Genomic DNA, 60948 nt, shown 5'->3' with positions numbered 1-60948 from the left:
TTGGAGCTCGCACCCTGGCCAAACACTCAAGGGAGCGTATTTTTCCTTCCTGTTAGAGGATCTTCTTGCTTTGACAGTTGCGTTCTGAGCATTAGATGGTGAGATTTTGAAAAGGCTGGGTTTCTCAAATTATTATTTTACCTGCCTTAATTCTAAATTATAAAGTATTTCTATCATTTGAAATTTATACCACAGTATAACTTCTGTGTTTTTTTTTCTATTCATGAAAATCTATACATTTTGAACAAATCAAAAGCTTTGGAAGGGAAACTAAGCAATTTAGTTTACATTTTGACTAATGTTGCGACCATAAAGGAGTATATTCTCAACCTTATTTCTTGCTAAACAGCGTAGAAATACTTATATTTTGGAACGATTTGTATTAGTTACGTTCAAGATTTTATAATTAAAGATTCTCGTAATATAGACAATAATCTAAATTGTTTGGGGAGACGGAGATTTCGAAAGATGCAGTTGCTAGAAGCCTACATGTAATAATAATGATAGTTATTAATCTCACTAAAATAATGGTATAAGTAAACCCAGATATTTTTTATTGCGTGCACCAGGATTTAAAGCCAGTAGAGGATGCACGACGACACCACCATATCCATAGTGCTAGCTATTGTTTGCTATTGTTTTTGGGTAGTAATTTCTTTTTCTTTTTAAAGAATTTCATCCAACCAATATATATCATGGCAGTGACATGGATAGGACCTGTTCAGCTGCCCGGGCTGCGGCTGCGAATAGTGCTGCACACACTGTGCGCAGCCGCAGCCGCAGCCGCAGCCACAGTCGCAGCAGTTTGCCTGTCGAACAGGCCCATAGTTGATAGCGCTATCACACGTGTCCAGCATGGAAATAAAATAACATTATATTATAACCACGAATACCGTCAGCTGGGGGATGACCTTACCAAGTTGAGTAGAGGGATAGGTACACTGTAACCATGCTTTTGATAATGGTTGACAATGAATTGGATCTTTTATTTGGAAGAAAGGGTGAAAAACATATAACATTCAGCCACTTGGGCAAGAAATGTACTACTCACATATATATAAATAATAAAGATGGAGTGTTCCTGAAAGGAATATATATGTAAATATTCTACATGTTGTGTGTACTGATAATAAATTAACTGTCACAAGGGAAACTTTTATTCACGTAAGGTTTCACGCAAGATCTGTCTAGTCACCAATTTCCAATTGAGGCTGGAAGAATCAGAATATAGTAAATTATACTATTGGTACTACAACTTACCAGGTTGTTGAATTGTATCACAAATATGCGATGATTAAATGTAAATACAACAACAACTTGATTAGTTATTGTGTTCTACCACAAGAGCATAATAAAAAATTTTTTTAGTACCTGTTAGATTTTTAGTACTGATTTTAAAAGTCCAAGTCCAAGTCCCAAAAGCATATTAATCTCGGATGGTGTTATATTTAGTACCGGTTGGTAACACCAACCAAGACTAATATGCCCTATATATTTTTTTCAGTTCGAATTCCATATCCCCTACACATTTTCTTCAACCGGTATGTATCTGTAGTACCGGTTATTTTAACCGGTACTAAAGATCGAGATCTTTAGTCTCGATTTGTTGGTCACGGTTGCTAGAACCAGTACTAAAGAGAATTACAAACTGGTGTAAAAGATCCGTTCTCCACAAGTGAAGAACATAATAATTTAATAATTTAGTATTTTGATGCAACCACTTGGGTAGGTCTACATGCGTTGATTTGTTTAAAGGTGCTAGGTGAGTATTTTCATGATGTTAACATGCCATCATACAACAATGTTGCGTACATTATCTTACAATCCAAGCATTTAATCTATAATTAATATTAGTTATGTTGCTTATTCATGGTCGTGTGTGTACATGTGGATCCTTCCTTCGTGTAATTTAGTTGTGAGATGCATGTGAAGTGGTCTCACTTTTCTTCGATAGTCCTACACTATCAGAAAAAGCATTTCGGCCGAAAGCAATTTTTACAGACGGAGGGGAGGACCGCCTGCAACCAATGACTATGAAAATCATCCATTTTCACAGGCGGGGCAATGGCCCGCCTGTGAAAATCCAATAACAAAACAAAAAAAAATCGCCTCGCCGCCACCGCTCCGGGAGCCGCTGCCGCCCTCCCCCGGCCTTCCTCTGGCCGGATCTGGGAGGGGAGGGGAGAGGAGCCGCCTACGTCGCCCGCCGCCACCGCCGCCCTCCCCCAGCCTCCCTCTGGCCGGATCTGGGAGGGGAGGCCGGGGAGCCGCCGCCTCCGCACCAGGAGAGGGCCGCCGCCGGAGGTGAGCCACCCATGTCACCGCCGCTGCTGCCGCCCTCCCCCGGCCTCCCTCGGGCCGGATCTGGGAAGGGAGGCCGGGGAGCCGCCGCCGCCGCCGCGTCCGCATGCTCCGCCGCCGCCGGTGGAGGGAGGGGAGGGGAGGAGAAGCCGGTGGAGGCAGAGAGAGAGAGATAAGTGTGGATAAGTGTGGGGAAATGAGTGGTGGGGAGGGGTTGAGGAGTAGATAAGTATTAAAGTTTTTTTATTTTTGTTGGTAGTTACGATTTTTGCACGTGGACCACATAAGGTGCGCCTGCGAAAATAGGTTTTCGCAGGCGCCGTTTAGGTGGTCCGCCTGCGAAAATGATTTTTGCAGGTGCCGCTTAAGTGGTCCACCTGCGAAAATAGATTTTCGCAGGCGGACAGCGAATTTCACCCCGATTTATATTTTTGTAGGCGGTCATTTCACTCCAGGGGTTATGTCCGCTTGTGAAAAAAAGACCCCACGTTGGGAAAAATGCTTTTTCTAGTAGTGCTAAGTACAGGCTGTTTACTGAAGCGGACGAAGGGAAAAATGCTTTTTCTAGTAGTGCTATGTACATGCTGTTTACTGAAGCGGACGAAGGGAAATATTTTTGTAGGCGGTTATTTCACTCCAAGGGTTACGTCCGCTTGCGAAAAAAAGACCCCACGTTGGGAAAAATGATTTTTCTATTAGTGCTACATACATGCTGTTTACTGAAGCGGATGAAGGGAAATTGTACCGAGGCCTTGTTTAAATCCCAAAAAGTTTTGGTCAAAAATATCGTATCAAATGTTTGGACACATGCAAGGAGCACTAAATGTGGAAAAAAACCAATTGCAAGTTTGCATGTAAATTGCGAGACGAATCTTTTGAGCCTAATTACGCCATGATTTGACAATGTGATGCTACACTAAACATTTGCTAATGATGGATTAATTAGGCTTAATAAATTCGTCTCGCAGTTACAAGTGGAATCTGTAATTTATTTTGTTATTATTCTACATTTAATACTTCAAATATGCATCCATATACTTCAAAAACTTTACACCCAAAGAACTAAACACTCCCTGAATGTGCCCCGTGAAGATACATAACACTCTATGGAGCCACTGGGCGGTAAGCTAGTGCCTGCTAGAATAATTTAAATTTAATTTGTAATATCATTTATATGTACATTCACGTGTTTTATGTGTTGATATTAGTCATATCAAAAGATTATATCCAAGTTTTTTATTTAAACTTCTATACCCAGTTTCAAGAGCCAAACAAACGTCATCTTCTTTCACACAATACAAATTTGTCAGAAGTACAATGTAATATAACATATTTTGAAAAAGGGATGGCATGTGGAGGGACAACAAACTTTCAAGAGACAATCATAAGGGTGGGTGGGTGACCGTGATGTATACCCAGTGCAGTAGTGTAGGAAACTGTTAATATAGTTGGATGTGGGTAGATATAGTTGGATTAAATGCGAATGATGACGTAGTTGGGACACTTGAGCAAACAGGGTGGTGGGCACCAAATTAAGATGCACGAAACAATCTGACATGAAAATAAGTGTCTGTTTACACGTAATAGACCAGCAGTGAAACGGTCAACGGTGTCGGGTCAAACCGAGATACTAGCACAGATACACCATCTAAACCCTTTCATCATTGTCCATTTATTTAAAAACAAAAAAGAAAATAATACCCGTACCGGTTTAATAAAAAAGTCCAACACGGATAGGTCAATTACGGTTTTAATGTAAACTGACAATGATACTGTGGGCCAAACTATTTGCCTATGTTTATACTTGTTAGGTAAAATTTAAATTTTAGAACTTAATTTTAAATTTGGTTTTTTATCGTAGTTTATTTTATAAAATTTGCTTTTAAGTAGTTAAAAAAACCGATATAAAGTTATGTACTTACAAATGATTTTTTATTATTAAATAATAAGCGATTTGGATAAACTTGTGAATAAACGAAGCGTTTCATCTGTGAACTAGTCAGCCCTAAGCGGCCGTTGAGACCTTCTGAACCGGTCTCTAGATCTCCCTTTCCATCATGTTGTTGTTATCTCCCTCCTCTTCCCAGCACGGGTGGCACCAGAAAATTTTCGCTGGGTGTACGTGCCTATTTCACCGTCCAAGTATTATAACACCGTAAATTTAAATACACATATAAAATTTGCTAAAATTAGAGTATAAACTAAATGTAGCGACCACTTTTTACACATTGCAAACCTTAAGCTACAAATTTGAAATTTCCAAAAAAGAAATAAGGTTTAAGTATGAAAGATCTTGTGCAAAAACTAAGATTACTATATATATACTATTTATGTACCCTATGTTTTCCCATATATATAACCGTAAGAGCCTTATAATTTCATGCTCGTTACACTACTAAAAAACTATTTTTCCGTGCGGTTCGAAACAGGATTTCATGTGCGGTAGGGCTATCCTCACGCGCCAAAGGGTCTGGGAAAATCGCTATTTTTGTCGCCCGCATGCAAAGATAAAAAACCAAAAAAAATCCGAAACCCTAACCCTAGACGCCAGCGCCGTTGCCCTCGTCGCTGTCGTCCTCGTCGTCACCGGGTCTGCTCACTCCCGTTGCCGGATACGCCGCCCTCCCCACCGTTGCACCGTCGCCGGATCCAGGCGGAAGCCGGTTGTCGTCACCCCTCGCCGCCTCCCACGTGCGGGCACCCTCCCGTGCCGAGCCGCTCGCCACTGCTCCCGAGCCCGCCACCGCAGCGACCAGCCGCCGCCGCTTCTCCTGAGCCCATAGCTTACGCCTGCCGCCACTGCTCCCCGAGCGCGTCGCCCTTCCCCTCCCGCCGTCGCGCGCTGCCATGAGGAATAGAGAGGATAAGGGAGAATGAGATGAGAGGAAGTAAGGAGAAGATAAGAGAGAGAGAGTGTGGTCCGCCTACGAAACTATATTATTTTTCCATGTAGGCCTGTTAAGAGACCTATCTACGAAAATTGATTTTTGCGTGCGGGTCTCTTAAGGAGCCGTATACGAAAATGTAGGTCAATTTTTTTGCAGATGCGGTCAGTTATGATCCGTCTGTAACCTAATAAGGGTCTTGTTCAGGAAAGTCTTTTTTAAGTAGTGTTATGTCCGCAGATATCCTACTCAATATATAGTTAAACCGTTTTGTCGAAACAAGAATTCAGCAATAATAAAAGGGGTAGCGCACGAGACCTAAAAGTGGATGGATGCGGAGACAAAGGATTTAGACAGGTTCAGGCCCTCTTGACGAGAGGTAATACCCTACTCCTGTTTGGGAATTTGAATCCGTCGGGTGTAGTATAGATCTGACGATCATATGTGCCCATCTGCCCCCTAGAGGGCCTCCTGCCCACCTTATATAGGACGGGGAGCAGGATTACAAGATAGAAACCTTAACCAATACGGTATCGGTTTCCTAAATCTACTTCACAATATTATCAAACCAGGACTTTAGGCCGTTCCGTAATATACAAGGAAACATAATACCCAAGTCATGATCTGTTACATATTCTATAGATATAAGCTATCCCCTAGAACTAGTCGGATAACCATGCCGTGTGGGTATGGGGTACCCATAATCTCCACAGTAGCCCCCAAGACCTTCACAGTCGAAAAGATAACCTTCCCTCGAACCAGATTACTCCAAAGCCGAGTGCTTCAATCATCTTTGCCATGGTCTCCCGAGTACTTTTACCAAATCTAAAGACTGTGGAGGGCTGAAAAATAATTGAAGTAGACTTAGGTGCATCGACTAGATGCACCTAATAGGTGTAGCCCCCGACTATGTGATTAGTTGAACAAACTAAACATATAGTCAAGGAGTAAATAATCCAACCAACCGAGTGGTTTTGATAATTGTAGTCAACCAAGTGACTTGATATCAATATATAGCATATGTGGTGTGAATCCCCGAATAATATGATTCGAGTGATATACCGACTGCTTTGTAAAATATGATGCTTGCAACCTAAAGTTGACTACATCATTGAAAATTTACATAGCAAAACAGCTATAAAGAAGCTTGTATGTTGTGAATAAAGAAATTTCCAAAGTATTGGGCATACACCATGCGCACACTGATTTAACAAATGTGCTTGAGTCCCTAAATGACACATGGTTTCACCACACCTGAAAATATATGGCATATGTTGTATAAAATCCGAGTAAAGAAACTCATAAAGGATTTACCAACCGCCTGGAAAATGACCAAAATATATAATCAGCCTAAGCCATAATATTGGTCAATAAAAATGCACACTTACGTGGCAAAAAGCAACGATATTGTATCCAATCAATTGCTTAAAAACCCAAACAACACCTTGATTTATATATAAAAAAGTCAGCGAGGCAGCTATATAAAGCTTTACTGTTTGACACCTTTTAAGATGCATTGTACCAACTCCTAAAAAGTTGAGTAACTGCGGTGTAAAAGGATTTTAAGGTATTGGGCACTTGATCACGCGCACTTTATCCTAAGCAAAAAGTGCCTAAGTCCCTAAAAGAACGTGATAGGCCACACCTGAAAATATGGGCTACAAACATATTAGGCCTAGGCCAAAAATTATGCCTTCGACACCCTTTAAAGGATGACGCATGTAACATGCTCCCGAGTAATAAATCTTCCAGGTGATATAGACCAAGTGTAGCTCATATGAATAGCTTCTGATCTGAGTGATTATCCCTTATGAGATACTCCAAAATAGATATAATAATTGAATCCCGACTGGCGCAAGTATTCGGTTGATAACCCTTACGGGGAATAATAAATAGTCCAGTCTTTGAGCATAGAAAATAGACCCATGATCATGAATTCATGTTGCATGTATCCGGAACAAGTCCAAATTGAAGGTATGATACTTGTGTTTGAGCTAGTAAGCCCCTGAGCATATAGCTTGTCCTTCTGTCGTAGTCACAATTGTTCATTGATGGTAGCTGATGCAGTTGGCATAGAGACAAGACGTCCAATATAGAGATAATATTGCCCACCAGAGGTGGCAAAAATATTGGTGGTAGTGAAGATAGTGATACCAATCAAAAGTGATGAAGTTGCACAGCCGTGGAGGCGAAGAAACCAGTCGGCAGCAGTCAGGTCAGCCATCAATGAAGATGAAGGCGCCCAATGATAAAGTTGTGTAGCCATGGCAGCGAAATAATCAGTCGGTGACAGACGAGGCAGCTGATGAAGAAGATGAAGATGCCCATTATTGGCGACATAATAAGCCATCTATGAAGGCGAGGATGCCAGCCGGTGGTGACGAAAGCAAGCCGACGATGAAGATGTAGACACGCATCAAAGGCGATGACGAAATCCACCAATCATAAAGATGAAGAAAATAGTCGGCGACGACAAACGCAACCGACAGTAATGATGATAAGCAGCAACAGAGATGATCGACTATGATGACGAAGTTGCCCATCAAACAGCGGTAGAATAGGCTATGTTGAAGAGGCTTGACAGGATATTGATGAAGATGACGATGTTGGTGATCAAGTCAATAGCAGTGTAACAACCAATGATAATGACGAAGACGCTCATCAGCGTTTGCATAGTAGGTTAACCGTGAAGGCGAAATAACAAGCCGGCAATGACGGAAGCAACCGGAGGCGAAGACGTAGTCATCCATTAGCAACGGCAGAGATGTCAGGGCCGATGAAGTAGAGGTGCTGGTGATGAAGCTAGTGACAATAATCCATCAAACTGTTGAGAAGATATCGAAGCTCAAGTAATTTTCTTGATGTGTGCATAACGAAGATTGATGCAACACCCCTTGATTTGTAAAGATGGCAGTAGAACTTGGAGTTGTAGCTGTTGCAGATGCTTCACTTGAAGGAAAGTAAATGTTGTTGTCGAACTCATCAAAACTGAGCTGATTGGTTGATATCTCTAAACTCCCGGATATGTAGATAGAATCTCAAACTTGATACTTGAAAATTTTGGAGTAGATTGTGGCGGCATGGAGAAGCCAAAATTATCGTTGAAATAATTGAAGTTGCTGAAGTAGAACATCTACTCCGAAGCAAAGACGAAGATAATGACTCGTTGGCTGATTAATTGATTGCTTCAGCTTGTCGAATTTTGAGAGTCTTGTATTTGTGTAGCCCCCGACTCTTTGGTTAGTTGGAAAGCAACTGAACATAGAGTCGATGACAAGTAGCCATTGCTTGAGTGAAGATATGTGCTGAGGATGTCCGAGTAGAATTATTGAATATTGGAACACCACTTGTTGTAGTAGAATAGCACGGTGTCGAATCTGGAAGTGCATGCTGAGATGTCGAAGCTCTTGTAGACATCGTGTTGGTGAATTTGCGAAGTAACTGCAATTCGGTTTGCCGGTGCAGAAGACAATGAAGATGAAGTTGCTCCACCATGGTGACAAAGTTGCATTGTCATGATGAAGTGAACACGAGTCGGTGGCAACAGAAGCAAACCGGTAGCGAAGACAAACCGGCGATGACGATGGCGCCAGTCAATAATGACGTAGACACGCAGCCGTGGAGGCGAACAAACCAGTCGGCGTCAGACATGGCGACCAGCAATGAAGATGATGACGTCCATCAGTAGTGGTAGCGGCATAAACCAACCGTAGTGGCGATGACACCAGTCAACAGCAGACGAGACGACGGGCGGTGAAGACGATAAGGCCAATCAACAGTATCAGAATCATGCAGCCATGGAAGTGAAGAAACCAGTCGGCAGACAGCTTGTGTTGAAGATGATGACGCCTATTAGTGGCAGCGGCGACATGGCCTGCCGTGAAGACGATAGCACCAGTTGGCGTCATACGAGGCGGCCGGTCGATGAAGATGTAGACGTCCAACAACAACGGCATAATAGGCCAGCCGTGCAGGCGGAGACACCAGTCGGCAGCGGACGAGGCGGCCGGTTGGTGAAGACGTAGACGCCTAACAATGGCAGCATAATAGGCTAGCCATGCTGGCGGAGACACCAGTCGGCGGCAGCGGAGGCAAGCCGGTCGGTGAAAACGTAGACGCTCAATAACGGCGGCATAATATGCCAGCAGTGCAGGCGGAGACACCAGTCGGCGGCGGCGGAGACAAGCCGGTCGGTGAAGACGTCGACACCCAACAATGGCGGCATAATACACCAGTCGTACAGGCAAGGACACCACTCAGTGGCACCAAAGGCAAGCCGATGGTAAAGACGTAGACGCCCAGCAACGGCGGCATAATACGCTAGCCGTGCAGGCAAAGACACCAGTTGGCGACGATGAAGGCAAGCCGGTCGGTGAAGACGTAAACGCCCAGCAACGGGGGCATAATTCGCCAGTCGTGCAGGCAAAGACACTAGTCGGCGGCGACGAAGGCGAGCCGATGGTGTTGTTCTGACTGATCCATTCCTGAAGCGTAGGAGATAAGCTTAAAGCCATGAATCCCTATTATGCATATCTGGATCTGGACCCTGCAGAACAAACATATAGGATGAGTAGTATCTGATGTAAATACAGTACTTGAGAAAAATTCAAGTATTTTAAAATGTTTGTAAATATGTATTTCTCCTCTTATCAATTTTGATTTCCCTGAGCAGATGACTCCTAACGTTTAAACACTCTGCCCGACTAGTCATAGTCCCCAAGCATCGGGAGTCGGCCTAGCCACTTCGCAAACATGCATATGAGTGACATAAGTTCATCATTAATAGAACAAAGTTTCACGGGTCAGAGTTTACTACTCGGGTACTTTTGCAATTATTAAGAGCAGAAAATAAATTATCTTATCTCTATGCTTTTGATTTATTCCCAATAATACTTAGCACCTTGCGTTATTCGGACCATCCAACGAGCCCCCGGGTGCTAGGAATCGGCCCAAAAACAACTATCCATTGGCAAATCAAACAGAAAGCATAGGAAGATGGAACTCCATAACTCGATAGGCACTTATGTACTCGGATTATGTCGCGAGCAATCAAGATAAATATTATGAAAATTGTTGAAAAGTTATGATATAACATCTGTAGCCCCCAACTCAGTAGGCAATGACGAACCAGTTGACGTAGTGAGGCAGAGGAAAAGAAAAATATCATATAAAAAAGAAAATTTGTGATGACTTAGCTTTTTGATATTTCCCTCGGTGACGACAGAGGTGACCGATGTGGAAATAAAATCGTCTATCAATGGTGATGAAAACACCAGTCGGCGGCGGCGGAAGCAAGCCGGTGGTGTAGATGACGAGGCCCATCAACGGCGGTGGAGTCGGCCAATCGTATAGGTGAAAACACCAGTTGGCAGCGATGGAGGCAGGCTGGCGGTGAAGTCGTAGACGCCCAACAACGGCGGCATAATAGGCCAGCCGTGTAGGCAGAGACACCAGTCGGCGGCAGCGAAGGCAAGCTGGTCGATGAAGACGTGGACGCTCATGAACATTGGTGTGACCAACCAACCGTATAGGCGAGGACACCAGTCGGCGGCGATGGAGGCAGGCCGACGTTGAAGTTGTAGACGCCCAACAACGGCGGCATAATAGGCTAGCCGTGTAGGCAGAGGCACCAGTCGGCGGCGGCAAAGGCAAGCCGGTCGGTGAAGACATGGATGCCCATGAGCGGTGGTGCGACCAACCAACCGTATAGGCGAGGACACCAGTCGGTGGCGACGGAGGCAAGCCGACGGTGAAGTTGTAGACGCCCAACAACGACGGCATAATAGGCCAGCCGTGTAGGCGAAGACACCAGTCGGCGGCGGCAAAGGCAAGCCGGTCGGTGAAGACGTGGACGCCCATGAGCGGTGGTGTGACCAACCAACCGTATAGGCGAGGACACCAGTCGGCGGCGATGGAGGCAGGCCGACGGTGAAGTTGTAGACGCCCAACAACGGCGGCATAATAGGCCAGCCGTGTAGGCGAAGACACTAATCGGCGGCGGCGGAGGCAAGCCGGTCGGTGAAGACGTAGACGCCCAACAACGGTGGTGTGACCAACCAACCGTGTAGACGGAAACACCAGTCGGCAGCGGATGAGGCGGCCGGTCGGCGAAGACGTAGACGTCCAACAACGGTGGTGTGACCAACCAACCGTATAGGCGAAAGCACCAGTCGACGGCAGATGAGGCAACCGGTCGGTGAAGACATAGACGCCCAACAACGGTGGTGTGACCAACCAACCGTGTAGACAGAAACACCAGCCGGTGACAGACGAAGGCAGCCGGCGGTGAAGATGTGGACGCCCAGTAGCGGCGACAGAGGCAATTGGTGTGGGTACATGCAAAATAAATCAATTAACAGATTAATCTGTTTAGTACCACATAAAATAAATATGGGTATAGAAAATCTTGTGTGTGTATGTTAGCATATATCCGTGCATATATGCAGCTCGCATATATTGATTGGCCAATTAATCTCCTGTAGCACGAACGCTAGATGCATCCACACATCACCCGACCAATCCATGCTTGTGCAATCCATCTCGTCAGGAAGCTTGTCCTTTTATGAGTCGGACTCAACTGGTCATTATAGACATGCAAAAAGATATATCATAAATTAACTTGTGATTAGTGAAAAATAATAAAATAGATTAACTAATATAATAGCTAAGAGATCTTGATAATCAGGAAAAGAACTCCGCTGTAACCGGCCAGATGATCGGTTGAGTTTTCGACACAGCAGCTGACGATGCCGATATCTTGTTGTTATAGATTGATTTGATCAGCCGGGGAATATTGGCCGACTGGTTTAATCCAGCCATATTTTTGGTGGCGCATGTCGACGAAGTATAAACATAATGCATGTTCATCCAGTCATGCATGGTGCTCAAAAGGAGTTCTTGCTTTCCTACTTCGTGGGGATTGATCACGACGATGCGAACAACGCCGCGCGGACTCGACATAAAGCTAAACCGGCGGCAGCAGTTGATCTTGTGACAGTCATGCATCATGTATAAAAAAAATACCCAAAGTTTAATCTGTGATTAATCAATCTAATAACATTAAATCAGATTAGAACAAACAAACTGGGGATTTTGGATGACGTGCTGATACACATATTGCATGATTCCATCGCACTTCTTGACAAGCAACTTAGCACACCCCTACCTGACGCGCCAACTGTCAAAACATGAATTCGGCAATAATAAAGGGGGTAGCGCACGAGACCTAAAAGTGGATGGATGCGGAGACAAGGATTTAGACAGGTTCAGGCCCTCTCAATGAGAGGTAATACCCTACTCCTGTTTGGGGATTTGAATCCGTCGGGTGTAGTATAGATTTGACGATCATATGTGCTCATCTGCCCCCTAGAGGGCCTCCTGCCCACCTTATATAGGACGGGGGGCAGGATTACAAGATAGAAACCTTAACCAATACGGTATCGGTTATCTAAATCTGCTTTACAATATTATCAAACCAGGACTTTAGGCCGTTCCGTAATGTACAAGGAAACGTAATACGCAAGTTATGATCTGTTACATATTTCATAGGTATAAGCTATCTCCTATAACTAGTCGGATAACCATGCCGTGTGGGTATGGGGTACCCATAATCTTCACACGTTTCTACTCTACAGGCTATAATCCTCAACCCAGATTAAAATCACACGCACAGTTTGACAAGTTTACAATGAGATAAAAGCTTAATTAGTAAATAGGAAAGAGGTGCGTGTTATTAGCTTTTATTCATTAATAGGAAAGAGGTCTGCAGCAGCCATGGTAAGGGCGTCAGGTTGGACAATGATTGTACTGGGATTGGGCAGCAGTTCGGCAAGGGGCAGAGAAGGCACTCCAATCACCGGCCGGAAGCATCATGGGCTCACGCTCATTGGGGAAGGACCCCAGGGGAGCACGCGAAGGCAGAGAAGCGGGATAATACTCTTTGCCGGTCGCCCGACGTGGGGGAAGCCGATCGGGCGCTCCCCCCGCGCCCCCTCCCCCACGTGTCTACTTGGGCCCACCCACTACTTCTTCCTCCTTTTTTTCACGAAAGATATTTCACCTAGTGTACTTATAATGTTTCACTATTTATAAATCTAATGTTGCAGTGAATTTAAAATACTTTTTTGCAAAAAAAAAACCTACATATTTTGGAAACTCTCTATTAAGGGAATTTAGTTTATTTTTTTGTTCCACCAAAAATGTTTCACCTAATGTACTCAAAATGTTTCACTATGTATAGATCTAATGTTGCACTGAATGAAACATTCCATTGCAACAAAAAAATCCACATATTTTGGAAACCCCCTGTTAAGGGAATTTGGTTTATTTTTTTTGTTCCACCGAAAATGTTTCACCTAGTGTACTCATAATGTTTCACTATATATAGATCTAATGTTGCAGTGAACTAAAACATTCATTCGCTATTCGCTGAAACATTATTTTTATATAAGGTGAAACAACACCCAATTTAAACGAGTGAAACATTTTCGATCTACTTAGTGAAACAATTCCGATATATCTGGTGGAACATCGTGCAACATTTAAAAATAATTCAATAATAAACTAAAAATTTTTTTTGTCGGATATCCATGTGTGGTCTTGTTTTGAAGATTTATTTGCAACGAATTTAATGATGCAATCAGATCATGATTTCGATATGTAATTTAAGAGATAAATCAGTTTAAAATAATTTTGCACGTAAATCGGGCACTGACGTCAACGCCCGATTTTACTCTCTCCCGATCGGGCGCCCGACTAAGAGTCATCTCCCAGAGAAGCGTCGAGCGTGAGTGGATTGGATGACCGTGGCAGCACCTGGATTTTTTGTATTTGATCCTTTTGAAAACCTTATTTCGCAAATAGACCCCTGGGAAAAACTTATCTCAGAAATGGTCTTTTTTAGGCGCCAGAGAGGCTGGCGCCGTCCCCTTGCCGACGTGGCGGGGACGATGCTGAGGTGGCAGGGGGAGCGCGCCAGAGTGGCTAGCGCCCCCCCTGAAATTTTTTATTTTTCCAAGGGGCGGCGCCAGCCATGTTGGCGCCTTCCTCCTGCCACGTCGGTTCGCGTGTGCCACGGCTGGCGCTGTCCCATTGGACGACGGCGCCGGCCACTCTGGCGTAATAAAAATGACTATTTATAGAGTAAGTTTTTTAAGGGTCTATTTATGAAATAAGTTTTTCAAAAGGACCAAAATGTGAAAAATCCAGGTGGCAGCACCGTGAGAGGACTTGTATTGTTGGCCTAGTTTCGGCTTGTGGGCTTGTATAGTTTCGGTGATGGCCTTTTCATTCGGGCCAGAATCCAGGGTGTTCCAGGACCAAACCACCCCTTGGAGCTGCTACTGCTTTCCAGCACAGCTGCACCACACCTCTCCCTCTCTTCAAGCACTATATATACCTACTACACCTTTATTAGGTATTGCCACTTACATTAAATTTTTTATCCGAACTTATGATTTTGACAAAATAATGTAACTTTAAAATATATCTATGTTGTATAATTTAAGAAATTTTACCATTCTTAGGAGCTACAAATGTTTTTTTTTTACCCCAGGTATGGAGAAGTAACATATTTGACACTGAGAATTATGGAACATATTACGTTTGCAAATAGGGTAATTTTACCATCCTCAAAAAGGTATTAGGTGGTACCATATTTTCTAGTGAAAAATTTAGTACCTCCATATATTAAGTACCTCGCAGTAAAAAACTTTTAGTGTGAAATTTAGGTACCTCGAGATATTTTCTCAATGCCGTAAAATTTCTCTTACAAATAAGGAACATCGGATGACTCATTGAACTAAGCTTTCCACAGTCATGTAGTTTAATTTGCAGGTAAAATATGGAAAAATTTATCATAAGAAACTATAACTATGATATAGCAATAATATACATATATATGTGCCACAACGTACCCACAGAACAGATTCCAGGTGTCCAAGATTCGCGGAGCACACGCGAGGACAGGTACATCGTGTCCGCGAAATATTGCTGCGTCAATTAGCCCAAATATTTGAATATATATGTTTCAATATTTATGTACTCTGCTAGATATATCTCCAAGACGTGCACCCTGGAACAAAGCTAGACAAGAAAAATCATTATGAAATCTAACTACAAAATGGCCTGCAATTTTCTATTACCACGCGGCACACGTGTGACAAGGTGACAGTCACTGGCTTGCACAATAATCACGAGATGATTAAGATATAGGGATAGGCCTCACTGGATAATATATGTCCCTTTTTTTTCGGGGAGGATGATATATGCCCTTAAACACTTCAATCTGTTTACAATTTAAAATTTGGGACTATGTAAAAAGCTGATACAATTTTTTTTAAAAAAAATAACTTTCAATATACATATGGTGTAATTATATTTTAACAATAACTATATTGTAACTTCTGTATAATTTATATGTAAGTATTAAAAAATGAACATAGTGTAGGAGTCGTTATCATCTAATTATATTACAATTATACTTTTACAATATAATTATATAAGAATTTCACAATAGTTACATTATTTGATACTTAAAAAAAACATGCGATAAACTTACCCACATGTTCACGCTATTTAAACCCCAGTGCCAGGCATGGTAACAATCAAGCAGATCCGCTCAAGAAACCTGAGGTAGCTAGATAGCAGAAATGGCAGCACAAGCTCCTTCCATGTTAAGTGGCACCAACACACGACGAGCTGCTGCATGAACAGGCCGATCTATGGCACCACACGATCGGCATCCCCACCGCCATCCACCGTGCCGACATTCCTCGAACATATCAGATCTAGGATATCTCTTTGATGATATAATGGAGGATAGGCCATGTAGTTTGCATGTCCCAATTGGTAGAGCTGGAAAAACCCTAAGGCTACGAGAGGACTGGCAATCTCGGGCTGCACTTATCACAACGAGTCAATTCCAGATAATAATGCGAAAGTGCAGCCACAAATTGTGAACGAGGGTTTCGAGACTTACGATTTAGACTTCCATACGCCTGATGGTATAGCCGTACTTGGTATGCGGTGGACAATATAACATTATGGCAAAAAAGGATATAATCTTTGGAACTGCACCGATACTCTGCCAAAACCACCAAGACCTCCGCAAAAGAAACCGGTCCCTAATAAGGGTAAAAAGAGATAGCAACGAACATGACGAGGTGCAACGAACATGACGAGGTACCTCGTGATGTACAAGTTCAAGCTGAACAACCCGCAGTGAAAAAGTGAAGAGCTTAGGGGAAGCATCTATATCAGCAATATTATGGATTGATGGATAGGCACATGGACCAAAACTTGAAGTGCAACTTGTGTTATGTGTCCAACATGATCCAGAAGGCACACTGGGTACGGAATGGGAAGAAATAGAACCCGATGTGCATGAAGACCCATCCCCCACCAAAGAGGACATAGACACACCTAAGGAAGATGATAATGGTTGCGATAAGTCCGAATTACCTAGAGTGCTACGAGACCACAACCCCAATTCAGAGAATAAGCAAAAAGAGAAGTGGCTGGTATCCGAGGTGGGAAACAACGTGCCAAGGAATGCATGGTTGATTAGAAAAAGGCCGATGACCTAGTTGATGAGGACACAATTAGCTCTGATATAACCATGATTACCTTATGTATTAATCAACCAAAGGTGCATATGTCCTACATTAGATTTACTTGTTATATATTTGAACAAACGTTGCTACACAATAAGTGTTGTCTGTTTTCGTTTGCAGAGATACTTGCTTCGACGAAGGAAAAGAGGCCGAGCATAACGAATGCATGGAATATCAAACAAGTTGATTGGGGACCAAACCAAGACCTTCTCCAAGTCAACTTCGAGTGCAATTCGGAGCCCAGGACCAGTCAGCATTAAAATGGGCGCCCAAGTCGTATACGTGCTCGGATTAGGGCATTCTTTATATGGATGGCAAACTAAGAAGATAACATTCCCAATGGTTTTGGTTTCACGTCCAAATTCTTTCCATGTCAACAGGAATTTGACCGAACAAGTTGACGTCCAGAATTTGTCCCGTTGCTGCGTCACCGTATTTGGGCCTTTGGGCCGTGTATCGTGTTGGAACCCATTAGGGTTGCATCAAGAGGGGGTTGCACGACCCTAAACTCTATATATCAGTACCCGCCATCATCTTTAGGGTTTGGGTTTTTCTTAGATTATTCTGTCGAGAACAGTTTCACCGCTAGATCGGTTTGTAAGACCCCAACTTGTGAGCTTAATCATTCATCTGCAATTTTGGTTGTATTCTACCTTGTTCTTGTTTGTGTTCTTCGATTGGCAAATAGGGATTAGCCATCTCGGCGAGTTCATCCACGTTTCAACACGGGTGATAACTAGAGGAGATGTGGTGCTGCGATTGCGGGGCTCAAGAGCGTGTTCGTTCAAGAAGCCGGATTGATTTGTGTCGCGACTCCGCCTAAATCGTTGGTTAGCAGAACCTTTCGGAAGATCGGGAAATCTAGTCCACATCAAGTGGTATCAGAGCTCTAGGTTCACTGTCAGGTTCGCTCAATTTATTTACCCAAGATTAGTTTTTGTTCTCGCAATTATCCTAGAGTCTATAGAAAAGCCAAAAAAAAAATAGTCGTTAGTCACCTTAACCTAGACTGTGTTGCATGATCCTTTTCAGAGTCCGTTGTGTTGAGTTTGAGTCGTAGTTTAAGTTCTTGTTGCAGGTTTAGTGTGTGTTTTAGTCTAGTCGTGTGTTTTCTTTTGTAACCCTAGCCGCCACCTTTCATCCGTGTGTTAGGGTTCATCCTTTAAGAGCTGTTTCCACCATTATAAACACCCATCCAAATCACAACGCATCACCAGAACACTCTACATACTCCGCAGCCACCGTATCCCAATACCACCGCTAAACAGACTAGGTTATATCCCCTCTGGAAATCCTAGTCGGAAGCCCAAACTTCAAACAGCCATAACTTTTGCATACGGACTCGGAATCAGGAAAATTTTAACGTTTCGGATAAGAGAAAAAAAAATTTACATGTAAATCCCGAAATTTGGCTTGCAAAATTGTCTATTGAAGCTCACAAGTTTCTGCACATTGTTTATAGTGGTTTCAGAAAATTCCATAGGCCACATATCAACTACGATTGAGTTGTAACTTCGTGGTGTGCCTATTTTCGTGCTCCTAGAAAAGAAGAAAATATCAAAAAAATAAAAGAAAAAAAAGAAAAGTTGATTTCCACTAGTGCATTGAGCTAATGACGCGCTCCGTTGAGCTTATCAGCCAGACCGATTTTGCCGTTTTTGCTGAGACTTGCCAAAGCTTGCCTGCCAGTCCTTCCTTGTGTTTGATGGTATTTTGTACATATTTATAAAATATAACTACATATATATTGCATGTTTTAATGGCCATTTTCAGGAACCGGTTTAGCTAGCAATGCCAATGTGCTAAGACAGCTAATTAAATATTGATTCATGCATGAGCCATGCTCGTACTTGGCATATGTCCATCTATATGGCCTATATATACATGTGTGTGTTCAGCCATATGTACATGCTTGGCTATACATATATACACGTATGCATGCATGAGAGCAAACCAGCAAGAGGACAAGATCGTGGCTGATTATTTCACACGTCTATATATACTAGCAAAATGTCCGTGCGTTACAGTGGGTGAAGCAAAAAAAAAATAGTAATTAGTGTGTGGGAGCATAAAGCCACAAATCCACTTACATGGATACTAAAGTTTGAAACCACAAAAGAATGTTTACTTTTTTTCATGTATTATTATGAGTCAATTGCAATATATGGTTATTTTTTGGTACTTGATATTGATAAACACATATTTTTCATATTGTAAAGAGTAGCCATAGTACAAGAAATATTTTTCGCTAGCTCTCAGATCAACCTCACTGCAATCCAATTGTATAATTGCTCACTAAAAAAATCAGAAGGAAATGGTAAATGAATGGAAAGAAAAAAAAGGTGGTGTATCGTAGAATAACTTGCACTCTAAATAATAGAAGAAATCATAAAAAGTGATGTGCTTACGTGTCCTAGGACAAATGAGAAATTGATTAGGGAAAAACAGCCGGATATAAACACGATTCATTCTATCGGTGATTACATGTTTTTTTAAAAAGATTTTTTTTGTCGGTAAATAATTCATTTGTTGGTTATTACATGCTTTTAAGTAATAAAATTGATTTTTTATCCGATTCCTGGTAGGCAAGGCATGAGTCCAAACTTTATTCCTGCTCTGTGCTACAGTGTCGTGCAGTACTATGTTGGGTTGATGCTCCTCTGCTCTGTGGGCTCGCTGGTGGGTTGCGGCTTCTTTTTTCTGGGCTGGCCTGCTGTTGCTTTGGATGGGCTGCGATTGCCACTAATCAACGAATCCGGGCTGCTTTGGATGGGCTGCTCCACAAATAAGGCTTTCTCTTTTTTTTTTCTTTTCTCTTTTATTTGCAGGCGTAAGAGATCTCGCGGTCACGCTTTTAGATTGTGGATTAGCGATAAAATTTCATGTGGGACCACGTTTAATGACGGACGAAAAGATTAACCGGAAACATTACTTATTTTTTAATTAGGTAGGTATATAGATATAGATATAGACTAGAAAAAATGCCCGTGCGTTGCAACGGAGTAAAAACGTTTTCTTTATCCTATACATTTTACTCCCTTGGTTTTGGACCGAATGCTTCCTTGGTTTTGGATCCAACGCTCATTCCTTCCTTTCCAGCTTCAGTCCTAGCCCTGTCCGCTACCTCCTCTGCTCGGCCTACCTCTCTTCGGCTTAGCCCACAAGTGAACCTGTAGGCCTAGCTCGAACAATCTCGTGCCTGTACCATAACAGAGCCGATCCTCCCATTAAATCCGGTCCAATCTTTCTCGATCTCCAAAATTTAATCCGGTCGAGCTTCCATAGTCCAGTGTCCGTACGATGATGGAGCCGATCCTCTCCATCAAATCCGGTCGAATCTTTCTTAATCTCCAAATTGTTGAGGGATTTTGATCTACTCGATCTCCATCTTCCTTTTTAATCAAAATCTCCAAAATTGTCAAGGGAAAATGACAAATCCGGTCGAATCTTTCTTGATCTCCAAAATTGTTGAGGGATTTTGATCCACTCGATCTCCCTCTTCCTTTTTAATCAAAATCCCCAAAATTGTTAAGGGAAAATGATGAGAGAGTAGTCGGGAATCTTCTTGATCTCCAAAATTTAATCCAGTCGAGCTTTCTTGATCTCCAAAATTGTTGAGGGATTTGATCCACTCGATCTCCCTCTTCCTTTTTAATCAAAATCCCCAAAATTGTTAAGGGAAAATGATGAGAGAGTAGTCGGGTATCTTCTTGATCTCCAAAATTTAATCCGTTTGAGCTCGCATAGTCTCGTGTCTGTATGATGATGGAGCCGATCCTCTCCATCAAATCTGGTTGAATCTTTCTTGATCTCCAAAATTTAGAGGGATTTTGATCCCCTCGATCTCCTTTTTCCATTTTTTTATCGAAATCCCTAAAATTGTTGAGAGAAAAATAATGAGAGAGTAGTGGGGAATCGGTTTTTGCAATCAATTGGAGAAGAAAACACACATGGGAAAGCAAATCAACGTGACCGCGGTGCAGGGTTCGGCACACGAGAAAAACTACCGCGGTGCAAGAAAAACTGCAAAAAAAAAAAGCGACAAAAGAAAAAAAAACGGCGAAAAGAAAATAAATCGGAAAAAAACGAAAAAGAAGGGAAACGGAAAAAAAAAAAGGAGGAAACGGAAACGGAAAAAAAAGGAACGGACAGCGAAAAGAAAATAAAACGGAAAAAAATAAAAAAAAAAGAAGTAGAAGAAAGAAACGGACGAAACTTTTACCGGAATCCTTATGAATTTTTTAATTTTTTATATATATATATATATATATATATATATATATATATATATATATATATATATATATATATATATATATATAAGCATGGACGTTTACGTGAAACTGCATGCGGCCGTATTGCATGGATTGGTCTACGTATATATATACGGGTAGCTGGCCGGCGGCAAACCATCTGCAACTCGGTCGCTACGTGTAGCAATACACACACATGGGCCGATGGGCTCTGATTACATGGGCCAGCTGTATATGTGACCGTATACTCCGGCAAGCGGGCTAGGTGGACGCGTATACACGTATGCAGGCCTCCATCGATATCGATCAACAGCAAAACTAACAACCAAGAGATCATGTTCTTATCTCTATCGATGGAAACAACCAGATAAGCTTTATCTCCAGAGATATCGGGGCTGGTTGTTGGCAACGACGCCGCGCGCTACTCGCGGCCACCACCGACCCATTGTGCCTATAAAAGGCACAGCTCCTCAGCTATGACGCGGGGGGGAGGGGGGTTCAATAGAGATGGAGGGGAGCATCGGAAACACCGTCCGCTGGAGATTGTGTCGCTCCCTCTCGTCGAAGACGCGCCGCGACGTCCCTGCCTCGCCGGTCACGAGACCTCTACCTCGCGACGTCTCTACCCGGCGACGTGATGCTGTCGAGACACTGGACGTCGTCGCTTTGCCAGTCGCAGTCTCTTCGCGACATCATCGATGCTCGCTTGCTCTCGCGGACTTGGCCATTTTCCTCACGCTCGTCGTCAAGCCGCTCGAGGAGATCGCCGGTCGGAGCGCCGCTACCCGGAGCCCGCACACTGTCGTCGTGCCGTTCGGCTACTACGCCTCTGGTTCATCGCGCCGGACTTGTGATGCCATCTGTCCGCGATGTCTATTCTTTACCGAGCCGCTGTGAGACACTGACTTGTCATGCCCTCTGTCCGTGATGACTATTCTTCACCGAGTCGCCGAGGCGCTACCAAGCAGCGCTCATCTTCGTCGACTAATCATCATCAGCCGCCCGCCGGAGAAGGCCATCGTGATGCTACCCAGCCAGAGCGTGCCGAAGATCACCAGAGTCGCCGAAGATCGCATCTACCTAGTGCTACACTGCTACGACGTCGCCAAGACGTCGGGTGTCCTTACTTTGCTGGTCGCAACCTATGCATTGCGACACCATCAACATCTACTCAACCTATGCAATACCGGAGTGCCACTGCTAGGTGCCCACACGCTGTCGTCAAGTCCACCGGCCCATGATGCCTTCACTTCGTCACGCCGGAGCGCCATGGTTTGGTGCCCGCACGCCGTCTTGCCGGAGCGTGCCATGGATTGTCGGAGCATCCGCGGATCGACATCGCCGAGCTGCTCTCGCCTATAACACTTGAGAGCTCGTTATAATTATCAAGCAACCGAGGCACTGCCGCGTAGTGCTCATTCTTGCCGGTCAAACACTATCACACTGCCGGCCGGAGCACATCGTCATCATATCGTCAAGCCGTCATGCAGTTTATCCACGATGTCTTTCTCTCCGCCGCGCAAAGGCTACGAGATGCCATCCGGCCGCGATGCCCTTCACCTCGTCAAGTCAGAGTCGTCGTGCTGTCCATCCGTGATGCTTCCACTTCATCACGCCAAAATGAGATGCCGCCCTCGTGATGCTCTCCCTCTTCGTGGAGATTAATGCTGTCGCTCGTCCGCATATCGGAGCGTCACTCGTCTACGTCAACATGAAGAAAGAATGGTGTCGTCTGTGATGCCAGGGAACCGTTCATGCTGAATCTACTCCAACAAATGCCCTCAGCCATTCCGCCGATGAGGCATTTACTTCTTCCAAGATCGTTGTTGCTACCGGTACCCTCATAGAGCCCCTTTTACAGGCTCGTCATCATATCAACTGGATCAATAGTAGATCCATCATCCGAAGCAGGTGCCAGAGCCACCTTCATCTGGCTGCTGTCTACACCGACTTATTCATCAACATCTTCATTACAAGTCCCTGTTGTATAAGGGGCATGACGGGTTAGGAGGTGCCCAACCATGTTTAATCCGGCTGCCGTCTACACCAACTGTCTTCGTCAACTCTTCATTCGTTTGATCCCCATCTAGCCAGGAGGAGCCCAGCCACGTATATTCGGCTGCTATGTACACCAACTGACTTCACCAACTCCTTCCTTTCAATACCATTCCGACGCTACTGCTGTGACGTCTCAACCGTTCAAGCTACGCGAGATCCATGCATGTTGAAGATCAACACATGTACACCACCACGTTGCTCAAGACTGATGAGGCGGAGCGGCGAGGGCGGGCGGAGCCTATATGAAGGCTACGTCACCAACACCGGCGCACGGACCGACGAGGCCGTGGATGCGTTGCCGGCGCCCACACATATATATTCACCATCTTCACCAACATTCATCATGCTTGGAGAACACGGAGCGAAGACGACGAGACAACCACATGCAGCTTAATCGGAGGTTCTCCTGCAGGTTTAGATCTGCGGAGGTAATTAACTGGGAGTCTTCCGAGACCCCAGGAATCAGAAGACCACATCGCTGATGTCAAGATCTATCCAACGACAGGCAATGGCGCACGTATTTTATATTATACATGGAAATTGTATCTTGTTAATTCAATTAATATTAATAAAGATCATGTGTTTATGTGTCTCTTTTGTGTTTATTTTATATTGTGTATCTAGGTACACTGGCACGCCCGCACTTATTTTCTTTCTAAACATATAGGGAAATATTCGTATTTTTCTATCCTAAACACCTTGCTGTTCACTAGTGTTATATTCCTTGCACCATCGTTGTTACCACTACTATCTAGGATACGAGTAGACCAGCAACTAAGGGCAAGTGACTTGGGATTTTTATTCAACATTATTATCTGTCATTGGATTGTGTACCACTCACATATATTTGGCCTTCCTAGCTCCACATATTACATCTGAACAGCACAGGTTCTTGATCCCTACAATCGCTGACTACGCCTTCTAGGTATCCTTTGCTTTGCTGGTAAGAACCTTATAAGGGCTTGGTAAGGTGCTCCATATTGCTGAGAGTTGTTGAGAGGCACCACTACACCTGCGTTGTAGATTATTAGGGATAACCTTCACCGTTTGTTGCTATTTTGGTGTTTCAATGGTAGGTGACGATGATGAGAGGACTCCCCAGAATTTTGTAAGAGATTGGTAAGATGCTTCCACTACAATCTATGTCCTGTAGTTAATAGGAACAATATTGTACTGTTGTTCTCTCTTTTCTACTGACAATGGTAGATTACATCTCTTATAGACATGAGATAAAGTTGGATAGGAGACAAACCATAGCTGCTACCTCACCTTCCACAGATGCACGTGATGACAGTACTTTGGTGCAACAAGTGCTAAGTTCTCAAATGGAGAAAGCGGAGCAATGGCAGTAACACGAATTATTTGTAACAAAATTTGTGGTTAAGGATAGAACATGTCGTACTATAATCAATAGTGAGAGTTGCAATAACTTTGTGAGTTCAGATTTGGTTGAGAAACTTGAGTTGCCTACACAACCGCATCCTCATCCATAGTACATCAAATGGTTCAACTCTTGTGGTAAGTTCAAGGTAAATAGTGATGTGCTCGAGGGTGTCCCGATCTTTCGATCAGAGGGATAAGTCGATTGGATGGAGTGACGTTGGCGATCCGACTACAACTATCCAGGGATGTTGCGCCTTAGCAATCGTTACACTAACTCCAGAGGCGGTTGTGAATCTCGACGGATGCATGATCAGCCCAACCACGAGGGTATTTGTTCCTGCAAGCAATCGAGAACCAGCAAGAACAAGATGAACAAGCAACTAAATTTGCGAATCAAAGATGTTGGATTGAATCAACAGAAGTAACAAGTGGGGTTCAGTAACAAGCAATCCAACGATCTAATCGATCACGGGATCAACTCGGCAAAGTAGCGACGCTATACTTTGATCTAAACAAAACCCCATTATTCTTGGCAGTGGAGAAAGCTATAAGAAGATGAAGAGGACGACCACAGGGGTGCTGGGGTCATTCTCTCACCCTAGGACGCGTCCCTAATGGACCCAACTTGATACACGGCCCATTGGGCCCAAAGAGGTGACGCAACACCGTGGACAGAAAAGGACTTGGTAGTAAAATGAAGATTGCGGCCGCTCCAGAACTGATATGGACATGAGGCTGGATCCATTTGAAAGTAGACTTGACAAGCTTTCCATGAAGTACTTGCACGCTCAAATCGGAGTTCGCATGAAGTCGTGGCGGCCGTCAGAAGTTGGTGTTGTGTTGCAGTCCGAATCCATCCCACGCGAATCCTCTCCCCGTTTGATCCTTTCCATTATTCCTGAGTAAAACAAGAGTGCACGTGTCTCTGGGGTATAAATAAGAATCATATAAATTTAAGAATGAACGCACCTGATAGTTGAGTTGACGTGCACAAGCGCGGGTAATAGGACCATGAAGTTGTACTTGTGGAGGCGTGGATGTATCGTTGGTGTTGATGTCCTCATCAAATAGAATTGTGAAAGTAAACTTTTCGATTGAAACTTACCATGATACTGCAAATTTTGATCTTGTCCCTATGCAAGCATGTTCTTTGTTGTTTGGTCAACCATGGGTATATGATAATAATGGTTTGCATAATGATATTGCTAATACATACATATTTAGACATAATGGTCGAAAAATGAAATTGGTACCAATGAGTTTTGCTGAAATTTTCGAAGATAATCTTGAAAGGATGAAGAATGGAATTAATCGATGAAATTTTCAAAGATAGTCGTGAAAGGAAGAAGATTAGAATCGATGAGATTTTCAGAGATATCAGGAATAATACTAATATTGCGATACCTTCAACTAAGTCTGAGATATTACAAAATACCTACTGCTTTGGATACTAATATTTTGCAGGCATCTGAGAACAACCAAGGTAATGAGGAAGAGAAGAAAGACGAAGAGGAAAAAGACCTATCTATAGCTCCATGCATGTTTGAAGAATGTTCAATTGACCAAGCGCCTATATAATTTCTGAAGATGAGAAAAAAGGTAATGGTTACGGTGCTACAACTACTCAAGATATACATAGTTATGATGTGCCAACTATGTCCATTACTTGTGCTACATTAGAGCAACCCATAGTGGAAACAATTTTTGAAATACCTTTGTCACAAAACAATTTGCTTGATGTTTCTTGTGATAAAGAAGAGTTGTGCGATACTTCACTTATATCCATGCCACAACTAGTGGATGAATGTGTTAGTTCTATAGTAGAGCCACTATGTGTTGAGTTTAAACATGTCATTCGCATTGCTAGCGAGAATGAAGAGCTTAAATTGCTATCTTCTTTAAATACTTGGGGTTATATTCAATTTGATGATCTTTGTGCACTCAACTGCTTAGAGAAGAAATTATTTGCTAGATTTGAATTGCCATGCCCTTCTGATGTGATTTTTCATGTTATTGGCAATTGTGATAGTAAAGGAGAATACAATACGCATCGAGTATATATTTGTTCGAACTTGACTATACCTCCTTTTCATGATGAAATGTATTGTCTAGAGGACTGCATGTGTATACGTAATTCTCTATCAATTTCCTCTAGTTTTTTAAATGAGTTACATGTTTGTTTGCAAGAAGAGGAGTGTGGTGGTTTTTCAACTATAAAGATTTTTGGATCCAACCATATGGCCATCAAGAAATATTCCTCACCGGATATTGTGATAGATAAAGATAGGTTCAATATGTTGCATGACAAGGTGAAACCGAGGATGGTTTCCAATCAAGAAGGGGAGGATGATGAGGACACAACTAGCTTGGATATAACCATGACCACCTTATATATTAATCAACCAAAGGTGCATATGTTCTACATTAGATTTATTTGTTATATATTTGAACAAACGCTGCTACACATTGAGTTTTGTGTGTTTTCGTTTGCATAGGTACTTGCTTGGACTAAGGAAAAGAGGCCGAGCATAACGAATGCATGGAATATCAAAGAAGTTGATTGGGGACCCAACCAAGACCTTCTCCAAGTCAACTTCGAGTGCAATTCGAAGTCCAGGACCAGTCAGCATTAAAACGGGCGCCCAAGTCGCATACGTGCTCGGATTGGGGCGTTCTTTATATGGATGGCAAACTAAGAAGATAACATTCCCAATGGTTTTGGTTCCACGTCCAAATTCTTTACAAGTCAACAGGAATTGACCGAACAAGTTGACGTCCAGAATCTGTCCCGTTGCTGCGTCACCGTATTTGGGCCTTTGGGCCGTGTATCGTGTTGGAACCTATTAGGGTTGCATCAAGAGGGGGTTGCACGACCGTAAACTCTATATATCAGTACCCGCCATCATCTTTAGGGTTTGGGTTTTTCTTAGATTATTCTGTCGAGAACAGTTTCACCGCTAAATCAGTTTGTAAGATGCCAACTTGTGAGCTTAATCATTCATCTGCAATTTTGGTTGTATTCTACCTTGTTGTTGTTTTTGTTCTTCTATTGGCAAACAGGGATTAGCCTTCTCGGCGAGGTCATCCGCGTTTCGACACGGGTGATAACCAGAGGAGACGTGGTGCTGCGATTGTGGGGCTCAAGAGCGTGTTCGTTCAAGAAGCTGGATCGATTTGTGTCGCGACTCTGCCCAAATTGTTGGTTATTAGAACCTTTCGGAAGATCGGGACCCTAGTCCACATCAGTTGTGTTGGTATTTCTTACGATCATAGATAGAATCCGCGCACAGAGATACCGATGTAGCACTTCCCCAACGGAGTATTACAGGGGTATCGAATCCAAGGGAACGTGTGTAACTATCTCCTCCTCTGGTTCATCCAAGGTCACAAGATAAATTTGGGCAAAGGGTAGAGAGGATTTTTTAGTGAGAAACAGTGCCTGAGGAAAGCTTAATTTTAATCCTAACGCAATACTTCAGGCACTGGCAACCCGTTGTTCCCAGATGTCGCTATACTGCGTACCTGGACAGGGAGGACTTAAGTGCTCTTGAGGGCTGTCACCAACTCTACGCCCACCTCTAACGTACTGTGGGATACGTAGAAACTACTAGAAATTAATTACCCAGACACCGCGTCTACGCAATTAATTACTACTCTAGCGTTGGCCAAGCACTAAAGCAATCACTATATATTAATGGACTATAGTGAACATTGATCCCACATGCTAATTAGGAACTAACCAAGAATAATTCTCACTAAGCAAATCTTAATTACTCATAATGATATTTTTATTGAAGCAGAGTAATTACCAAAGTACAAGAATAAGGAGAGGATTACCGACAACTCCGGAATTCCTTCGACTTCTTCTACTTCACTCTCTCCCCATTCAAAATAAACTATAGAAGATATAAAGAATCTAAAGTATACTTAGATCCTCTTGTAATTCAGCTCTACATCTTGGTGTGTGTTGTGAATGAGGGAAAGAGGGGTATTTATAGGTGGAGAGATGCCTTAGAATGTGAAGATGCCAAGCATCTAAATGGCATCTTCACTCTCCTCTTGCCAAGTGTCCAGCTGATGACGGTTTTTCAGGTAAACCCTTGCTGGCCCGTTTTGCTCTGAGTTTTCTCGTGGGCTCTGGTGGAGAACCCCTCAACCCAAATGTACTTGCAATTTGGCACATTTGAATGTGTTTCATTAGGTTTTTGGGTCCAAAACTCCACAGGCTTGAATATGGAAGTTTAATTCACCTCCTCCTCTATGTATCTTTTGTCTCAACCTTGGTGGTTTGTCACCTGCATCCAAATATACACCAATACTCGTGGAAATGGTTAGAAATAAACCCTACTATTATGTTGGATGTTCTATATTTATGGTCTTATGCTGGTATTGACGGCATTAATTTGGTACTTAACAGCCGTCAACAAACCCCTACACTTAGCTCTTTACTTGTCCCGAGTAAAGGCTAAGAATTAATGTGGAATAAAATTTTCCAAGATATAATACAAGTACACAAATTATTCTAAGACATACCTGTACATGTGAACTTTGCAGTGTCTAACTTACCATCTTGGGTAATTGATGAATGGAACGGTCGTGACTCATGCCCTTCTTGTTCCTCCTGTCAATCTCTTGGGTTTTCATATATTTTTGCAAAGTAGCTATACTCCTCGAATGACTTTCTCTCAAGTCACTCATGTGGTTTGATTTGTGGATTCTCACCAAGGCATATTTTGCCGAATTGTCCCTATTCTACAAGGTTGTATATGTGGAGCTCGGTAGGGATCAATCCGGGCATACCTACATCACATATTTTGCAAAGCCAAAAGATCGGACCCAAGGAGATCGCAAGTCATAATATCTGATCAAGAATGTGCATGTGTGTGAAATGTGTATGGGTATGTATATGGTTGTTTTGTGGGTGGAAAAAGAAAAAATAAAAGATAACAACTCCTTTGGTATACCTCCTCCTCCAATTCCAATTTTCTTTCTTTGGAAATTTGAGAGAGTGCAAGGCTATTTCTTTTTCTCTTTTTTTTCCATCATCCCCCGTACTTTGTATGAGTAAGATTTTTTTTCTATTTTCTCTCTTTTTCTTTTCATCAATGCTCCAAACTTGTATAAGCAAGACTTTATTTTTCCTTCTTTTCTCATAGCCATGCCTCTCTCTCTCTCCCTTTTTTTGAAAGAATTTTGTGGATATTGGATAAAATAAATGATGGATGAGGGATGCTAGCTTATAGTGTAGAATTTTAGCATAAGTGTGTGCATGTGGAGTGTACGTGATCTTCATCATGAATGTATGAAGAACGTCTCACACGGGTCACAATATTTTGACAAAGCTCAATGTAATGTCAAGCAACCTAAAGATATATCAAGATTTTGCAATGAGAATTATATATGGCCTTGGTAGGTAATTATATAGTCACCGAGGAGTATTGGTCTAAAAGAATTTTAAATTTTCAGAAAAGAAAATCCCAAGTATTATGGCAGTTGGACAAGAATTTCTTTCATCATAACCATATCACAAATATCAATCACTTAGATGAGCAAGGTTCCCTATGATAGATGGTTGTTCACAAGTGACAAGTGCTAGCAAAGAATAAAAGTATACATGATTAATCATATGAAAATTCTATTTGTTGAGAGTTAATGTTTTCAATTTTTATTTGGAGTCAAACTAAATTGTATTCAAGTTTTTTTTTCCAAGTTTAATTCACAAACAGGGGAGGATAAGGGAGGAGACGCGCAAACCTGACCACACGGCAGAAGGGTGACAGAGCCGGGCCAGGCAAGGTTAGGGCGAACACTTGTTTCGGCCCACCTAGCCAGGAGTTGGTTCTGACTGCTGAATTTTGTGTGCGGCCGTGGGCTAGTATTCATTACATTGTCGTGTTGAGTCGATGTTGTTTCGCATCGGGAGTTTCGAAAAGACTCCCCCACACTTGTTTTGTACCTTGTCTTTATTCAAGAAAAAGAAGAAAAGCACAATGGGCTTCTACAGGGGTAAAATACCGGTGCACCAAATGTTATTTAAGTAACTCTAGGCGCATGAAGTGCCTAAATTTACTTTTATTTTATTTCACTTTTATTTTGTTTTTATTTTTATTTTTTTTATATTTTTAAAGTTTTATTTTTATTTTTTATGGCAGCAATAGAGGTGATGGTAACTTAGCAGGGTGGACATATGTGAGGTGAGGATGCACAAGGTGTTTCGAATTCTCACAAGATAGGTCTTACCAAGCTTTGATTCGGATGCAAGAATGCAACACAACTTTGCATTTGTTCTGCTTGGTTCCCTGAGCATATGTCTTCTCATAGACCAAGGAGTGTGGTATGAATATTGGAGTTATAGTACATTGCTCCTTAGTTGTCTTTTTATTTCCTGCAAAAGGATAGTGGACAACAAATACCCAAGGGACTACAAAGAATTGAAAAGATTTTATCATAGCCTCAAGATTAATTGTTCACATCCATGCTAAAAGAGATTGGATTCAAAACTTAAGAAGTGTGGATCCCACACATCTGCCATAATTTTATTTTGTCATCATTTTTTTGTTTTTTTCGAGAGAATTTTTTTCACATGAGAGACATTTCTTTTATCCTTTGAAAACATAATTTCCCTTTTTTTCAAATTTTTTTTTGTTGTTCACCAAATTTTCATTTAAGCAAAACTCATACATGGCTGAGGTAAATTTGCATGAACATGCTAAAGGAGCAATTAGTAATATACGCACTATGCACCTTGATAGGTGATATGTTTCTCCTTTGCATGTTAGCAACTGATTTTTCTGTTGGCCCTGGCTTACCTCCAGTGTGACTCGTGCTTGAGGACTCACCCATCAATTTGAAAAATTCCCTGCAGGGGTTAGTTCACGAAGGATATACATCCGAAGTCCATGAAAGTACTGGCTATACGGTTCACTTAAGAAAACTTGACACCACGTCAACTTTGATTAAAGCAGGCTATTTATCCTAAGCATCATGCTTAATTTAAAAAGCCTGTGAATGTTGACGACCACCCAAACCATAGCATACGAAAATGAACTGAGAACGCATAACCATGTATGATCAAGACAGACTCAACTAGAGATAAGTATGAGTAAAAGAAATGGTGAATCTTTTGCTGCATTTCGTATACCTGAGTGTACATACCACCAACATGATGTATATGTTGAAATCTCTGGAGCGGTGACATGGTCACATATGATTGTCGATCTCTCCTCCGTCTTCATCCGTGTTGTGGCGGAGGAAGGCACTCTCGGGTCCAAGAACCTAATGCCCTTACGACGTGTTCCGTTGGCACATTGCTGTCAAGACGTAAGATACATATCCTTTTGGGCAAGCTTGCAAATGCCAATTAGAGTGAAGCAACAAACATCTAGAAAGAGAAAGGGCATCTCCTCTTGCTTGTGTGTGAGTAGGTGTTGTGGGAGCGAGAAGTTGTGCATAGCTAAGAGTGGATGAAGGCTAACCAAGGCGGCGCATGAGCTCAAGAGAGGGGCTGGTTGCAGCCAAGCAGCATGATCGCTACTGTCGAGGTGTATAGTCAGAAAAGACTCGCACATAATGCAGTCTTTGATCTAGATGTAGCCCGTCAGCCCTCTTGTTCTCTTCCTCTTCTCCCATCTTATTTTTTCTTTTTTTTTCTTCTGTCTCTCTTTTCTTTTTTTTCTCTTCTTTTTTTTTCAGCAAGGTATGACTAACATCAACTGTAAATCAAGATGGCCTTGGTTGATGGAACTCGTCATGTAAGCTCGTAGACCTCCCTTACCCACACTTGGACTTTTGTGTCATGAAACGTCAAAAACGAAGTGTGTGACACTGGGGCCTCTTATAAAGCGTGTTACATAGAGGGACCTTATCTGCCGCATCATCCATCACAAGTGCTGAAAGTTCTTCGACCCCGAAGGCAGCCTAGTGATGAATACAAGTGTCTATGGGAGTGGAGTCACATGCTTCTATAATTAACAATACTATTATTCGAATCTAACTGTACTGTAAATATTATTGTATGGCCGGCACTTTTCACTAATGCTTGCAATATATGTGTATTATATCCGTATTACATGTCTATTAGCTAGTAGATATATTTATGTATTAATTAATTAATTAATTAATTAATTAATTGCAACATTATTGATTAAAAATACTATTAGAAAATTTGGCGGGAAAAGTTATATTTGGCGCAAACATTTTCCCAGGTGGCGTCGTACAATTTCGTAGGTGGCATGTTGTGGCTTTGTCCACCTGAGAAGATATATTTTCGCAGGCGTACGGGTTAAGAGGTCCGCCTACAAAGACACATCTTCCCAGGCGGATCGGCTCTCCGCCTGCAAAAATTAATAATTTTCGCAAGCCTTTACCAACAGGCGGACTGGCCGTCCGCTTGCGAAGATCTATTTTGGCAAACTACAGAAACCATTTTTCTAGCCAGGAAATTTGTTAGAAGTTCAATATAATACACATAGTTTGAAAAATGGATGGCATGTGGAGGGACAACAAACTATCAAGGGGAAAAAAATGAGGTTGGGTGTGGTAGTGCAGTACTAGTGTAGGAAAATGTTAACAGGCTAGGGTGGGTGTAGTTGGGACACCTGGGCAAATTAAACAGGGTGGTGGGCTCCAGCAATTTAAGATGCATGAAACAACCTGACATCAAAATAATAGTTTATCTGTTTGCAGATAATAGACCAGCAGTAGAAGCATTTGATGGTGTCGGGTCAAACCGAGATACTAGTACACAAACATCCGTCTAAACCCTTTCATAATTTTTTATTTATTTAAAACCGAGAAAAAATAATACCCCATACCGGTTTAAAAAACCAACAACGATATGTCAAATATGATTGTATGGTAAAATGACAATGATACTATAATTATCACCAGCGGCGGATGCACCGCCCGGAGAGCGCGGGCAATTGCCCGGGCTTTGCATGCGGCGTGTGGCAGGCATCGAGGATGATTTCTCTATGTGAAAACCGAATGATTAGCTAGCTCCTTGACAAAGTTGGCAGGCTATGCGTATGTAGTAGATGATTTGATACAAGCAGGTAGCATTTGCCGCACTGTAACATGCAATTAGGCCGTAGCCACTCGTTAATTACCAACTTGCTTGCTTCACAATGGATGGCACAATTCATTCACTAAAGTACTGGAGTATAGGTATAAAAATCATCACTTTTTATAACAAAATCATCCTGTTTATACTAGTGAAAATTTACATCTATATTGAATTATGGTTTTATTAAAAAATTGTTGTCTTTAGTTGATAAGTAAAATAAGAACATCAACATTACATGAGTGGTAACGGGTTTACTATATTCTTATACTTGCCCAGGCTTCATAAAATTCCTAGCTCCGCCACTGATTATCACTGCTGTTTTATCTGTGAACCGGTAGTCAGGTCATAGGCAGCCCTAAGTGTGCGTTAATACCTACTGAACCGGTCTCTCGATCTCCTCTCTCGTGCCGTTGTCATCTCCCAACCCGCTAGCAGCTATTTCTCTCCTCTCCTTCCTCTTTCCAGCACCGCCGCACCACTTCTTCCTCTCCTCAAGCATTACCTTAATTGGGTACTGTCACTTAAATTTAAACTTTCAATCCGAAGTTATTAATTTCGACAAAATTTCTTGACTTCAAAATATATTTGGATTGTAATTTTTTAAGAAACTTTACGATAGTTAAGAGCTACAAATGTTTTCAGTATAATATTTTTACAGCGGGTACGGAGAAGTAACAAATTTGATACTCAAAATTATGAATTATGGGACTTTCCATTACGTTTATTATTAAGGACCATAATCCTTAAAATGACTCATTCGACTAAGCTTTCCACAGTCATGCAGTAATTTACAGGTAAAATATGGAAAAATTTATCACAAGAAACTATAACTAACTCCCCAGATGATATAGCTAGCAATATGCCTCAACCGACAAAACAGATTCCAGGTGTCCAAGATTCGCGGAGCACGCAAGGACGTCGTGGCCGCGAAACATTGCTGCGTCAACTAGCCCAAAGATTTCAGTATATATGTTTCAATATTTATGTACTCTGCTAGATATATAGACGTGCACCCTCGTATACAAAGACGAGAAATCATTATGGAATCTAACTACGAAATGCCCTGCAATTTTCTATTACCACGCGGCACACGTGTGACAAGCTGACAGCTATATTTCACCGGCTTGGAAAATAATGTTACGAGATTAAGATGTAGGGATAGTCCCATATCACAGGATGCTATGTACAGTTATACTTGAATGCACCTACAATTTTAAATTTAGGACCATCTAAAAAATTGTCACCATGTTTTCTTTAAAAAAAATTCAAAATTAACTATAACGTAGGAGTACTTCAATGCACAAAACATACACACACACATATATAAAGTTTCATACTCATTTGAATTGGGTATATACTCAATTTCAACAATGGTGCCCGGGCACCATGGAGCACCAAACAAATTTACTATATATATATATATATATATATATATATATAGAAAAACTATTCTACACCCAGGGTATAGAATAACTATTCTATACCCCCCCTTCCCTCCCAAGGGTCACACCCACCTCCCCCTCCTTACCAAGGTCCAAAACCCATCTCCAACCTCGGTCAAAGGCCCCTCCCACCGGTCAAACCCGCCTACTAACTCCCCCCACCACCCACGTCTTCTCAGCTCTCGTCCCAGGAAGGTGCAGTAACACAACGACCACTATGCAGTAACACTATATCTTACGTGCAGTAACAACGTTAAAATATAGTTGAAATATAGTCATGACGGATCTACTTTTGATAAGCTCTTTTTTTCTAGCGTCATGGTGCAAACGGTTTTAAAAAACCTTACATCACTTGGGAGATATTGTTCCTCAAAGCTTGACTTTTTTGCAATTTGTCTCTCCACAAGTAGTAATACTATACTATTATTTGTTACTACTTGTTTGTTGTACGTTACTACAATCGCATCACGATGTTACTACTCTGCGTTTTACTGTATTTTTAGGGTAATGTTACTGCATAAACACGTGGTAATGTGTACCTTTTGTGCAGTAACACTTTTATTTTTGTGCAGTACCAAGTATATGGTTAGCATCTGAGACTTTTAACCTATATATTTTTGTTTCAATTCCTGATTTACTGTAATTCACCATAATATTACTGTCAAAAGTGCAGTAACGTCATATACATGCAGTAACACTATATTAGAGGGAAGAGACCAATTTTTTTAAGAAGAGGGAGAAAGAACGGTTTCTCGAAGGGGGGAGTACATAAATGCATTTTGAACCCTCCACATGCAGTAACACTATAGTATCATGGTGGGAACGATTTTAAAAAATAATACATATCTTGTGAGATATTGCTTTTCAAAGATTGGCATTTTGAACTTTTAACCCTCCACATGCAGTAACAGAATGTGTAACTTGTAGTAACTAAGGAATATACATGTAGTAACATTGTTTTACCAAATGTATAAAATTGTTCAAAACATCCTATATCAATTAGGCCTCACTCAAAACCACCTACAGACTTTACCTATAGCCCACCTATTCGATCTTCATCTCGTAAAAATGACATGGTAAAACTATAATTATCATGCAGTAACATCGCTATTTGGAAGTGGTAATATGCGCCTATTATGTAGTAACACTTCTACTTTTGTGCAGTAACAAAGTATATGGTTAGCATGTGAGGCTTTAACCCATATATTTTTGTTTTGATTCCTGGTCTACTACAATTTTACTATGACGTTACTACCAGAAGTGCAGTAACGTTCTATGTGTTATACAGTAACGTCATATGTTACTATACTTTTACAATAATGTTACTATTAGAGCATAGTAACATATTATAAGTTTCGATAGTAAAAGATATTAGAATTGATAATCATATTACTTTCTCATAAAATTCTTAAAACAAATAGTATCATTAGATGAATTGGTTAGAAGAATGTGCTTTGAACTATGAGGTCATCTAATTGGTTAGAAGAATGTGCTATGAACTATGAGGTCATGGGTTGAAGTCTTGATTTTGGCAATTTATTTTTTATTTTTCCAGAAAAGAGAAAAAATATTTCAGGGAGAAAAAAAACAGAAAAAAAATGAAATAAAAAAAAGAGAGAGATCAGGAGCGAGAGAGATTGGGAGGGGGAGGGGAGCGAGAGGAGGGCGAGAGAGATTGGGAGGGTGAGGGGAGCGAGAGGGGGGGATCGGATGAGAAGGGGAGGTATTCTATACCCCGGGTGTAGAATAGTCTTACCCTATACATACATACATTATATATATATATATATACATATATATATATATATACATATATATATATATACATATATATATATATATAGTAAATTTGTTTGGTGCTCCATGGTGCCCGGGCACCATTGTTGAAATTGAGTATATACCCAATTCAAATGAGTATGAAACTTTTTTAATTACTTAGGTATTAACATTAACTACTTTACTAGCTAGTTCAAAGCAAGTTTGAACTGAATTTGAACTTGTTTTTGTTAGATTTTGATTCTAGGTATATAGCATCCATACATATAATTAGTTAGGTATGTAATCATGGATTGTGAAATAAAGTTAAATTTGAGTTGTTTTGTTGATAGGTATAGGTATCAATCAAATTATTATAACTAGGTATATACTCACAATTTGAAAATTTTGAAAAATTTGAGTGATTTTGTGCATTTGATACCATGGTGCCCGGGCATCATGGTGCCCCATATGAGTGTCCTATATATATATATATGTATATATATATATATGTATATATATATATATATGTATGTATATGTATATATATACATACATATATGTATATACATACACACACACACAATATATATATATATATATATATATATATATATATATATATATATATATAGACACACACACACACACACACACACACATTTTTATAAGTAACAATGTACTTCCTCCATTTTCGTATTATAAGACTTTCTAGCATTGCCCACATTCATATATATATTAATGAATCTAGACATACATGCGTGCCTAGATTCCTTAACATCTATATAAATGTTGGCAATGCTAGAAAGTCTTATAACCTGAAACGGAGGTAGTATAATGTAGTAGTAGTTCACTAGTACAGAAACCATCATAGGTGCCGGTTTTTCAACTGGCACCTATACTATTGGTTGGCACCAATACAAGCAACCGGCACTTGTGTGGAAAATAGAACCGGCACCTTTAGCTTTGCTCGAGAAAAAAAAATGAGAGCCGAACTCGAACACAATCACAGTATCAACATCCGAGTGTTAATACAGAGAGAAGATCAAGTTCATACAAAAAAAATCCAATAGTAGCAAAATACAATTAACATTCACAAGTAACACAATCTGTTACTCACCAACAATCACAATCTGTTACACAATCGACATAGACACATGCACAAGAAGAAATCCCAACATCAACCTGTTCCTCACCACTCAGTGGGAACCACTGCCATCGCCCACGCCGTCCGCCACGAATCGCACCCGAGAAGCCCCCATCTGTACTCGAGGACGTCACCCGTTAGAGGTCGCGGCAGGCAGATCTGGCCGCCCCTGAGCTTGGAGCAGCTGGATCTGACGACCACCGTTATTTATGTCACCGGATTTGGCCATGTCACTGGATGCAGCGGTCGGACACCGAGTAACAGAAGAGGGAGAGGTGGAGACCAGGAGGTGGGGTGGCCGAGGTCATGGCGGCCAAGGTCGTCACCGGTGGAGGTCGTGGCGGCTAGATCTGGTCGCCCCAGAGCTCGAGGCGCCGCCAACGCCACCCTTCGCCCGCCGCCTCCCCGCTTGTGCCGCCGCCTCCCCTCTTGCGCTGTCACCTACCGCCTCGGCTCCGAGAGAGGAGAGCAAGACAGAGATGAATCTGGATGGATCGAGCAGGGTGTGCCATTGGTGGCCTTATCTCCTTGTGGTGGGCCCCACCGGCTCGGCTGATCCTCTTGCTGGATCGGCTCAATTCTTAGATGCCAATATTATTGGTGCCGGTTTTTATTTAGAACTGACACCTATAGTTGTTTAAATGTGTCAGTTCTCTGTTTTTTATCTCGCGGGAGGTGGGAAAAAGTTAATAGGTGACGGTTTTAAATAAACCGGCACCTATAAGTCCGGTCCCTATGAGGATTTTTGTTGTAGTGGTTACAATACACTACAATTATATACTACTACAATGTAATTATATAATTAGAATTAAACTATATATAGTTACATTATTTGAAACTTTTTCATAGAAAAAATTGCGATAGCTTTCTGGCAATTCCCTTTGAATTGCCCACTTGTTCACGCTATTTAAAGCCTAGTAACACGCATATGGTAACTATCAGGCAGATCAGCTCGAGAAATCTGAGGTAGCTAGATAGCTGCAATGGCAGCACAAGCTCCTACCATGTTGGCACCAACCAACGAGGAGCTGCTGCAAGCACAGGCCGATCTATGGCGCCACAGCCTCTACTACATCACGTCTCTGAGTCTCCAATGTGTCATCAAGCTTGGCATCCCCACCGCCATCCACCGCGCCAGCGGCGCCGCGTCGCTGCCCGACCTGGTTACCGCTCTGTCCCTCCCGCCGTCCAAGCTACCGTTCCTCCACCGCCTCATGCGGCTGCTGGTCCACTCCGGCGTCTTCGCCGCCGACGACACCACCGATACCGGAACGTACCGTCTCACCCCGCTGTCATGCCTCCTGGTGGACGGCGACGACGACGGCGCCGCCATCGTCGACGGCCACCCCAGCCAGGTGCCCACGGTGCTCGCCATGGGGTCGAGGCACTGCGTCGAGGCCGCCATGGGGCTCGCGGATTGGATCAAGAAGGATTCGCCGTCGCTGCTGTTCGAAGACGTGCATGGCGCGACGCCCTTCGACGAGAGCATGGCGGATTTGGACCCGGAGACACACGGACTGCTCAACGAAGGTCTGGCGGCGCACGACGGCTCGGGATTCGCCGCCGTTCTGCGGGAGTGTCGTGAGGTGTTCCAGGGGCTGGAGTCGCTGACAGACTGCGGCGGCGGCGACGGCGCGACGGCGAGGACCATCGTCGAGGCCTTCCCACACATCAAGTGCACTGTGCTGGACCTTCCTCGCGTGATTGGCGACAAAAAGACTGATGGGGTTGTGAGCTATGTGGCCGGTGACATGCTCAGCTTCATCCCACCTGCACAAGCTGTGATGCTAAAGGTAATATTCAAATGAAAATTTTCAATATGTTTTGAGAAATTGTATGGTACTTCTTGGGTTGAGATCTCTGGCCACCGAGCCAGATGGAGGCGTGTGGTGTGGTCTGCCCAGAGCCAGCACTCTCCGTAACAAAAATGGCACTGCTACAGAAATGGTTTTTTAGACGGCCCAAAACATATTTTCGTGTGCGGAAGGTTGGCCCGTCCGCCCTACATGGTATGTGAAAATCGCTATTTTCTTATGCATAATCGGATTTTCGCGTGCGGTGCTTACGTTATCCGCTTGCAAAAAAAAATGTGAAAAATAAAATCTCGGAGCCCTAGCTAGGTCGTCGACAGCGAAGTCGTCCTCGTCTCTGTCGCTGTCATCGCAGCTCGTCGTCATCGTCGCCGTCGCCCCTCCCCGTGTCTCCACTGCCCTCCACCGTCGGATCCGCACGAGGGAGCACGGGAAAGGTCGCCGCCGCTAGGGGAGCACGTGGGAAACGATGCCTGCTCTGGATAGTGGGCCTCCACTGCGGGATCTGGGCGGGAAAGGGGCGCTGCCATAGGGGGAGAACGGGGACGGCCGCCAGCGCTTCCGTAGTTGGGGGCTGCGCTGCCATATGAATACGCCGCCGCTCCCGACCGCCGTGCTGCCGCCACCCGCCCCAACCGGTGCTTGCGAGTCCTTGAGTGAGAGAGGTGAGGAGGTGAGAGGGATGAGAGGAGAGGCTAAGGATGACATGATGAGTGGAAGTGAGAGAGATGGAGAGAATGACTTTAGGCGGATCCTTAAGAGGCCCGCCGGCAAAAATATATTTTCGCGTGCAGCCCCTAAAGAGGTCCGCTTGCAAAATCAGGCTTATTGTGAACCCTTAAGAGGCCTGCCTACGGAAATCGATTTTTGCGCGTGATTCCCTTAAGGAGCCGTATGTAAAAATGGAGATCGATTTTTGCATAGGCGCCCAGTTACGGTCCGTCTACAATCTAAAGAGTGTCTCGCATAGAAAAAAAACATTTATTTAGTAGTGTGTATGAGTTTATGGGCTCGTGCGCACGTTCAAAATCGCGTGTGTTGAACATATAACATGCAACTAACTCCAATGGACTCGTCCCCGGCTCCCATGCGGTATACTAAAATTTTCAATGTATAGTTTGAGATCTCTCATTGATATGTACCAATATTTATATTAAAATATGATATCACCTCCAGGACTACTTTAGTACCTAGCCATATCGATTTGCAGATTAACTCTATATAAAACGAGTGTAATTTGATGGATTGGTTAACTTTTATGCCACTTTCGTTTGTGGTAGGTTGTACTTCACCATTGGAGTGACTAGGGTTGCGTGAAAATCCTAGCTCAATGCAAGAAAGCTATTCCATCACGAGAGGCAGGAGGTAAAGTGATCATCATTGATGTAGTGATTAGTTCTACCTCCGGACCATTGCTGGAAGCTGAGCTCCTTATGGATGTGGGCATGATACTGATCGGCAAAGGCCAACAGCGAGATGAAAACAAGTGGTGTGATCTCTTCAAAAAAGCGGGCTTCAGTGATTACAAGATTGTGAAGAAGCTAGGAATTCGAGGCATCTTTGAGGTCTATCCATAGTAAAGCTCCCATATGGGTTTGCCCTGTATGGATCGTGTGATACAAGTGAATAAATTGTGGGAGTGCTTTCTTTAATTTATTAATAAAGTTTCATATGAGCTCATATATATATATATATATATATATATATATATATATATATATATATATATATATATATATATATATATATATATATGTCATGCTCTTATATATTAATATCGATGAAACCTTTTGTCAGTAAAGTTTTATGTGAGCTTATATATGTCAAAGTAGGTTACCAACTTACCAACACAGATGCTCTTCTAGACAGCTCACAAGGGAGTGGGGTATCTTGTCACATATGGTTCGTTGAATTACTTTCTATAAAAAAAAATCTGTGATTGATGGTGGGGTTTTATCAAATTATTCGAGCAACGTTGTAGTTGTGACTTGTGAATCCATCTAAGTCATTGTTTTGCATATTTAATTAAGCTCTGGTGATCTGCCCAGCTATCTGCACTGGATATGTCACTTTATAAGGTCGAAAGTACATATAACTATAAGAGTAAGTTAGCTACAACCAAATGTGAAAAAGAGAGAAGAAGAGAGAAAAGATAAAACGGATTACAAATTTGTCACCTGCTGTAGCATGGGTTTTCAGATAATGTGTCTTTGAGATATGTGCCAAGTATTAGTGGTATGTACAAATATATATTTATATATATTTGATGTGTCAATTTTTTTAGTTGATGTGTCAATTTTTTTAGTTTATCAGTTAGCTATATATATACTATTAAACTCTAAATCTACATAAAACAAGTAGTACCTCCACTCCCCTGGTAACTTATTTAAAGTTGCTTAGTTCCTCACTTCTTCCATCCGCTAGTCTATCATTTTGCAGGTGAATGCTTCCCAAAGCTGCTAAACTATGCGGTGTTTGTGAAATTTTTCTATAGAAAAGTTGTTTTAAAAATCATATTAATCTATTTTAAAAATATTTACTACTTAATTAATTATATATTAATGAGTAGCTTCGTATTGCGTGCGTAGGGATTAGTTCCCAACCGAGAACAGAACATAGCCTAAGAACCGTAATATCAGGAGCAACATCCATCATATAATGCAAACATATGTCAGGGGGTTTTGCATATGGGTTTACACATTACTTTCATTAATTGGATGATATAGAAACGGAATTTCAGAATTTTCGAAGTTTGAATTTTAACATTTTTTATGCTGGAATAAACTTCGCTTAATGCAGAAAACATAAATATTTTAGCCGACATAATATCCTATGCAGGGAACCGATAAACTCGCAATTCGAACAATATTCAGGACCAAATGGCTGAAGTGGTTTGGACGCCACAAACTCTGCAGTCAATAATAATGCTTGTGTTGAGCAGGATGATTAGGATGCAATTAATAAGAGTAGTACTGTAATTTTTCGCACCTACTAATTTAATGTGAGATATGCTAACACGAAAACTAAATTTAAACTGAGTAAGCACTAATTAATGAAATTAAGTAACCGTCACCAAAACGATCAAGGAAGAATTAAGGCTGATCAGCTAGACACTATCCCCTAAGAATTTTTTTTATTTTCTAGACTTTTTATGTTTTAATTTTATTAATAGACCATTCCTAAAAGTATTTTTAAATTAATCTAGATCTTTTGGCCACGCCAGCCCGCTTGACGTGGCCAAATAACTCTATCACGTCACCACGGCTAACGTGGCAGGACAACGCAGACCACGAGGTACATTTTTCAAAAATATTTTTTTAAAAGATCTATTAATAAAATTAAAACATAAAAAAGTCTAAATAATAAAAAAAAGCCGACGAGAGACGAGGCATGGGGCCACCTATGATGCGCCCAAGATAACACATTAATCAAATTATGGATATTTCGTTATTCGTGGTTTAAGAAGACTACTAGCTCGTGAAACACACGTCTGCTAAAAAACATTTTCTAGTTCACCTTTGGAGTGTATTATTTGTTCTGATTTTATAAAGTTCTTTAAAGTATGAGTAAGATCAAAACTAAATAATAGCTAAAGATCCTGAAGGCATGTCATAAGATAAGTTTGACTGGAATAGGCATGGTGGATAATGAATTCCTTAGTTGCATTATTATACATTATCAGCAAATTAATAAGAATATCTTTCTTATATAGGCGCTATTTAGGAAGTAACGATCCAACTTTTGCATACCCAACCCCAACAATAATAATATCGTTTTTTAAATGACGTACTCCCTTTGCAGTCACAAATTACCGTTTCTCATTTTGACTTTATCTAAGTCAAGGCCATCAAATTCAAAAAAACATATTGTTAACATCATGATATTTATGTTTTTATATTCACCATGAGAATTATTTTCATAATGATATATCAATATCTTGTTAAACTACACGAATATCTTAAAAAATGTTGTTGAAGTATTTGACTTAGGATAAAAAGCTATAACGATAAATAATTTAAAATGATGGAAGTATAGTATTTGCAATTATTGCACCGATAAATAGTAGAGTATAAATATGTCCTTTGAACAACGTCTCACTCAATCTCACTAGTAATAATCAACACAAATATAAGACAAGATTTTATGAAAATAATTCACATGTCAACTGTCAAAGCAAAATAAAATATGGGAACATACCCAGCTGCAACAACAGCCTCTATGAGGGCTGCCATGAGCCGGTCTGGAGCTGCCTCTCGGCAACGAGGGCCGTGACGAGGTGGGCTGCGGCTCTTCGGCTGGTGAGCACCCCTAAGTTTTGACTTGTTTGTGATGTGGAAATTGGAATGGTTCAGTTTGAAATTTATGAATAGGTGCAAATTGTGATTTCATGGGATTGGTGGATTGGATGGGAATTGTTGAGCACCCAAAAATTATTTTGGGTGAGTGAGATCGATACATGCAGAAATAAGCACTCATATCTCAATGTGTCCATATATGTCTATATGATCCCAAATTGACACCATTCAATATAAAATTCACAATAGCTAATAATGAGCAAATAAGATATTGTTCGGACTTAGCATGCTAATCAACTTCAGCATGAGACGTGTCCGTCAAACCACACGAAGACAGTTACCAAATGTGTTACACATCCCAGAAGCATGGACTCAAATTGCTAAAACTTTGCAACATCTCAATTGCTCAAAATGCGTACTTGTGTTAGGCTAGTCCTCAGGATAAGGACTAGTCTCACACCTTCATCTAAAACAATGGTAAATGGGAAATAAGGCATATACAAGAATTAAAATTCAGATTACAACTACTTTATATATAGGCCGACCGGCCAAATAATTAGTGGTTTATGAAAGCTTAACTAACCAACCCACAGGCATACCGACTAGGGGTAGACCCCTATTTAGAATCATCCTAAAGAATCAACGAAACCCACAATACTTAAGCTATCTGCAGCAAAATCTAAACAACATATAAATAAAGCAAGAGTTAGTACATTAAACAAATTAATGTACTAGCAAGACCACAATCAATTCTTAATACATTGAGGCTCTACCATGATGCCTTCACAAACATTTTCAATGTATTTAAACAAAACATTTTGCAATATGTATAGCATAAAGAACGTGGCATGGTGTCAACATAAATAAATAAGAATCATTTCCTACTACCGAACCTAGCAAGAACATGATACCATGTATATCATTCTCATCATCATTTCAAAAGATTCGAATTCCAAAAGCATTTATAAAACATAAACCTAAACCCATGACAATTCACTATGCCGCTCATGATCGATTGCACGACTAATCTATTAGTTTTAGACTGTGCAGAATTTGTACAGTTTGACCCACATGACATAAATCCCTCTAGTTTGTCTGCCACCTGTCGATACCACCACACTCTACACATTGAGTGTGGTCTAGCGATTATGATTAAGCCTTTACATTATCTATTGTTTATTCCTTGCATGAGCACAATGGTGGAGAATCCGCACCAAGTCTAGAGCTTAAGTGTCATTAGAATGGTTAGCCTACCGATTCTGACGCTGTGGTGAAGCAACCCTTCCCACGAGGCACTCACTGTTGCATTGGATAGCATTGGACATATTTAGACGCTCATTCTATGATGTGGAACAGTACAATCGTCCCCTCACAGAAAAACATACACATTGGAACAGTGCACTCAACGTATCATAATCATAATCATGGGTAGTTTCTATAGATATCCCACAGTATACTCGTAGCCACTACCTCTACCACAATGGCCTCCCGAATGAACAATTAATAACTTAGTTAGCTAAGGTTATCTCATAACTAGCACATGTGGTTGCACGGTAAACAATAGTTAATGGCATGAAGTTCGGTTCTTAATTGACCCAAGCAAACACTCTCTCTATAGATATGTCACTAGCACCATATGTAACTAACACTCTCTCTAAAATTCACATTTTCTCTCATTTTAGCTCACAAATACACTGAAAATCACCTCTGTCCATAATGTTTAAAATGGTTCAAATAGCATATATAAGTGATCCATAACGTCACTAGCACCATATGTAACTAACACTCTCTCTAAAATTCACATTTTCTCTCATTTTAGCTCACAAATACACTGAAAATCACCTCTGTCCATAATGTTTAAAATGGTTCAAATAGCATATATAAGTGATCCATAACCATGGTAAGTTTATTTTAAGCTGGCTAAGCATTAGGTATTTATAAAAGCATAAATATACTCATTTGAGCACAAAGAAAGTGCTCTGAATATTCCTATGATTACAAATAGGATATAGCTACTATTTTCCCAATTTAAAAGTAATAGATAGTTAGAATTACACGTGCATGTTTCATAAAACAACACGTTTTCAAAAACATGGGTTTCAATATGTTCAAAGGGAGAGGGGCACATGCCTTAATTAAGATCCTTACTTGGATCAGTAATATATTCAATTTCTGAATTAAATTTGAAAATATACTGTTGATTTGCTTTTTTTCTTAAAAGTATTCGGGATGTAAAAGTTTTGACAGAAATATACCGTCGGTCTCGCGCAACCGTTGCGCGAGAATAACGTGGGCGTGACGACGCGGATGGTCTCGCACAATGACGTCGCGAGACCGCGCGGTATCATGGGACAAAAGCGCGAGACCGTCCGGTCTCGCACAAGGAATGAGCGAGAGCGCCGGCGCTCAGTTAGGGACTAATTACTTAATTAGGAATTAATTAATAATAATTAGTAATTAATTATCTAATTCGTGATTAATTAGTAATTAATTAATCTTTACTCATTCATCATTTATCATATCACACATCCAACGCTCCAAATCCTACTTATGACTTAAGATCCGACGGCTCCCTCCCATCCCTCTCTCGCCGAAAACAGCGCATCCCCTCCCCTCCCCGCTCCTATCCTCTCTCGCAGAAAAAACATCCCATCCCTCTCGAAGAAAACAACGCCGTCCGCCGCCCATCGCTCTCCACCGCGTCGCCATTGTCCCCTTCGTCAGCCGCCCCATCGCCATCCATCCCCCCGGTCCCCTCAACCCTAACCGCGCTACCTCAACCGGTCGTCGCCGCCGCCTCACCCTGTGCCCTCGCCAGATCGATGCCGCGATGCCCTGCCTCCTCGCCTTGGAGCATCTCGCGCTGGATCCCGCAGGTCGCGCTCCTATCCACGGCCACCGCGGAACGATCTGCGACTGACGATTGCGATTTGGTAATTTTTTTGATGCGTCGGACTCGTGAATTTCATACGGATGACCTAATTTCGGTGTCTGATGTTATCCCCCTTTGCATCTTTTAGGAAAATTTATGGAATGCTAATGACCACGGCAATCAGCAAGGAGGCAATTGCCCAGGTTTCTCCCTTCTACGATTCACTTCTGATGTTACCTTCGTAATCTTGGCATGTGAAATTTTTTAACACATCCTAGGGGTACCATTGTACCAATGCGAAGGATAATTTTTTTTATTTAAATTGATGACAGAGTGTATATAACATGAGTCACGTTTTGGGCTTTGATCAGATATTTCCTTTATTAAGAAATCGTGCATTCTTACTTTGGGATCTGTTCCGTCGGGTTGTTTAACATTGCAGTTCTTCTTTGTGGATTCCTTCCTTTAATCTGAACAAAAAGGACTCAGAGCTGCTATGCTGAGTTCATCAGAGGTATATGTGTGGCAAATTCCACTCTCTATATTTCTCTAATCATTTTCTAGGTAAGCTGTAAGTAATCTGCTACGATGAAGTCATGCTCACAATGAACAATCATTACTGTGTACTCAGGCTCACTAAAATTTGATGGCTTTTGCATCTGCAATATTTTAATCCTTATGCTCATGCAACTTAACCTTTTTCATATCAGTGCAGTACAATCCAACTTTTGATTATTGATACGTATAATCTTGAGTTTTCAACTGATCAATACAAGAACCTTAATTGTAAGTCTCATCTTTTGCACTTGACTCTGTGTATACATTATATATTGACTAGGAACATGGAAAGTTTCAAATTGCTGTCAGATATATGTTTCCTAAGTTTGATGATTTGATTAATCTTGCAGCTAATAATCACCATTGATCTCAGCTAAACACCTCTTATATAATTGTTTAGCGGCTATTTATCTAGAATGTAAAAAGCAAAAAAAAAAAGGCCTTGTTTAATGGCACTAACTGCACATTGGTAATGTATCATACTATTAGGTAAATATGTACTGATGTACTTTACACTCCTATTATGCAAATGCTAAGTTACAATATGTACTTTACACTCCTATTATGCATGTTATAAAACCAGCCCCGAAATCAACATCGGTAGCTAAACACGGAAGAAAACGCCATAGGAGATCCAAAATGATGACGACACCGAGGCACGATATTTGATAATGGAGTTCAGCCGAGGCTTACATCTCCGGGGCACTGATTACGGGTGCTCCTCCCCGATCCAGCATATACAGCGTATCAGAGTTACAACGACTCATGGCCGGTCGCCGCCGGCAGCCGCTTCCTCTCGCTATGCTAAGTCGCCATGTGGTTACAACAGGCACGCCCCTCTATTTATGAGAGATCCTAGGATAGAGTCCGACTCTTACTCTAATCCTAATACCTATTACAACTGCAAGTCCTAAACTGTAACCGACTATGTACACATATTCGACACAAACTCTAACAAACTCCACCTTGGCGAATATGCGATGCCAACCTAAATTTGTTCCATGCGCGAACCTCCGTGTACCAGGACTTGAGTTGATCCTTTTTCGCCGCTCACGCCGAGCTGCCCCGACGAACCTTCACCAGGCTCACCGTAACAAGAGACTCCCGCTATCCCTGCAATTTCTTCCTCTTGACTCCACCTGCAACAGTGCTCCACCTTCTCTCGTATCACCACAGTCGTCTTGCCAAGCGAAAGTGGATTTCTTCCTAGCTGTCACATCATAGACTCCCGAAGACCATGTTCAACTTCATTTTCTGTCTTAAATTTGACTTGATCTAATCCATGGCCAGATAACTGACGTCATCACCAAATAGATAAATCAAACTCACCAGACATAAAGTGAATCCTTTTTTCCTTGTCGTCTTATGAACCGAGCTAATAAATCCAACATCCACACTTCTCCGCATCCGTAGACTGTATATCCGATGCTCTAGGCATATATCTTTTTTGAACACATATTTTTTACAAGAGGGAGTAGTTAGCAGGTGATAAACTGATAACGAGATAGTAACAAGGCATGGATGAAGCTTCATTTAAGACTGTATAGTACCTTCGCCACACACAACCGTCGTTCAAGCAAGCGTCGCCATCGTCATAGAGCGAGCGAACGGTGGGTTCAGGGTCAGTGCCGAGGCGGCTTGTGCTGACCAATGGTGTCACCGCTGCTGCCATCATCACCGTCACCGACCTCTTCTCTCAGGTGGGGTTCCTGTACCTTCTCACTCGGTCGGCAGTAAAAATCCATAATTTTTTTTACTCTCCCTGTTCTTGCCTGGAACCATGGCTTGGTTTGTGATATGAATCTTTATCTATGTTAATTTGTCTCAGAGACATAAGAAGTGTGTTTATAAATATTACTTTTTAGCTCATTGCTTCAGACTACCAAAATGCGAGGGTTGATTGAACCTATAGGTTAATTCATTATTATATGTTAGTGACATAAGAAGTGTGCTTATAAATATTACTTTTTAGCCCATTGCTTCAGACTGCCAAAATGTGAGGGTTGATTGAACCTATAGGTTAATTCATTATTATATTTTAGCAGATTGACAAGCGACTGGTAGTCTAAAATCACTGTTTTCTTCTTAAACTATAGAGCGATCTACAGAGCAAGATTTATACTTCTGCATTGACCAACAAATTATTAGGAGTGTCATAGGCCGATTCCAAACAGGTACAATATACATCCTCACAAGAAACAACCATCTTTGATTTTATACATTTGACACATGTATGTAGAAGGGAAATGATATAAATGTATTTAGAAGAAAAAAATAAATCAAGCGGTATATATCACGGCCCGTGTAAGAAAGCTGAGAGGTGGTATGTCAGTGAACAGTGTCATGCATATGTGATTAGATTCCATGGTTCAGGTATATTGTGTATCATGTTCAATTATGCTAGGGGCCTTTGATCTGTCAGTAACCTGAGTCATGGCCTATATTTTATTGCCACACATCAAATCGCACTGGGAATTTATCTGTAAATTTGTTTTGCTATATTGATGTCATGAGATAGGTACTGCCATTAAGTACTTGGCGTTTATTTCTTTTGTTGATGGGCGATAACTAATGTCATAAGATTAGTTGATGATCTTCAATACAAGAATTGCTTCAGTATTAGTTGATGATCTTCTTGGCCTTGAGCAGAATTCCTTTGACTATCCTTTTCAGGTGATGCGAGAGCGTTTTGATTCGTTAGAGTATCTTCATTGCTCTGCCAGAAGTTATACTTCTGCTCAACAAAAGAGTTTGGCAAGATTTGAACGGTTGGTTGTACATAACATACCAATTGATTGACGGGATGTACCCAGTTTGGAGCCCATATAACTTGTGTATTTCTTATTTGCAATTAATCCCAACACTTAAAGATGGTGTTGAAATGGTCATGTTTGGCGTGTATCGAGGTTATAAATTAGTGGAGTTGTATTATGCTTTCATGCTGCTACTTGAGAAATCAAATTGATGTATGATATTTTAAAACTTTGAAATATAAAATCGCATTGTAAATTGGTTTCAACTCACGTTTGTTTATATTTTGTCATTTACATATGGATCAAAATACTTCCTCCAATGGAGGGCGCTTTGCCTTCAGAGATATAACTAATGTTTCTTCAAATGTCGTGGATGTGTACTATTTTGTACTTCCACCCATTTCTTTATAAAATATTAAAGTTCAAATTCACAGATTATATAAATATATTTTTTGCTAACCTGAACTTTTTTTAAAAAAATATTAAAGACAAATAGAATTACACCGTAGCGTTTAGCACGGGCATATTACTAGTCAGGGTAATTAAACATTTTGAATCTGGCCAGCCATTCAGAATCGCTAGCTGTACCGCGAGACTGTTCGGTCTCGTGCTTTAGTACGCGCGGTCTCACGCTTTTGTCGCGCGAAACCGTGTGCGTTGTCATGCCCACGTCATTCTCACGCAATGGTTACGCGAGACCGGTGGTATATTTCTGTCAAAACTTTTACATCCCGAATATTTTTGAGAAAAAACAAATCAATAGTATATTTTCAAATTTAATTCTTCAATTTCCTCACTGATAGCAAACAAACACCAATATATGCAAAAAAAAAAAAATCAGCATGCTCTAAAATGAATGATTTCTTTACAGTGGATAGGTACTGACTTAACATGATTTATGGTTAAGGAATTTTCGTTGTATCATTATGTAATTTAGGCCTAAGTTCTGTAACATTTTGGGTTACTGCAGTAAAGAGTACATTATCCTGAATTCAAAAAAGTTTAGTCAATAATTTTTAGATCAGATAGCATGAATTTATTTCGACTTTTACAAGTTATAAGACATGTTGTGGTATTTATTTGGTATACAAAATGTTTTAAGTGTTTATGTCGACGGGAGATACCCGTAAATCAGATATAGAGGGTATTGGGGTACGTTAGAACAAGGATCTACGTAATACGACATCAAGCAAACAAAAGACAAGGATTATACTGGTTCAGACCCCTTGGTAGGTAATAGCCCTAATCCAGTTGGTATGGGATCATATGTTGGAAACCACAGATTACAAAAGAAATATCGAAACTCGATGATACCGACGAGACCGTAGTCGAGTTGGTTCGACTAGATCACCCGGCGACTTGGCTCCTGTAGGCCCCGGCTTCGTAGGCTGTGGTGGTTGTGTTAGCGGTGAGATTCGATGCCTTAGGTCCTGCCCAGGGGGTTCCTTTTATACCGCAGGTGTCACGCCCTGAAGTTCCCCTTTCTAGCTTTAAAATTTGTTAAATAAATCGTCTGAAGAAATTGTTGAATTAACCTAGAGCTAATTCCTTAATTAATAAATACAAATAATAATCAGAAATGGCACGTGGAATTTTTCTTGGGTTCCACATGTCAAAATATGCTAAAATGATTTTTAGTGGAATTTTCAGAGCCTTGGAGATAATTTTAATCAATTAAAAATGATCATGTGCAATATTTAAATCCCAGGAAAATCTTTTTCCTTTTTCCTCTTTTCCTTTTTCCTTTTTCCTTTGTTGGGCCGTCGGCCCAACTCTCCCGCGCGCGCACCCCCTCCTTGGGCCGGCCCGTGGCCATGGCCCAGTCCGTGCCGCCTTCCGCTCCTCTCAGGGTCACCGATAGGTGGGGCCCACCTGTCGGCCCCTTCTTCCTCCTCCAGCCGGCCGGCAACCGCTGCCGCCTACCCCAACCGCCGCTGCCGCCCACCTCCTCCGCCTTCCGCGCCCCACTCCACGCCCTCCACGTCGCCGCCCACCTTCCCCACGACTCCTGCAAGCGCGCTAGCCCGCAAATGGCGGGGGATTTGAAATCCCCTAACTCTCTCTCTCTCTCTCCACCTCCCCACGTCGCCAGCGAATTGGGCCCCTCCCCGGTCACGTCCGCCTCCCGCTTCGCCTATAAACATTCCCCCGAGCCCCCTCTCTCTTTTTCCGCTCTCGCCGCGTCCTCCCATGCTCTCTACCGCCACCGTGCCGCTCTCCCCGAGCTCTGCCACCGCCGCCCATCTCCGGCCGCACGACGTCGCCACTAGCGCCCTCGCCGCGCCGCACCACCGCCACTGATAGCTTTGCCGCCGCGGAAGCTACCTCGGCCGCCGCCTCCCGTCGCTGAAATCCCACCGGAAATCGTCTTCCCCCACCGCCGGTGAGCCCCTCCATTTTCCCCGCCTTCGGCCGGCGTTGCCACTTGCCGCGAACCACCTCTCTCCCTCTAAATCCTTTTTTTTTTGCTTTCCTAGGTCACTCCGGACGTCGTCCACCCGCTCGCCTCGCCATCCACTGCTTGCCGGCGTCGTTCGCCGTCGTCTCCTCTCGCGCCGGCCAACCTCGGTGAGAAACCCCCCCTCTCCTCCTCTCCTTCACCGGTGCGCGTCGCCGCCTCCTGTGCACGCCGTCGTCGTCACGCCGGTCTTCGCCATCTCCCGTACCGCCGGTGGCCGTGCGCCGCTGCCGCCTTGCCATGGCCGGCCGGTCGGCTTTGTGCCAGGCCGAGCCGTGCCTGGCCGCCGCCGCGCCGTCCGATCGGCTCCCGGCCGATCCGGACCGTTGGTCCCGTGGACCGACGGTGGACCACCCGCGTGGTCCCGATCCACGGTGAACCGGCGCTCTATGAGCCGCTGACATGCGGGGCCTGCTTGCCGCCCCCCCCTTGGATGACGTCAGCCCTGGGCATTATTGCGCAATAAATCAATTAAGGCCTTTTCTTTATTAGTAAAAACACAAAGAATCTTCTAAAAATCATAACTAATTCATTCGAGCTCCATTTAAGTCCATTCAAGTCTCAGTAAATTCATAAAAATGCAAAGAGTCTATTAAAAATGGATTTGTTTCCTGTTTCAGTAGACTTATAGCATGTTTTGCTTGTGTGCTTTGTTTGTCGCATAGATTTCGGTCGTTTTGTCGATCCGTGGTTTCTCGAAGACGTTGTTGTGGTCTCATCAGTGCGAGAGCAAGGCAAGTCATGCATTACAATTGATCATATTGTACCCAATTTACAAATGTCCCGCATTTCTATTAAATATTGCATTATTTTACAATATCATGTGGGATGGGTCCTATTACTCAGCTATATGTTGTTTACCTTACGCCATTGATAACTTGGGTTTTAAAATGACTAGATGTTGGTTTAGGGAATGCTTAGCCGTGCTTAGTTCAACTAGTACACAATGGGGGAATCACACTAATGCATAGACTTTGATTATTGGCATAGCTTTGGATTAGTGCCACCGCAATGGTGTTAGTTAATTAAAATACACTACATAGTGGGCTGTGGGTGCATGGTTTTGCTAGTCGTGCCTATGGCGATTAAGGACCGGTTTGCGGGAAACCCTGGAAGAATTCATCGTACTTACCACAAGCCAGCGTGGGCAACGGCTGGGCTTGTAGTGTAGCTTTCCTCTAGACGACGTACCTAGCCAAGGGTGGGCGTGATGGAGTTGGGTTGGTCGGGGGTGTTCGGTTGATCAGCTTCCAGATTCACTGTGGCACGAGAGGTGGGCTGCCCGTTGCCTGCTGGGGACGAGGGCGAACCCTGAGGTGTGGTGCGATCGGTTAAAGGGGGTTATGCGAAGGGTCCTGTCACGGCCTCTTTCCAGTATGTCATGGTGGCATGTTGGCACACGGAAACATGTCGTGGGGCTATGTTTTGTGGGTACAGTTGTACACCTCTGATCAGAGTAAAACTATTCGAATAGCCATGCCCGCGGTTATGGGCGGTCAACCAGATTCACCGTGATTAGTCTCACTCCTAGTTAGCTAATGGAACTGGTTAGTTCAAGTGGTGGTTTGGGCCTGTCTCAACGTGGTGTAGTGTTGAGCAGTGATTTGTTAATATTAATTAATTACTGCAACTGTTTTACAGCTTTCAACTACTTCTTTTAAATGCCTGCTTTATTGTAAATGAACCTCTAGCCTCCTTTGGTTATATCTTGCATCATACCTTCTCTTCTGTATGACTTGCTGAGTACAGTGGGTAGTACTTAGTCTTTCTCTCTTTTCCCCCACACTAGAGCTGAAGATCTTCCTAGTTGGAGCTGTCTCGTTGAGGTTGGTTTCGTTGCTGCCGTCAAGGATTGGCTGTGGAGTGGAGTCGCCGCGCTTTTACCTTTTCCGCTACATTTGTAATCTTTTATATTTTTGTAAGACGTGGATATGTATATCAACAATTGTCGTTTGTGTACCCTGGCTGGTCCTGGACAGGGGATTAATGCACATTCAGCTTAGAAATTCTGGTTCGTGAATTTCTGGGCGTGACAGCGGGTCAGTTGATCTCCAAATAGGACTCAGAGATATCGGACCCCTCACGATATGGTAAAGACCCAGTCTTGTCCGAGTAAGACTCCCTCTATTTGTGGATCCTATTTCTATTACGTGATAGATTTCCTTAACGTACACGGAAATTATCTGTATACGCGCGGGTATACCGTATCAGTATACAACATATGTCCAAGGATATAGGGTATACCTTATCCGTAACCCTAACAAGAGAACTCAGATCTTGTCCTTGTTGTCCCTGAAGAACAACCAGACAAGATCCCAGAGTGGACCACCAAACCCGCCCTGACTCCCTCCCTCCAGTCTTTCATCAACATCATCGATGACCTCCGAATACGGGGGTTGTCGGGGTACAAAGTCGCTGCCGACTTCGTAGGTAGGCGGATCCAACCGCTCCAGGCCCGCACCCATCCGGCCTTCGATTATGGGCCAGAGGACACGACTCGGGTCTCTCCTCGGGGTATTTTTCCTTGTATTTCAGATTTCATTCTGGGAATGCATGTTTCTCCTGACTTATCGAGTTGCTGTTCTCGATCTACAGGTCTGGACAGCGACACCGTGGCACGCCGCGTCGGCCAGGTGATGATCAGCGCCCCAGCGACAGCGAGCGACGTCCCCGTCCCCCTTTGGGAGAAGGGTCCGGCTGAACGCGAGGCTGCGATCAACGTGAGTGTACTCGATGACTCCTTTACATCTTTCTCCCCAAGATCGCATTGTGACTTCATGTTTTGCAGGCTCTCCCTCTGACGGACGTCATCGGGCCACTCGTGGACCACTAGACGGTGGCGTCGTTGAAGGAGGGCGTCACCAAAGAGGCGTCCGACGCTGCTGCTGCTGCTACCACGAGTGGCAACTACGTTTCGAAGAAGGGGAGGAAATTCTCCTCCGTACTCAGGACCAGTCGGAAGGCACCAAGCCCGGCAGTAAGTCTCTCTTGTTTTTTAACACGTTGTCGAAATGACTGGACCTCACACCGTCGTATCTCACTTAGCCCTCGGACGCGTCACCTCCTCCTCAACGGAGGCAAAGGCTGGTGACAATCGGCGAGAAGTAAGTAGACGTTCTTGAAGTTTTTCTATTCACGAATTCTTGATCACCTAGCTTTATGAGAAAGAGAAAACTCTTCGCAGGGCAGCGCGGGCGAAGGCAGCGCAAGGTGGGACCGGTGCAACTACCAGCGCGTCCCCTGCGACAGCCTCGACAGACGTCGTGGTCGCTACTAGGGACCGGGAGGTGACGCCGAGTAGCCCCGCCGTCGGCCTTGTGCCTGCTCGGGGCCCGCCTGCCGATGCCCTCACCTCGGGGGTGCTCTAAGCGGAGATGGAGCGCATCCTCCAGGCTGGTGCTCGTGGCGTAGGCCACGAGATTGAGGAGGCCAGGGCAGCGGCGGCGTCAGCAAACCAGCGCCGAGCAGCTGCCACGCGACCTGGCGGAGGCCCGCGAGGACCTCCTGAAGATGAGGGAGCTGGTGGCCGGCAATGAGAGACAGCGGCAGGGGCTCGACCACCGGATGTCGGAGCTCGAGAACAACATGTCGGAGATCCGAGGCTCGTTGTGGGTCTCGTACACTGGTCTGCACCAACACGCCAGGAGTGTGGCGTCACGATAACCATCCCAGCGAACCCGGACGAGTTCTCGCTGACGTGGTCGCTCGCGGAGGTGGCCACGGCGATGGGGGCGATCCCCTCCAAGCACGCGGCCAGGATCGGCGAGGAGACGTCCAACGGGATCTTCACCGGGGCGTGCCACGTCCTCGCGTGCGTGATGTTGGCGCACCCTGATCTAGACTGTGTTGCATCGCCGTCTTGATTAGGGCCGTCACCTTGAACTCCTTGGAAACCATCACCTTGAACTCCTTGAGCTCCCTGAGAGTTGTCACCTTGATTTCCTTGAGAATCATCTGCAGCACCTTTGTTGCTCGGTTGAGCCGAGCCATTTGGAGCTTATTTCACTCCCCCATCCTTAGAAGAACCGGTCCCGGGGACATCAGCCACTACTCTCACCTGATACTTTTGCACCACTGTCCCCTTGCGGGTCTGCATAAATGAGTTCAAGAACTGGTTCCGTGCTTACTGCATCATTGCTTCAAACTCCTTCTTCTGATGAGGTGTCAATTTGTCTGGAGTAATGGTCATGACGTTGCCCTCATTAACGTCAGATTGGTCTAATTGCTGGACCTTCTCTTTAACAGAACCCGGAATAGCCGAGGACGGTGATGCTGGCGGTTTGCCGTCCATGAGAGGACTTCTGACTTCTAATCGGTCCCACCAGGCATGCCAAAAGCGTGTTGATGAAAAACATGAGGCCTGGGAGATCTGCTTAACTCCAGTGCAGGTCTAAAACTTGCCTTTGGGTATGCTAGCGTGCCAGTTGATTTGATCCTGCAATCAACAAGAAATAAAGACAAAGAAACCGTAGTTAAATCCATAAATGATAGCCGATCGGCTAGATGCCGATGACGTATCATTTATCTTTAAGCCGATGTCATGTTTAAATCGATCGGTGGTTGTAAATAGAAAATAAAGAACTAAATCTACTCGATCGGCTGTAGATATTAACAATATATAATCCTGGTGTCGATATATACTTGAATCAACTGATTGGGATAGATCGGTCACCATGTCGAGACAGTATAAATCACTTAGATCAAAATATATATTAACAACAAGACTATATATGTTCATAGCGTAGCCGATCAGATAGATCTAGCATGTATCGGTTAATACTCTGATACAACTCTATGTTAAGATATTAAAACAAGCAGAATATACCAAACATAAGCTTAATATACTTAGATGCAATAAGATCTTGACATAAACGGTAGATTTAACATGTCAATGAAACACATAAAGCAAATGTAGTTAAATCAGATAAGATCGGCTGAAACCCCGACGCTACTCTAATCGGCAACCAGAGAGCAGGCTAGAGATTGATATTCTAAACACGACTTAGTAGATCAAACTCAACTGATGCAGCATTAAGTATAAAAAGAAGAACAATATCTAGACAATCAAGCCGCTGGAAGTTTCATATAGTGGTAGATATCCTATATAATCTAGGTCAATATTGATATCTAACCTAATCGGCTACTCTCTACCGACATATGTTAGCCGATTGTAGATTAAATAACAATATTGCCAGAGATTATGTAAGATATATGATAACTCAACGAATTACATAAGATTAGAGTGTCATAAAGATGGAAGCACTAATCCTAAGAACGCAAGCCGTCATAACAAGTTTTACCTCTTGTTGAAGATCGAAACCGATGCAGCTCAACCCAAAAGCAAGAACTCATCGAAATAAAACAAAAACAAAAAGGGTGGCGATGCACCGAGATTGTATTGAACGTGTGTGTTTTTTTTAATTACATGGGGTTCGGGGTCTATTTATACCCGAGAATTACAAACTATGTCCATATCGGACACGACTCTTATCTCTAACAAACTCTAAGATACCATAAGTCTTTACGGCAGATTTTTGCCCAAATATATCTCTAAGGAAATTATATAAAATATCCTAATTAATAGATACAATTGCCTTCTCAGGACTCTATCCATGCGTGTCAATCATCTTGAAGCATATCAACTCAACCCGATGTCGTACACAAGTCGTATTGTCGGAATCGGCTGTATCATTTATCCCAGTCTGACTCGGACTTAGCCGATCCCAATCGTAGCCGTCTGGACTCCAGCCGATTCTTACTCTGTTCCCGAATCGATCTTCGCCTTTGACTCCGCTTCAATCTAATCCTCTTTTTCGATGGTGATATTACCAAATTTGGTTGTTAACACATGCCCCCTAAGTCCGGAATATTTGGTAATTTTTCAGATTTGCCGTGTATCGACTCCGAGCAAGTTTCGCACTTCGCCGTTTCCCGACCGTTATTCCAGTGCTTTAAATACTAACTGTTGCACCCGAGAAACTCACACCGTTTTCTTCCGTTTTCACCGCCGAAGTTAACTTTGCCCTCTCTCTCTCCGGCGATTCCTCCGACGCACAAGGCGATCCCCAGGCGATTTCGCCCCCGGTTAGATCTCCGCCCGCAGCGATGCCATCCTCCGCCAATCCATCCGCCGCGCCATCGGCCGAATACGCAGAGGTAAGTACCCATCGGCTAGATCTCTTTCTTTTGCAGCGGATTGATTTTCTCTTGCCCTATCTTGTTTTCATCTTCTCTATCACCATTTGCCTCTGTAGCATCTGTCCAACCCGGTCGCAATTCCAAGTCTATCGCATGAAAACCACTATTTTCTCGGTCCAATCGGCAACCTTGACCCCACTGATTTTATCACCGGTGAAACCAACAGAATCCCCTTTAGATTAGCCAACCCTAATCTGGGTCATTGGAAGAATACCTTCAAGTCTTGACCATCTCTTGAGAAAACCACCCCTGAGAAGAGTTGGACCACATGGTACAAGCGTGTATCGGCTAGTAAGGCAGTTCACTGGGATGAGATTGGGATCGGCCAAGCGCTTGCCCTTACCATAGCCAATTCCGCTAAGGACGAACCTCTGATGGCTGCCGCCACCTATTTCTGGTCCAACACCATCAACGCCTTCTTATTCAACCAAGGGCCGATGACCCCAACTTTGATTGATATCACTATGATCACCGGATTACATGTAACTTCATCGGCTAATCCTATGAGCTTGAACACCAAGAACCAATTTGACTTCAGGAGCAAAAGCATAGGTGGTTGGTCTGGTTATGTAGCAGCATATATGGGTAAAGGGCCTGTCATTCCTCGAGAGCATGTAGCCTTTCTGCTGATGTGGCTGGAGAAATTTCTCTTTTGTGGATCAAGCTGTAGCCCTACAATCAATTGGCAATTTGTAGCCGAAGCCCTAGAATCAAAGAAACAATTTCCCTTGGATAAAATCCTCCTCGGCTATCTATACCAAATGTTGTACAATGCATCGGCCAAGATAGCCGTCGGCTCAGTGGTTGGGGCAGGTGGACCATGGTGGTTGCTGCAGACCTGGTTAAACCTGGTAGTTATGAAAGTTGTCAATCGGCCATCTGTGATAGAAGCTGAATTTCCAAGGTTGGAGCCGATTGTGGAAGATGATGGAGAAGAACGCACTCATCGTAGATGCATGTCATATGGAGAATATGCATCTATGCCAACTGATGCTAGAGCAAAGCTGTCGGCTGAGCTGCTTAAGGATTGGTTTTGCAGCTTTTATGAAGGCTTTCAGAAAGATGCCCGGGTTTGGTTTCCTTACGAGGACTCAGCAGATCTTGAACTCCCATCAGACTTCAGATTTGAAGACATCAATCATGAAAAGTACCAGAAATCCAGGGAAGTTCTTACAGCTGCAATCAGCCCATGCATCCTTCCTGTTGGCATTCATCAGGGCGGAAACATCCAAGTCTCTTATGAATTTTACCACCCGATGAGCTCGGCTAGACAACTTGGATTTGGCCAACTCCCAATCGACTTATTCTTTGCCGACAAGATCCAGTGCCGAGGAGAAATCTCATCAACTCTGATGATGGATCGGCTGCTTAACCTCCAAGGACCCCCTCTAGGCAGTATTGAAAATGTCGAATTGGCAGGATTCAAGAGCAGAAACTTCGACAGATGGTGGGGCGAATGGAAGCTGCACCTATTTCATCAATCGGCCTCGATGTATATGACAGATCTATTCCCTGATGTTATACCCCAGGTAAACCTTATCATTATTAACCTGAGTAATTATTAGCCGATTCATTACTTGACTAATCTTTTGTTCTTGTTTTGCAGACAACCGACTCTTCCCCTCCACGTCAAAGCAATAGTGGCAGAGACATTGAATATGCTCCAAGTCTAATTCCCAATGGAGGTGGACCATCTCCCCCTGTCATCGCCTATCATGCCCCCAGGACTTCAACCCTCCTCCAAGGCCTAATCAGGGAACTAGCCGATGAAGGTAAGAAAAGAAGAACTAGGTTATCAGCTGTGGACATATCAGCTCTAACTCCAAAGAAAAAGGCCAAATCCAAGAAAACCAAGCCGACTGATGACCTGCCTGCCTTGGATCCATCCATCGAACAAGCTCTTGATGATGAAGATATTGAAGATGATATTGATCAGGCTGCAGCCGAAGTAAGTGATACAGAACGAACACCATTGGCTTCGCCCAAGCAGACACCTCCAACTCCTTCTGCCCCCACTCATTTCTTAAGAGTAAGCATCTCTCTTCGATTTCCTTTGTAATTACTTCACCTTTCGGCCGATTACACATAGATTTCTAATTACAG

At 42.7% G+C, this 60948-nt stretch overlaps 1 long non-coding RNA gene and 2 pseudogenes across 1 annotated transcript; 2 read left to right on the top strand and 1 right to left on the bottom strand.

The window, feature by feature from the left end:
• Window positions 1-24916: 24916 nt before the first annotated feature.
• Window positions 24917-25435, bottom strand: LOC127755223 (uncharacterized; annotated as a pseudogene).
• Window positions 25436-38867: 13432 nt separating this feature from the next.
• LOC127755222 (flavonoid O-methyltransferase-like protein Os11g0303600) lies at window positions 38868-41288 on the top strand (annotated as a pseudogene).
• A 5315-nt stretch (window positions 41289-46603) lies between these two features.
• Window positions 46604-50324, top strand: LOC127755932 (uncharacterized). Its single transcript, XR_008013071.1, has 6 exons — window positions 46604-46939; window positions 47027-47081; window positions 47321-47664; window positions 48922-49136; window positions 49533-49610; window positions 50110-50324. It is a non-coding gene; the product is annotated as an uncharacterized LOC127755932 (long non-coding RNA).
• Window positions 50325-60948: the final 10624 nt, after the last annotated feature.

This window comes from Oryza glaberrima, chromosome 11 (genome assembly GCF_000147395.1).
Source record: "Oryza glaberrima chromosome 11, OglaRS2, whole genome shotgun sequence".
NCBI classification, from domain to species: Eukaryota; Viridiplantae; Streptophyta; class Magnoliopsida; order Poales; family Poaceae; genus Oryza; species Oryza glaberrima.
The sequence above is the reverse complement of the archived record's forward strand: the minus strand, read 5'-3'. Positions and strand labels throughout refer to the sequence as shown.